The 52,230-nt window shown below is 47.6% G+C and overlaps 2 protein-coding genes across 3 annotated transcripts; both read left to right on the forward strand.

Moving 5' to 3' along the window:
• The first annotated feature begins 5,701 nt into the window (after positions 1 to 5,701).
• Positions 5,702 to 16,879, forward strand: HTR1D (5-hydroxytryptamine receptor 1D). Its single transcript, XM_036397223.1, has 2 exons — positions 5,702 to 7,036; positions 13,959 to 16,879. Exon 2 carries the CDS (start codon positions 15,053 to 15,055, stop codon positions 16,187 to 16,189), a length of 1,137 nt encoding a protein of 378 aa, XP_036253116.1. The 5' UTR covers positions 5,702 to 7,036; positions 13,959 to 15,052; the 3' UTR covers positions 16,190 to 16,879.
• Positions 16,880 to 22,666: 5,787 nt separating this feature from the next.
• LUZP1 (leucine zipper protein 1) lies at positions 22,667 to 51,272 on the forward strand. Of its 2 annotated transcripts, none has more exons than XM_036397168.2 (4): positions 22,667 to 22,759; positions 43,200 to 46,464; positions 49,394 to 49,555; positions 50,026 to 51,272. In XM_036397168.2, the coding sequence occupies exons 2-4, from the start codon at positions 43,309 to 43,311 to the stop codon at positions 50,059 to 50,061; spliced, it is 3,354 nt and encodes a 1,117-aa protein (XP_036253061.1). In that variant the 5' UTR covers positions 22,667 to 22,759; positions 43,200 to 43,308; the 3' UTR covers positions 50,062 to 51,272. The 2 variants fall into 2 exon arrangements, with proteins under 2 accessions (XP_036253061.1, XP_036253063.1); XM_036397170.2 differs by lacking the exon at positions 22,667 to 22,759 and adding an exon at positions 28,599 to 28,971.
• Positions 51,273 to 52,230: the final 958 nt, after the last annotated feature.

The following is a 52,230-nucleotide window of genomic DNA, read 5'->3' on the forward strand; positions in this document are numbered from 1 at the left end:
TTTCTTTTTCCAATGTAGTTTGGACAGGATTTGGATGAGCACAAATAGTTTATTTTCTTCACTGTTCAGTTTGTCCACGAAAAACCTGCAGCGAGACAATGTCAAATGCAAGGGAAAGAAGATGGAGCAAAGTAACAAAAATCCATTCAAAATTTTGGACCAAGGGGAAAAAAAAAGACAGAAAACAAAAAATAATAGCCAATAAGAAGTTAGGAAACACAAATCTTGAAAAATCTAATGAGATTTTTGACAAAATGTCAAAAATTTATTTTTGCCAAATGTATAAAATGGAAATTATTTTGAGATTTTTTTCCCCTCAGTGTTGTTTTCCCCATATGGCTTCTAATGTGTAATTACCTATAAATTCACAAAATATCAGGAATTATTTATTATGTCTATACATTCTGGTTTTCTCCTGACTAGATACAAGACTGGTTCCTGTAGGTGAATCATGAACAGAACAGGCTGATCCTTCTCTTTTTCTTCTCCAATATTTTTTGCCACTGAGAAAAATCGAATGTATAATTTTGAAATATGCATTAAAGACATGAACATTGCATTTGCTTTGATTTTTTTAATCTGTTTTATCTCCTTCCTCTGCTATGTGCTGTAATCCTCTTTTCTATTACACCTTGCTGGCTGCTTTCCAGTTGTGCTTTTTTGGGAGGTGTCAATGGGCCACTGGGACCACGGGTGGTTTGGCTTCACAGGAGCTGCTTCCACAGGGAGGCACCTTCATTTTCACCCCTGGTGCTCCACGATTTAACTCTTTATGAGCCTCCACACTCATCAATTTTCAGCTCTCAGCTGGATGGGGCTTTGCATAACCTGGTCTGTAGCTCCTAGACCTCCCATCTTTCAGCAGGAGATTGGACTACAGACCTCTGGGGATCCTTCCAGCTCTCCTGAGATTTTCCTTCTGTTCCATACACTGAGAATATTTCAGTCTCTGGTATTTGTGAGAGGACACCTCACTGCCCATGTGCTGGCACCACCCTGCACACTGCAGCTCCTCACTGGAGAGCATCATGGGCTGCTTCTTCTCACAGCTTTGGGTATTTGAACGCCTCCTAGCAAAATATGTTGTTAGGAAAATAATGGGAGTTGATATGGAAAAATTTTTAAAAATAAAATCAAAGTGTATTGTGCTTCAGTGTTTTCCCTTGTTCTTTTCTTCACACACATTAACTTCATAATAGCCTGTAAGGCAAGGGAAGGATGGCAAAGAACAGGTACAGATCTATCATTTCTAATATAGAAATTATATATATATAATATATATTTTAATATATATAATTTATATGTATAATAGATTATATTTTTATATATATTCTAATATAGAAATTCTAATATTTCAAGAATATAAATGTTTATTCAGTAACCTTCCCATTAATTATCCCATTATTAATTATCTGGAGCAGACAGACATTTCCTCCACAGAGCATTTGCCACAACATCAGAGCTGAATGCCAGCCTAAAATCCAGGGTTCTCAGTGGTTGCATGCAAGGATCACTGTCAAAATAAATAAATGTTGACTCAGCCTGTTTACAGCCCTTTCCTTACCTCACTGATGATTTCTTTATGACTGCTGGAGATGACAAAACACCCATGATGTGCATGGAGATGTCACACAGGCCCTGGCATCTTCCATAACCCATCAGTTAAATGAAGATGGCAGTGAGATCCCCCTTGTCTTTTCCAAACTGGACATGCCAGGTCTCTCTTTCCTCACACAATGTCTGGTGGTTCCTCTGTGGGAACCCAGGAAATCCCTGAGGCTGCCCTGGAGGGCTGGAGACCCTGTCAGGACCCCTGAGCCTTTGACTGAGCCCTTGGAAAAAACAATTACTAATGTTGTATGAAGAACTACAAGCCACGGAAATTTAAGTAGAATGATAGTGAATTTATCACAGAGTAGAAAAGTAGATTTTGGGGTTTTTAGAATGGGGGTTCAGGAGGCAAGATGGAGGAATCTGGGTGTGTCCAGCCTTTCTCCTTCTTCTTCTTGGCCTCCATCTTCTGCTGTGATGGTGGCACTTTGGGATTGGTTTAGAGTAGAAGCTCACTGTCTAACATAGGTGATAGGTATTGGGAAGTTATTGTAAATATTGTACAGAGTTTTTAGTATAAGAAGATAACACCACCGCCCTGGGGGCAGGCAGAGTGCCTGGACTGTCCTGCTGAGCAACCTCACCTGGACAGGAGAAAGAACTTTATAGCTAAGAAACGATAAACAACCTTGGGAATGAGAACTGGAGAGCTCTGACTCCTTCTTTGACAGCTGGGCTGGGAAAAGGGACTTTCAAACACATCTCAGGGTCACTGTGAGCAGCAGAGACCCCGAGATTTCTCCAGCCCTGGTGTCAGGACCTACACTCTGTGCAGAAAAATGCTTCGCTGAGTCAGTGGGAGAGCAGTGCTGACAGAGAATTTCTCTCTTCTGTGGAAGAAAACTCATGTCTGTGTACAACAATGTTGTTTTGTTTAATGTGTGAATAAGACCTCATGGAGTTCAGCGAGCACACACAACCTCTCGAGAGCTGACTGCCTTTCTCAGCCACGTTCTGCATAAATCAGATGGTTAAAGCAGGCTCAAGGAACTCTGGGGAAAGCAACTGCCAAGCACTGCTGCAAGTTACCTCAGCAATCATAACAGGGGTTCTGTATTTTGATTATCTACCAATTCCTGGGCATTTTTCTACCTGACGGAGAGAAAGGAAAGAGAGGAGCCTCAGGATAAGGAAGCATTGGCTGGGCTCTTGGTTCTGCTCCTTTGTAAGACTGAGAATAAAGCTTTAAAGCCAAAATACACCTTCTGTAGAGAAGCAGTGCCTGAAGAATTCTCCATATGTCAGCATCTAAGTGTGAGGTTTGGAATGTGACAAAAACGTGGAATTCAGAGGAAAATGACTCATGTAGGAAAAAAGTACTGTGAGTTTCCTCCTTTTTTTGGAATGTCTGGGTCTTTAATTAAGTTTTCAATGACAAATTAAGGTTTGATACATTTTAAATTTTAAATTTTGATATTTGTTTGACAACAAATTTCAAAAAGCAAAGAGAATTCCTGAAGCAAAAGGAGGGACCTCACGTGATGTTATCTGTCTTCCCCAGCCAAAGTAAATTTCTGTGACAAGAAGCCAGTACATTTTGTTACCTCAAAAAAGAGTTGGTGGGTAAATCATGAGGGTAAACCTCAAGGAAGGTCCTGCTGGATGCAGGAGAAATAGATGTAAATTAGCAATGGGCAAAATTAGACTGAAAACTAGTAAAATCTTTTGTATTAGTGTTCTCACCACGGTTTAATGGTGAGCAAAAGCAGTTTTGAAGTATTTGCTGTGGTACTCAGGATGACATCAGCCTTCTCTCCCTCTCTAGCCTGGGCTTGGCAAGACCTACAAAGAGAAAAAGCAGATTTCTGTTCACATGAGCCATGGATCTGACTGTGCTGCATCCACAGGGAGCCATGATGAGGAAGGAGGTATTTTTACATGAACATCATCAAGGTGCAGCCATTTTATTGTCATTTTCTATCTGAGGAGGATGTGTCCAGGTGATGGTTTTCATGAGAATCCACTGGAATTGCTCAGTCCACTGCCCCTCCCATATGCTGCACGAGGAGACTGGGATGCTTCCCAGCTCTTGAAAAAGCTACAACCAGGGCAGCAAAATAATTCCAGTCTCAGAGGTTCTGTCTCTACTTGTGCTGGTTCTCAGTGTAGCACAGCAGTCTTTTACCAGCACCAGATTAATTTGTGCCTATGCACAGTCCTGCAGAGCATTCCATGACTGATTGTCACCCCTCCTGCCAGCTCAAACAAGTAAAGACACTCCTCCAGCATTTCTGGGCAAGTGAAATTGATAATCAGCATCCTACATCCCTGAGGAGCCACAGCTGGGGAGGCAACATCACCCCAATGTGTTTGGGGTTTGGATTAGAGCAGACCAGAGGGATCACACCACAGATCGTGGGCTCACTCTGGGACAGCCAAAACCCTTGAGAGGAAAAGCATCAGCTCTGTCTTTGATGGCCTTGCAGCCACACCAAGGAAGGAAACTGCTCCCCACACTGTGAAAGCAGCAACTTTTCAGCCTTTCTTCTGCAGCAAGGGAATAAAAACCCTGAGCCCTGTGAAATCAGACACCCAGGAAATGCTCCTCACCACGTGAGAGCAATCAAGTCTGGTCGATATGTGAGGCTTTCACTCAGGATTCTGAGACAGGAGGTTTGGATGAGCTTTAATTCTCCTTGGATGTGCCTGTAACCCTTACTCCACCACTCCCCAGCCAAGGCTCAGCTGCATCATGACTTTGGCTCAGGCTGCTGGGGAAATGTTTAAGCTGGGAGCAGCAGCAGTGAGAAATTCTGGGAGTCAAACACTATAGGAAACAAAATTAGAGGTAGGACTGCTTAGATGGGCTCAGTTTAACAAGGAAAAATGAAATCAGCCTTGTGAAAGTTTAATGAGTGGATTAAAAGAAGAAACTTACTGAAATCTGTGTATGAAATCCTGATCTTCACCCAAGGCCCTGCCTCAGACAGCACCAGGTGGGTGCAGATGTGCCTGAGCTCCAGTGATGGAGAGCACCAACATCTCCAGTCCCTCACAGGGATCTACAGACTGAGCAGCACCAACAGGCTGCTGGGACTCTGCCAACCTTGCCAATGCACTGAGGGTTTGGGTTTTTCCCCCTACTGTTAGGCCAAGGAGCAGACTCGTTTCAAAGGCTCCATTATCTGTAGATCTGTCTGTCTTACTGCTGCACCTTTGTACCAGCTCTGGGCCTGTGCACAAATTCTCTCTGTGCACCTGCTCCATCAAAAATGAAGATAATATATCTCAAAAAAAGAGTAGTTGCATTATTTTTCTAAGCAGGACTTTCAACACAGGATATTAAATACAATACTGATCTTGACCTTGTAAAGCATGAGAGAAATGTGCTCTAGCTCTTATTAGAGAGTGTCTGGAGGATCACAGTCAGAGGGAGAAGAATTTATTTTTTTTTTTAATATCTGAACACCAGTCTGCACCCCGAAATTTTCCCTGATTTTCCCAGTCAGCCTAAGGAAAGGCACCAGACACTTCCTTTTTCTGCATGGAATTACCCTTTGTGAAAAATAATGACATCTGTGAAGTCCTGGCACGGGAGAGCAACAACCTTACAGCAACTTTACTCCTTTTTTTCCCATCCTAGGAGGAACCTGTGCTCTGTCTGTGGCACACCAGCTCTCTTCTCCTGACAAGGGAGGTCTTGGGGTGGCCACAGACCCCAGAGCAGCCTGCACTCTGCTGCAAAGCCCTGCAAGATTCCACGGAGTATCTCTAGCCCAAGGGCAGAATTTATTCCTCAGTTGGAGATATAAAAGAGCCAACCTCTTTCCTTTCACATTGTATCACATCAAACACATTCCCACCCACAGAACAACACCCACATTGTTTGGGAGGAAAATAAATGGAGAGGCATCTTCAGACTTTCAGAGAAAACCTATTGTAGCTACTCTCGTCTCAGTGGGAAATTCTGGAGGCTCAAAAGATTCACCATGTGTCCTCTCCCAGCCTGGGAGGGAAGTGATGCTGCAAGGAATTATTATTTTTTGTGTAAGATTCACACCATGTGGCTGCAGTTTAAAAAGCTCATATTTTCCTCTCGGTCTCAAGTGGGGCTTTATGATTTATACCACACTCTGCCATTCCAGGTCCAAAACCCTTCTCCACTGCAGTGGAATAGGTAAAATGCTGCTGTTCTGGGAGCAGCCGGCTTTTAGAGATGTTGAAGATGGGACAAAACCCCCCAAGGTATCTGGAGGGAGAGTGACTTCTTTGAGACTGAATTGAGGGCAGCTACAGCAGGCTTGGGCTCAGGGTTAAAAATCATTTACTGAGACTCTGTGGTGGAGAGGGCAGAGCTTGACTATCCACAATATTAAGTGTGCAAAAATCATGAGATTATCTGTATTTTGAAACTAATCCAATATGTAAATTAGCTGCCAGAGGAAAATGGAGACAGCTGGCAATGGCTAATTTAGAATCTATTTAAGGCCAAATGATGCTGCAAAGGGGCTGTGGCTTAAGCATTTCTGTTCTGAGACCTTGGAATCTGAATTACTTTTATGTAAAAGTTTTGTGTAGTGTGAACATAGTTACTGCTTCTTCGGAAAAAAAAAAAAAAACAACAGAAAAAATAACATTCATTTCTAGTTAGCAACTAAAACTGGTAAAAATCCACTAAGTGCATAGCTTAAAAATGCTGGAATTAACACTGAAAGCAGGAGGGCTGTGCTGAGAGGGTGTGCAAGCCCCAGGTCGGAGCCAGGCTGAAGCAGCAGCTGGGTCAAGCCCATCCGGAGGAGCTCTGAGCCGTTCTCTACCCTTGGCATCCGCGCCGCTCTGCTCATCCCCGCTGCCCTGAGTTATCGATCCTCGCATCCACGGAACAGCACCGACAGGCTGCCCGACCCCGCAGCACCGGGACACGGCCCCGCGGCACCGGGGCACGGCACCGGGACACGGCACCGGGGCACGGCACAGGGGCTGGTACCGGAGCACAGCACAGGGGCACGGCATCGGGGCTGGCACCGGGACACGGCCCCGCAGCACCGGGACACGGCACAGGGGCACGGCACCGGCGTGCGGTACCGGGGCTGGCACCGGAGCACGGCACAGGGACACGGCACCGGGACACAGCACCGGCGTGCGGTACCGGGGCTGGCACCGGGACACGGCACAGGGGCACGGCCCGGGCTGGCCAGCGGGGTCCGGCGCAGGGAATCCCCGGGAAGGGGCTGCAGCTGCAGCCGCGTCCCGCAGCCCCGGTGTGCCGGAGGGACCCTCGCTGCCCGACCCTCGGCGATCAGAGCACCGAGCACCGAGCGAGCCCCGGCTCCGGGCCGGCCGCTGCCAGGGGAGGGGAGCGGAGCGGAGCAGAGCGGAGCGCAGCGGGACGCGCAGCGCGGGCGCATCGAGCCCGGCCGGGGCCGCCGGTGTTTCGGGGGGACGCTGCAGGAACCGGGCGAGAACGGGACAGCGGGGACAGCGGGTGAGTGCTGGCGGCCGGGGCGATGCCGGGGCGCTGCCGACGGGGCGGGCGCTCGGCCCCGGCTGAAGTTGGTGGCCGGGGATAGAACGGGGGGGCTCCGCCACGGCGGCCCCGGGAAAAGCCCAGGCGGAGGAGGGAGAACGGGAGGCGGGGGTCAGGAGAACGGGGCCTGCGACGGCATCGCCCCGGGATCAGCCGCATGGCCCCGGGATCACCGGTATCAACCCGGGATCAGCCGGCATCGCCCCGGGATCAGCCGGCATCGCCCCGGGATCAGCCGCATGGCCCCGGGATCACCGGTATCAACCCGGGATCAGCCGGTATCGCCCCGGGATCAGCCGCATGGCCCCGGGATCAGCGGCATCGCCCCGGGATCAGCGGCATCGCCCCGGGATCAGCCGGTATCGCCCCGGGATCAGCGGCATCGCCCCGGGATCACCGGTATCAACCCGGGATCAGCGGCATCGCCCCGGGATCACCGGTATCAACCCGGGATCAGCGGCATCGCCCCGGGATCAGCCGGTATCGCCCCGGGATCAGCGGCATCGCCCCGGGATCAGCGGCATCGCCCCGGCTCTGCGGGCGCCGGTGGATGGGGCGGGCAGAGCTCGGTGGCGGCATCGCCCTGAGAAGAGCGGGGACCCCGCGGCGCCCCATCACGGAATTACGGGATGGTTTGGGTGGAAAGGGACCTTTAGAGGTCACCTAGTCCGTCCTCCCAGCCACCAGATGCATCTTCAATCAAATCAGGTTGCTCAGAGCCGCGTCCAGCCTGACCTTGAATGTTTGGAGCCGCAGCCTGTGTGGGCAGCCTGTACTGACCCTGCGTGCGGGTCTGGGAGGGAAGCTGACAGGCGATTTAGAGCTTTAAACGTTTCTTGCAGGTCTCTTCCACCAGGTACAGGGTAACACTGGATAAATGAAGCGCAATTTTATATAGATTGCCCTGGGGAAAGCTTTGGGTTGCTCTAAGGGTTGTTCCATTGTTATCCCACACCATCCTGGTTTGTATTCCACGAGTGACAGAGCTGTCTGGTTTCTTCTTCACTCCTGTTTCGGGTAGGATGGTGGCCAAAGGTCACCTCTGATTAGGTGCTAGAGCAAAGCCAGGAGCTGCCACTGTGACACTGAGCCCTCAGAATCCTCACCTGTCCATGTCTCCATGTCTCTGTACCTGCTTGGATGCAAGCCAGGCTTTTCAGGACAAAATGTTCTGTTTTCTCACATGGAGCCAGAGGGACACCTGTCACCTGTTGCATCAATGATGAATATCAGCCACTTTTGGGATGGGGTTTGGTCCTGCAGCAAAGAGCAGGACCCAGCCAAGCACAAGGACTGCCAGAGTTGCAGTCTGGTGTTTCCAGTGTGCTGTGGGCAGCAGTGCATGAAACTGGAACACGGCCTTCAAGGAGAATCATGCTTCCCCAGAGAAACAGTCCCTTCCCCAGCTGTGAGCCTGATGTAAACCCCAGGAAAAGGAACTTCCTTTGCAAAATTAAGGGGACAACTGACTTTAGAGAGGTGGGATTCCTTTGCCAGTAATTGTAAGTTCCTCCTTCTAGGAACTGCTGCCAAACAGATTATTCCAGAAAGCAATGGCTGGGATCTGTGAGGTTTCTCAAGGCAAATTTGCTTTTCCTTTTCATATTGTCTTTAAAGTTAAAGCAGCATCATAACAAAGGATTTATGATGTATATCTTCCATGCTTCTCAAATATTAAAATTAGCAAATACCAAACAAACAGTCAATTTGTTACTTTTCACTCTGCTTGTAACATTTCCTGGTTTTCACATTTGCCCCCAGATCTGGTTGATCTCAGAGAAGCATTCTCACCAGCCATCAGTCATTTATTTTCTTCAGATGTATGACACTTCTGATGGGCAAGGAATCAAGCTGGTGCAGAGAATAATGAAATTTTTAAAAAATCAAACCCGTGGTGTGAACTCTGCTGGTTTGCAGCTTACTTAGAAATCTGGGAAATGTATTTCTTGAGTTGAGACGTGTCAAAATGCAGGAAGATGTGAGGGGCCTGGCTACTTTCAGTGTTTAACACAGAGTAAGAATGATGGCAGTGTACTGTGCTCACCTAAACGCAGAATTAAACTTAGTGACAAGTGTCAGTCACTTCTGGCATGTACACAGCAGGGCAACATTTGTTATTTGCCTGGACAGAACTGTCCTACATCGAGCTCTGAAGGAAACCATCCAGATATCAAAAGTCAGCATAAAAATTGACTGGATTTTCCTCTGTCTTTTGAGTAAAGATTCCTTTCTGTCCCTTGGTGATGCACTCAGAGGTACATGTGAAGGAAGACGTCCCTCAGTGTGCACACAAGCCATGATCCACCCTCTGTGATCCCCACAGGTGCAGTGCACAACTCAGCCAAGATGTTCCTTCCTGCCTGCTCCCAGCCTGCCCATTCCTGACCCTGGATGAGCACAGAGAATTGTGCAGAAGGAATTTGGATGTTTTCCCATTTCTGAGCTCCGTGAAATTGGGATGGCTGGGGGAGTTGATTCTAAGCCAGAGGAAAAAAAAAACCAAAAAAAAACCCAAAAAAACCCAACAAACCAGCATCATTGCCATAAAAACTGGGTTCAGAGAAACAACTGCTCGGCTTCTCTGCCAGTGCTGCTAGAGCTGAAGGGGAGTGCTGCTTCAAATGCTCATGGACCAAAGGAACAAGCATTGGATGTCAAGAAACCCTGTGTGTGCATCCTAGGAAGTGAAGCTGAAGCAGAGGAATATACCAAGGATCAGAGTGGAGCAAGAGAGGAGGGCAGAGAGCTGTTAGGGAGCAATGCTTAGAAAGCCAGAGGCACATGGGAAATGCTCATGGGGCTGATGCCTCAGTCGTGGGGAGTTTGTTCCTCGTGTTTGTGCTCTGAAATGAGTCTGGGGGCTCTGCTGCCCCCAGGACATCCACTGACAGCTGTTACAGGCAGCTCTGGCATTCCTCACCACTCCCTTCTGGAAAGCAATAAAAATTCTCTGCATTCCTCTGCCCATGTGGAACACCACAGTGCCACAATGCTGAGTCTTGAGCTAGTTCCAGACCTGAACTGTGATGTTCTGCAAAAACTTTCTTGGTTTTTTGTTCATTTTGGAGTTCAAAATTGGAGTTCATTAAGTTTATACTGTCAAAAAAATTCTGGTTTTCACCATTTTACATGGGGTAAACTGATTCACTTTACTTTCCTGGTGCTTCATTGGCTATAGGAAATCACACTCCAAAAAGATTATTTGACCTGTCCTTGTGACTTTCTGAGATGGAGATGTCAGTGTCCCCAAGCAATACTTTGTTTCACTACTCTTACTATCTCCAAAGTTTTCCTGAGGGCTCAGTCTTCCTTGCTGTAGTTAAATCTCTCTCCTTTCCGTGGTATTAGTCACAGCCACAGGGAACAGACTATTCCTTCCTGTTCTGCAGGCTTTCATGCACAGAAAGGCTGCTGAACATCTCTCTCAGCTGTGCTCTTTAAACCCCAGCATTCCTGTTTCCATGCAGTTTATTCCCATACATTTTCTTTTCTGATGCTTCCTGCTGCTTTCTTCTGATTTCTTGCTGTGTGGTCTGCATCTTCCTGGGATCAGTGCCCAGAGCTGAATGCCAGGCTGCCATTTGGCCTTGTCCAAAGTGAGCAGGACAAGATCTATTCAAGGCCTTATTCCCAGGTACACACTTGCCAAGGTGTTGCTGTTTTGCCCTGGTACAATGTCACTGGTTCTGCTGACAGTGCACATTGATCTCACACTGAGCAGAGTTTTTGCTGAGCTGGTAACTCTCCATCACACAACAGGGGAACTGCTCATTTCTACCTGAACTACCTTGCACTTGTCCTTAAATTCAACTTTATGGTTGAGAGCTTCCCAGCCCCTGCTCCCTCCAAAGAACTTTGTACCATATTGTAGAGGCTGTTTTTGCAATGTGGCATTTACCAGAATCATTGCCCATTAAGCCCCAGATTTTCTCTCTGATAAGTAATATTTAGTTATAATGTGTAACAGCAATTGTAACTTGGTAATTATCAATGGGTTGGATAGCTAATACATATTGGTGGTGTGTAAATAAAGGTAAGAGAGGAAAAATACCAATAATTTCTTACAAGCTGAGTAAAAATAGAAGGTGGGAGGAGAGACTGAAGGTGTTAAATATTGCTAATATTTGCTTGCCAATTACTGTAGTTGCTTATTTAAAATAAGAAATGTTTTGCATATAGTTTCTCATATAGAATGCTGTTCTCTGTATCAAATGAACAAAATAGGGACCTGATTTACTTGGAAATAGTCACAATGATGCTGGCAGATCAGACATCCAGCCTTGCTGCATGAGCAGCGCTGGAGTGAACACTCACAGAGTCAGGTACACTTCTCCAGAAACATGAAACATGAACTCTTCTCTACCAGCTCCCCTCACTGGCAGTGAAGAGAGATGCTCAGCCCTAAAGGGCTCAGCTGCTGCTGGGCTTGACCAGGAATTCGGATGCAAACAGAATTCACACAGAGCGTAGCTTTGATTTTTCAGTCCAAACACTACAGCATTGCCTGGTTTTCTCCCAGGAGCTGCATCCAGGTCTGGTTATGATCTCTGGATGGGCACATTCCTAGAGCTAATTCTAAATGGATTTCCTGTTGTTTGAACAGTGCTTTTGTCTTCAGGTTGGGCTCCATACCTACTCTATGATGCATGCGTGAGGCAGTTGTCCCAAATATGCAAGAACTTACTCAAAACTTGCTCCCCTTTTTAAGGAAAGGGGCTTCAGAGGGGTTCCTCTTGGCTAGAGTGCCACCTCCTGTCCTGCCTCCTGGCCACTTGCTGTTGGCTCTCACTGGAAGCAGCTTCACTGCTGATCACACTTTCAGCATGACAGAATAGACCTGCTCTATTTAATGATTCTACATTTAAATGAAAAGCAAAAATAAGCTACAAAATGAACTTTCAGTAGTTTGCTGAACTTCAGCTCCGTTCTCAGCCATCCCTCTGCAATTCTCCAGCTTCAAGAGAAGAAAATTAATTCCCTAATTCCTCTAACTTCAGAGTGAATGTAAAGGAAATGTGCAACTTACGAAAGGACATTTTATCTAATTTCCTTTTTTTCTGTTCTATTTAGTGAAAGAGTAAATTCTGTATTTTTATTTCAACATACCTTATTTTGTACACATTATTTGTCCCAGCCCAGCACTGCAGAGGTGCATTGAAGCCTTCTTGCAGCCCAGCATCCTCAGAAAGTGTGTCAGCTGCACCATGAAATCCCAGTCTGCAGGAATTGCCCCACTCTCCAGTAATGGCTGTGCTCCAGAAGGAACAGAAATGTGTTGGGACTTTGTTTACCCTCGGGATTGAGCACCTCTGGTTATCTGGGCAATCTCTGCAGCTCCATGCCCAGAGCCCCCATGATGACACTTGGTCCTGAGGAGCTCCTGGTGCCACCCAGCCTTCTCCTGCCTGTCACTGTACCTGCCCTGGCACACCTGGTGCTCTGCTTTTCCTCAAACAGACCCTCCCCTGCCACCTTGTCCTTGTTCCCTAACTGCTGAGGGTTAAACTGGCTTGCTCCAGCCTGGCATTGTATGTCAGGATGCTGTGCCAATCTCACTCTGGTGGCTGTGGCATCACCTTCAATTTATTTCAGGCGCTTTGAAGAGAGAAAAATACCCACAGGCCATGGCCAAGAGCACCAGGGAAGCCCACGGAAAGGTGACCAAGCACAGAGGTGACGCAGCCGAGGCAGTTGAGGGCATTCCCGTCCTGCGAAGTGTGACAAAGCCGGTGCCAAGCCGGGTGACAGCCCTGCCATGCCCTGCGGCGTGGGGCTGTCGGACGCTGCTCTCCGCTGCCGGCAGGCTGCACTGCCGCCTCACGCACCCAGCCAGCCCCAGGGGCGCACACGACGCTCTCTTATCTAGAGGCGATGCTATCTCATCTAGAGGTGATAACAGCACCAGCAGCAGGGAAATGTCCCTGTCTGACCTCCAGGAGCCACTCTGGCAGCCACTCCTGCACCACCGGAGCCCCCTGGCAGCCACCCCCAGGCTCACAGGGCGCCCCTGGGCTCCTCAGCAGGTTTCCAGTGGCAGCGCTTGGGTTTCCAACACGAGCTTTCCTGGGGCAGTCTCAGATGTCTCACAGGAGCTGCCGTCTACAGGAGCTCAACCTGCAGCTGGCACTGCTGAGCACAGCTGGCACTAACTGTGCTCCTCAGCAGCCAGGTTCTGCCAGTGCTCCTCATGCTCCTGTGTGCATCCTGCCCATCCCTCTGCTCTCAGAAATATGCTGGATGGTCGCTTCCCACCCCTGGGCTCTGCTGTGTCGAGATTTGTGATGTCTGTGCATCTGTGTTCTGCTTTTCCTAACAGGCACTTATGTGTACGACCTTGTGCTTGAGATAATTTAATGACTGCTTGTCATTTAATATTATTTTTCTTCAGTATCTGTAATTTACACAAACTTAATTTATTTTTCTTTTGAACAGGAAAATAATTTACGTGTATTCATCATTCTTTTGTTGAGTAAAAGGTAACTTCATTGAAATACTAAATTATTGGGAATACATTCATTTTGTCTAGATGGTAAATCCTCCTGAGTACATGATAAATAATCATGTACTGACTTTGCTCAGTATCACAAAATGGCCACAAGGAAGGGATTTTCTCTTCCTAGAGAGAAAAAAAACCCAAGAAAGTAATAGTCTAGTGTGAAATACAAGATCTTCTATGCCTCCTTATTAGAAAAGTACACCTCAAAAGAAAAAGCATGTCTGAAAATGTTTGACTGACAAGAAGGTGGTTGTATATAAAAAAATCAAACACCAAACTGAAAAGTGCTGCTTCTTATGTTAGGATTTAGGAGCTTCAGAGAGGCTGTTTGAGTTCAAAGTGCTGATGTTTCATGCAGAATATTTTGCTCCTCTTGCTCCACAGATTCCCAGCTGAGTGCCTGGATGGATGGCATGAACTGGTACCAGCGATGACTGAGAGAGGCTCTTCTCCTCCAGGCCTGGGAGAAGGCTGGCCTGGGGATTGTCTCCTTGCAGAAATTGGCTGTTCCTCCTTGTAGCCCTCACAGCACTCTTCAAAGCCATTCCCAACCAACATTCAGGATCTATTTCAAGAAAGGTTGGGCTGGCATAATAGAAGTGACATTCTGGTGCTCATGGGAGCGAGTGAAATCTGTCTTAGGATGTTTCCTTCAGGTTTGTGAAGACTTCAGGAAATCCACTCCTGGTGAATACAAGGAAAAGTATGGAAAGCCTGTAGATTGCATACTATGCTTATATAAAGTGTACCCAGCACCTGACTTCAGCATTTGAAGACTTGTTGAAGGGAAAACCTGAATAGTCTGGAGAAATAAATGAAAATGGAGATCTGTACTTGAAGAAGTCTTGATTTGCAAATCTGGAAGAAATTATGTTCACAGAAGGAATTCAGAAGTATTGTTCTATATGTTAGGTATTCTACTAATAAAGAGTCCCTTGTAAATACCAAAACCACAACACTCAGCTATTAGAGAGAAAAGGAAAATAATCTTGAGGGTGGCTTTGTCTTCAGCAAAGGGGCATCAACTGCATGCCCAGATGTTTCTTTTCCATCTCTTACCCTTCAGTATTGATTTATGCAACTTTACAGAAGATTAGGTCAGAAAGGAGGTGTGAAAAAAAGATACTAAAGAATTATTTCGTTTTCTTCAAGATGAAAACCACCTGAATTCCCATCACTTATAGTACTATTTTCATTGTTGTACACCAGACTTGTGTCTGGATGACATTTTGCTTTAGCAATTATGTAGTTGATTGATGTGATGTGATGTGATGTGATGTGATGTGATGTGATGTGATGTGATGGAAAATATTCCATAGGAGAGTACCTCCTCTATTGCATCAGCTGAAGTTTTCAACAAGTTACTAATTCTTCAGTGTTCGACCAAAGTATGAAAAATTCTGTTTTATCAACAAAAGTGAGCATCTTTCTTCATTGTCCCAGAAAGATTCCACTGGAAGGTGAAATCAGAGCAGAGGATGACTCAGTACAACCATTCAGCACAGTTCTCTCTCCAGAGCTCAGCAAATAAATCATTAAATGTCACTGAAACACCTCTGCCCTGGGATGAAAGGACACTCCTAGGGCTGAAGATTTCACTGTCAATCCTTCTGGCTGTTATAACTTTGGCAACAATCCTTGCAAATGTTTTTGTTGTCATTACAATTTTCCTGACTAGAAAGCTCCACACACCTGCAAATTACCTCATTGGCTCCTTGGCAGTGACTGATCTTTTGGTGTCTGTGCTGGTGATGCCTGTCAGCATTGCTTACACTGTCACCCACACGTGGGCCTTTGGCCAGCTGCTGTGTGACATCTGGCTGTCATCAGACATCACGTGCTGCACAGCCTCCATCCTGCACCTCTGTGTCATTGCCCTGGACAGGTACTGGGCTATCACAGATGCTCTGGAATATTCCAAGCGCCGCACTGCTGGCCGAGCAGCGCTCATGATTGCTGTGGTCTGGATGATATCCATCAGTATCTCTGTGCCACCGTTTTTCTGGAGGCAAGTGAAAGCTCATGAAGAAATTGCAAAGTGTGCTGTAAACACAGAGCAAATTTCCTACACGATTTATTCGACTTGTGGAGCTTTCTACATCCCGACTGTGCTCCTGCTGATATTGTATGGGAGAATTTATGTAGCAGCTCGAGATAGGATTCTGAAGCCACCCTCATTATATGGGAAACGTTTTACTACTGCACACCTGATCACTGGTTCTGCAGGCTCTTCCCTCTGCTCCATTAATGCTAGCCTCCATGAAGGGCATTCCCATTCAGGTGCATCCCCAATATTTCTGGGTCCTGTTAAAATAAAACTTGCAGATAGTGTGCTGGAAAGGAAAAGAATTTCTGCTGCGAGAGAAAGGAAAGCTACCAAAACTTTAGGCATTATTCTGGGAGCTTTCATTTTCTGTTGGCTGCCTTTTTTTGTCATATCACTAGTCCTACCAATCTGCCAAGATGCCTGTTGGTTTCATCCCATCCTCCTGGACTTTTTTACCTGGTTGGGTTACCTAAACTCATTAATCAATCCAGTCATTTATACAGCTTTTAATGAAGAGTTTAAACAGGCTTTCCAAAAACTAATACTTTTCAAAAAGTGTTCCTCTTGAGACTCTACTCCTGTGTATCTGACCCTTGTCAATCTCACAGCCTACCTGAAAATTTCCATGCTTTTATTCCCAAGGAACTGAGTGGTAACTGCCATCTCTGCTACTACCCTGTTCCATGCATGTACATTTCTGGGAATTTCTTGCCAATTTGATACTTTCTGTCTGGGATTGTACATGCCATAACAGAGCTTGTCTGTGGTCTCTGCAGTGATCATGTGTGTATATAAGATCAATGACACATGAAATAAGCTTTGCAATGAGGCAAGGTGTGTGAACCAGGGAGTTTGTCTTGTGGGATGAGGGGACACATTACCCTGATGGGAGGAAATTGTGTGTGTGTTTACAGGACATTAGTATTTCTGCTGTATATTATTAACCATTTATGTCAGCTGAGAGAGTTTCTGGAGAGCAGGATCTGATACTTATATTTTCTATGGCATGTATCTTACCCATGTGAAGCTGATAAAACCTGTAATTCTTTCAGAAGATGTCTGACACAGCAGGGCAGAGCAGCATAGCACAGATCTAAGTTATGTGGATATTTCACAAATGCTGCATTTGAAGTTATGCTTTTGGTGAAGTGTAGAAAGGAGATAATTTAGTTGAATTAATTATTACACATTTTATCATGAATAGAACAGCCAGTGAAGAAATGCTACAAAATAAATAGCATGAAAATGATTGATCTTATATTTCTGTCATTTAACTTTTTTGCATGCATAAACTGAAACAGGAGAATATGGTTTGTGCCAGTGTGGAATGACTAGGACCTCATAAAATAGCCAGAGGTTCACTCCTTGGTGACAAGATGTGGGAAGTTAGACGGGGAGAACAAAGTGACATACAAGGAAAAGTTTCTTAGTAATTAAGGTTGTTGGGATGGATGTGGCATCCCTGTCTCTGGAATTCTTTAAGTACTGGTCAAACAAACTCAGGGATCACTGTCGGGACCCTCTGCTGGGGTCACAGAGGAGGTCCCTTCTAACCTGCCCTTCTCTGCCTCTGGGATCACCTCCCTGACTGGCAGGCGGGGAGCTGGCACAGGGAGGTCTCGGATGAAGTCAGCACACCAAGTGGTGCAGCCCAAGTTTCATGCAATGTTTTAGTCTCTGGGCATTTTACATCAGAAGTGTCATGTCTACACTGAATATAAGAGCCTCACACTGCTTAGAAAATCACCCCATCATCCTTCTGACCTCCCTTGCAGCTCTCAGCCTGCCCCAGTTCATCTCCACCACCCGCTGCTGTGGCCATCCCAACACACTCCACCACAGTGCGTGTCCACTGCAGCTTTCAGCCTCCCCTTTGCATTTGCAGCTCAGCTTTGCAGCTCCTCCCTGTTGCTGGTGCCTCTCCTGAGGATGGACCATGAAGTGATGTCCCAGGAGCACCCATCTGCTGCAGAGTCAGACAGAGCAGCTGTGTGGTCCTAGAAGGGCAGTCCTCTCACTGAGGGCATTTGAGGCTGCTCTGTTTGGGACATGGCTCCTCCACCCTCCCAAAAGGGCTCTGCTCTGGCTCTGCCGAGAGGTTTGGATGATGCCACTACGTGGCCATGTCCATGCAGTGTCCCCCCACAGCGTGTCCAGAGTGGCACTGCCACATCGTGAGCTGTGCTGCTGCATTGCCTGGGGACACGTGAGCTGACACAGCCCCCAGGGGAGGGCTTGAACCATAAACCAGGGTGGAAAACTGAACTCTCACACCTGAGGCCAGTCCCTGGTACTGTTCAATGTGCTGTTACAGCAGCAATCAACTTCTCATCCTCCTCTGATGATGACAGTCTGAAATGTTCACCTTTGGGCCAGGTGATGACTTCCAAGATCCCTGGGTGATTCACCTGCTCAGTGTGAAACATAAAATTACAGATCATGGTCCTGGAAGGGCCTTTGAGAGGCTGGCTAGTGCATTCCCTGCCTGTGTCAACTGTACTTTTGTTATCTTCCTGTATTTCCTACCCTTGAAGATTTCCAATTATGAACAGAATGGCAAGATACAGCAAAGGAAGATGATCCACCACTCTTCTTTGACACTGTTTAATTCAAGAGCAAGCAAAGTAGGGCCTTTCTTTGGTTAGATTATAGGTTAATTTTAAAAGGCACATGGTCTAATATTACACCATTCTTATTGTTAGTAACCATTTGATAGCATGCCTTAGTAATTTATATTGGAAAAAACAGTGATATGGAACTGGCAGATGAAAAGACTTGCTAGAGATGATCATAAATTAAATAACACCCACAGCCTCTGAGCTGAAAGGAGGAGACTCTCATGTCACAGAGATCAATGTCCATATTTACCATTTTTACAATGCTCTGTGAATTGCAGTCCAGAGCACACAAATGTATTTCACAGAAGGTACATGAGGGCTGAGTGATATCTTAGTGCCTCTCCAGTGAAGCTCTTGCAATATTGAGCACAAAGATAAGGTAAAACATGTTATGTTTGTATAGAAGTACATATTGATATGTCCAAGAAGATAGTTATTTAAATATTATAATATCAATATTATCAATTATTTCAATAATATTATAATATTAGTTATTTCAATGATATTATAATATTCAATATCATATTTATTGAAAACAGAAGAAATAGCTAAATATATATCAAAGCATGTGTGTGTTCACTGCAGCACCCTGCATTTAAATTCCAGTGCAGGTTATTCCTACAGCCAGGGAAGAGGCAGAGTGTCAGCAAGGAGGAGTCACCATGACAGAAACTGGCAGGACAATGAATGTGGAACATGATCACTCCTCCCAGGACAAACCTGAACCTTGCTATGTGGAAGAAATATAGCCACTGAGAGCCTGTGCTTGAAGCAATCCCACCATGCTCACCGAACTGAAAACAGCCCCTTGTCAGGGGGGTACAAAGGAACAAATGCACAAAGGAACAAAAGAACAATATGTAAGACTACTTAAGTATATGAAGCCCTATTGAGGAACAGATGACATCTTCACAAACAAACATGCCAAAGGTCCTCTTCCTGTTTTGTATATGTAATCAGTTTATGAAATGATGGAAATTTTTTTGCAGAACACACTTTATAACACAGTGTCAGAATGCTTTCATTGACAATTACTTGATTTTTTATGACAATAATATGATTTTTTACCACTCTGATATTCTAATGCAAAAGGTACTTTGGCACTGGGAAGATTTGATGCTTTGTACTTTCCTGTCTATTCCATAGCAGTTAATGATGGATAGACAATTTCAAGTTTTGAACTACCATGGAAACTACTCCATACCCTGCTTTTCTTTTTTGAGTTCACAACTCCCTCTGCAGTAAACCTTGCCAGTCCTTGAACAAATGTTAAAAGAGACAGCTGTAGCTATGGTGCCAATCTTGAAATTATATTGGCAAGCACCCTTGGCATCCTTAAATGCACCCCTTCTGGCTCCCTGTGTAGACCTAATTTAGCTGACATTTTTAAGATGTCTGCTCCAGGAAGAGGTGAAACATCCCCTCAAACCAACTGACTTTATGACATTATTTACATGACCTAGGCTGCAAGATTGAAATGAGACTTGTGTAGAAGAATCAGTAGTGAAGATGTCTGATGTATTCAGACCAACCCTACTCACAGTGTGTGTAAATCCTGTTTATTATTTCCAGCAATTGCCACTCCCCATCCTGGTGTTCTCCAGGTGTGTCAGGTTCTGGCTCCCTTTGCAGCTGGTGAAGATGGATATGAAAACCCTTGGTTTGAGGAGAAGGTGTTCTCACTGGACTGAACATGCTTTCTGACTGAGAGGAAGATGGCAGCAGTACAAAATAACAAGAGATCAACCCATTTCTTATGTGCTGCAGGCTTCTCAGTGCCTTTGTTACCACACCTTGACATGGCTGCAGGCCTCTGTGGGGGCTCATGGTGGCACCTAGCTGGTTCTAGGAACAGGAAACAGTTATACACACAAAACCCCAAACCCAACAAAACTTACATTGCCATATAGACTGCTGACAATGATATGAGACTAGCAAGCCATGCAGCATTTCTGTCCACACAAGCATGATTCTGTTTCTTTTTCCCTGCTTGCTGTGAATTTAATACTGTTCCTAAACTCTGTGTGGCTTCTAGCACAACCAAGGCTCCAGCTCTGTCAGGAGCTGTTAGAAATTAATTAAACAAATATTAGGATCTTATAATGACCCCGATCTTCTAAATGCTTAAAACCTGAACACCTGGAATGAGGTAGTAATAGGAGAATCTCCATTTCTAGTGTGCAGAGAGAAGCAGGAACCACTGGCTTAGAAAACAGTGGGCTAATTCAACTCACTAGAGGCAGAGAAGTATTGACTCTGAGTTAGTTGTCTGCCAGTTTGATAAACAGAACAAATGCCAGAACTGGTGCAGAAGAAGCAGCATACACAGAAATAATTTTAGTAGGGACATGCATGTATCAGCAGCAGCAAGATCAACTCAGACACCTCACTTAAATTCACCATACAAACAGAGGGAGTACAGAATAGCAAGAATAGCTGAAGAGTCAGTTCAGGGACTTCATGAACTGGAAGATGACTGCGATAGACATTTTTAATAACCACTGAGAAATCTGCTCTCTGTAAGTTTGGCTAATCCCTTTTGAATCTCATGCCTCTGGTGTTCATGGCATCCTAGAGCCATCCACTTCTCACGTTATCAAGCTGTGCATAAGATGCATGAGTTACTTTTATTTGTTTAAAGCTACTACACCCATATGGATCCTCTGTCCTCAGACACACTGGCAGCTTCTGCTGCTTCCCCATATCATTTGTGATTTTATTGTGTTTGTCATCTCTCCTTGCTCATCATCTTTGGTCACACCTGCCCACATTACTTACACCACATTCCCCTGGAACTATGCAGCCTTTCTATCAACCATTGTGGGGACATCTGGGGGAAAAGTTTTCTACCAGTGGTGCTGGCACCCTGCTTTGGGTTTTGGAAACCCAGTACCCACGCTTCCAATCCAAGAGATAAGCATTGCAACCGTGCCTCAGGCTTCGGTGAGTCCTCACTGTGCAGTAGTGTAAACAAGAGGAAATGCTCACTAAGGAGTGGGAGACACTCCTCAGCCTCCTGTGCCACCAGATGCCAGCAGCACTGGCGCAGTGAACTGAGCTGCTGCCGGAGGGAAAGCACAAGGTGTGAGGTAGAGTCCGGACCCACCCAGCATGAGTGATGGAGGGACGTGACAGGAAACAAACTGAGCCGAGCTGATAGAGGAGGAGAAAGAAGCCCCTCACCAAGGTGGCAACTGAACCAGCTGCTGGGTGGGGTCTGCAGCGTGAGGAAGAGAGTGAATGGAAACCCAGGAAACGAGAAATGTCAAATCTCTGGATCCAAGTGAGAGACAAGCTGCCTGCTCTGTGTCATGCAGAAGCAGCACAGCTGCAGCTGGTGGCACAGTGCCTGTGGCAACAAGGGTTGTATTTCAAACCAGGCTGGTATTTCAAAGAAAATAGCTTAGTGGTGTGAGGTTAGACACTTAGAAATTTCTGTCCAGGGAAAGGAAATGATGTAGAGGAAAACTAAGGAAGCTCTGCTGCTCTAAGATAATGCAATTTTTTTATTTAATATTTTTAATGATGGGGACTTAGAGCAGTCAGTGGGAGGTGCAGACAAAAGTACAGAAAGTGGAATGAGGGATGTTACAAGGTGAGGAGGCAGCTCCCTTTTTCCCCACATGTCCCCACAATGGCCAGTAGGCTCCAAGCCCGTCACGTTTCGCTGCCCGGCCGGGAGGCTGGAATTGCTCACCGGCCTCTGACCACGTCTGCTGGGGACTCAGCCGGGCAAGGACAGCGCGATGCTTACAGAGAGAGCACCAGGGCAGCTCCCGGTGTCCTTCACCGTGTCCCCGCAGTCCCGGGGCTCTGCTCACCGCTCAGCCACACCGGGAGCAACTTTTCAACTTTTCCCGGTTGGTGTTCGGGGACGTCTCTCGTCTCTGATCCCATCTCGGCATCCCCGGGCTGCAGAACCAGAGGTGGAACCAACCACAGCTGGATCGACCATCAGGTCCCCAAACTCTCCAAGAGATGGCACTAAAGGGGGGATGCGGCGGGAGAGGAGGACAAAACCTCGCTGTGCCACCTGGCACGGGCTTTTAACGAGCGGGGACCGGCTCTACCAAAGCCCCGATGCAGCGGCAGCCCCGGGCCGGGTCAGGAGAAGGGGCTGTCCGGCAGCCTCTGGAGCACCGACCCACCGTGAGCTCAGCCACGCTAACTCCTCCGCTGCGCCCACCCGCCGCACCAACCGCGCCCAGCTCCGCGCCGGGGCCTTGCGGAAACTTTCCCCTCCCTGCCCCGAGCGCCCTCAGCCCCCCCAAAATGGCGGCCAGGGCCTGCCCGCCCTCTCCAGGGCTGGGGGCGGGCGCCGCGGAGCCGCACGGCGGCCGGGCCGGGCCGGGCCGGCAGCCCCCGCCCGCTGCCGTGACGTCAAGCACCGCCCGGTACCGCGTCCCTCCCCTCATTGTCAGCGCCCGCACCCGCCGCCCGAGCCCCGGAGCCCCTCGCGGGCTGCGGCTGCCCAAGCCCGGGCTGGGAGGGAGCGAAGCCTGGCCGCTCCTGCTGCCCAGGTAGGCAGAGGTGGGCGATGAAGGGGCGGAGGGCGGGGGGTGCCGCAGACCGGCGGGGCGGGGAGGAATTTGAGGCATCCGCTTTGTCTTTGACCGCCGCCGCCTTTCCCGTCCCTTCCCGTGCGGGCGAGCGGCTGCCTCAAGGCCGGGTCGCCCGCGGTGGCGGCGGCGGCGGGGACCCCCCTCGGGAAACCCGGCCCTGAGGCGCCCGCCGGGGCCTCGGCTCCCGCTCGGAAATGGAGCCGCCGCCGGGCTCCTTCCGACGGGACCGGAACAGCCGCTTTCCTGAGCGGAGATCGGCCCCGTCCCCGCCCGGGAAGGGCACGGTCCCGCCGGTCCTCGCTGTAGCGAGCTGCCCGCAAGGAAGTTCCTAAACCTATTGGCTGCGGCTTGGCTGAGATTTTGGAGGTTTCCAGGCGCTTAACGCGTTTTCTGTGGATAACCATTTTTTTTTTCCTTGCTGCAGCCACATACTCCCTTTCCTGTTGCTTATTTTCCCTGAATTCCCCCTTCTTTCCCAGCCCGCCCACGTTTATAATATAATTAATAACGTTCTTTTATATATATGCTTTTCCGATGCTCTGACTTTGTTAATCACTTCGTTCTTCTTTGCTCCCCCGTCATGCGGGAATTAATTGAGGGAGCATTGTGAAACTTTTTTTTTGCCTCTTTTGGAAATTTCTGAAACTTCCCTCATTTGGCTTTGTCAGGTGTCCCATGTGCTGGCATGTGAAGCCAGTGGCACAGCAAACCTTTGCTTGTTGTCCTTGGTGATTGCGCTTTCATTGCCTATCTGCATTTTTTTCCCCTTTGTAATGCTACATCTGAAGCCTTTAAACCAATTAAACGCAAGTTAAAGTTACCATCCCAACTAATCAGCACGTTTGAGTTAGGTGCGGTGGGGTTAGGCTTTAACTGGTGCGTAAATTCTGTTTAAATGTTCCACAAACATCGGGGGAAGGAAAGGAGCGCTCATCGCTGCCGCGTGTGTCGGGGCTGTTGCCTATCGAGCCTCTCGCTGGGGTGGGTGAGCGCCTCTCGCCGCAGTGATGACAGTGGGAAGGGGGAGTTTTACAACCTGGAATCGTCTGTGGCATTCCGTGTTTAGAGGGGAAAAAATGCAGTAACTTCCCACATGCCTACAGCCTCATGGCAGAGGTATGCATCTGCTGACCTGCGGGACACTGGGGGGAGGCGTCGTTCCCCAGTGTTACACTCTGTGCGAGGACGGAACCGGCAGCTCCGTGCTCTGGTCACTTTGTGCAGCCAATACCCGCTGGCATCTTTCGGCAGGGACAGCGTGCTCTGTGGCTGGTCTGCGGCACTTGCGGGAGTGTAATTCCTCCGTTGTATCGGCTCTGCAGCAGTAAAGGACCGCACAAAGCGGTCGGCAGCGCCTGCCAGGCTGGCACCCCAAGGGGACCCCTCCTGGACATGGGACCCTCTCACCCTCGGCAGCCCTGGGGCTGCTCAGTGCTCAGCCCTCTGTAGCACTGCAAGGAGGAGGAGGACGTGGAGAGCTGATTGCTGTGTTTCTTTTGGATATGTGTCTGAAAGTTCCTGGGGGAAGGAATGAGTTGGGGTAAAGGGAGTGTGGGAGAGCAGCACAATTTAAGAGTAGTCAGGTCCCCATTAACTAACCCCTGCATCTCCTGATCTAAGTAGTTCTTTAACCTCAGCTTCCTCAGAATGCTATGAAGTAGTAAGGTTTCTGCACTCCAGCACAGGCCAATCTGACCAATGCTGACTTCCTAAGAAGTAGAAATAAGTTACAAGAGTGTAGACTTTTTGCCAGCCTTCTGGCTGTCTCTGTGTTCTGAAAATTGCCCAACTGAGAGGAAGTTACTGATTTTCTTTATTTAATACGAGGCTAGGAATTGTAGGCAAAAATAACTCGTGTTAAAAAAGAGAACTCTCAAATGTGGCTGTTACAAGAAATGATAATATTTAAAAGCCCAGTATGCCTTGCAATCTAGGCCACGTTATTTTGTACATTCAAATGGGTTGGTGATTACATCTTCGAGCATGACCTTACCAGAGTATTGTACCAGGGACTCTGAGGCTGTGCATGTTCTCCATGAGACATTTCCTTCCCACCGTGGGCTGCACTTGGTGAGGAACCAGAGGCCTCTTTCCTCATGGGAGTTTTTCAGAAATGAGCGAAATGACAAAGAAGGACAATTTGGATACAATTGTTACACTAAAATGAAGCATATAATATCTTTAGGAGGTCGTTTTTATTGGAAGATTCCCACAAGGGTGATGATTCGTAGCAGTAATATGTTTTACACTAAATAGTGGATTGCAGATCATGGGAGCCCTTAAAATGTGTTGGAATGGAGAACCTTTGTTGTGATGGTTCTGACATGGTTACACACATCTTCACACGTCTGAGGCCTGCTGTACAGGCTTTTTGCCTTGGCTAATGCTTGTATTTGCACATGTGAAGTAGAAAGCATGAATGTTTTCAAATACTTAGTGGCAATTGATGAGCAGGTGTTGCTTGCCAGCACTTCTTGCATTCCCAAAGCTGGTGGTTGCCTTTGTCCTTCCATACTGTTACTCTCTCTGCTTTCAATGGGCTGGATCTTTGGAGGGCTTTAGTCTTTTAACTTGATCTCCTCTTCACTGGTAGCCACCAAAGGTGTGATTAATCTCCCTGTCCAAGCTCATCTGTTTGCCAGGGTAACAGGGGCTGGCAGCCTTCTCCTGCTGGTGATTGCAGCCACTCACTGCACACACTGTGGGCAGTCACATCTCTCTGGATTTGAGGGTTTGCAGCTGGTGACTGGATCAGTTTGGTGGAAAACCCACAAACCATTTGCCCTTAACTGTCCAGATTTAGGAGCCTTCATAACCACCCTGACTGAGAAGGCATGCCAGGCATGCCATTCCTGTGAAGTCGGTGAGGTTTGGGTTGATTCAGCAGCCTGAAAACCAGTGTTTTTGAAATGATCAAATATAAAGTGTGGCATTGGATGTCAGCCATCAGAATGTGGCAATTTAGGCCTTAATGCTTTTGTGTCTCTGGTTTTGGCAGCAATGTTCCCCTGCTGAGGCCCTAATCTGGGCAGATAAGGGTTTGTAGGGATGCCTCAGCCCTGTGTGCTTTAACCCTCACCAGGGTGGAGTAAGATATGCAGGTGCAGCTCACAGCTTTACCTAAGCGTGACAGCAGCGTGCCCAGAAGTGTGAATGCTGTGCATAGGCAGTTGTTCTGTTTCCTTTTCTGTAAAAGAAAGCTGAGAATATTTTTGTTGTGCAGAGAATGTAACATTTGTGTTCCTGAACATTTGAATTTCACATAGAAACACAGTCCAGAAAGATGAATGCACGCTGTGAGTGATGGGCTGAAAGGAGAAGGGGATGTTTAGAAAAAGAGGAGTTTTAATGTTGTACTTAGCACTCAGCCTACTCTGCAGCTTTGTCTTTTCTCCTAATAAAGCTCCTTAGGATCCACCCCACTAACCCCAGGAATGAAATGTATCACCTCCTTGCTTAGGAACAAAGTTGCCAATACACAGGTATAAAGTATAAGAACACAGAAAGTGGCAAGTTTATTTCTGTGTGACTGTGGGTGGATGAGAGTGGCTGCTTGCTCTTGTCAAGTTGGAGGAGAGATTGGTTTTCACATCCTCTCCAGTCATGGATCTGGGAAGAGCTGCATCAGTGCAGGTGGGCACTGTGCCTGGAGGAGGTGGGTTTGCCTTTCCCCTTGTCCTAACTGCCTTCTCCTCCAAGTGCTCTTTCTAGCCCTGCTCCAGCTGACAAAAACTCCATGCAGCCATGTTCAGAGAGTTGATCTGGGTGAAAATTAACCATCAGCCTCCCCCCAATCCCTTTAGCCCTGCCAGATTCCCAGCCTGGCTGCAGGGCTGCTTTACTCTGGCCAAGGGAGGGGAGCACGAGGCTAGAAGGAGGCAGGCACAGTGCAGGGCCACCTGAAAATTACTATAAAACTTAAGGTTGAGGATCTGGTCCAAAGTTTGTGAAGTCACTTGTGCAGTAATAGCATCCCTTGAACATTTAAGCATCGCTGTGTTGAGGTCTCTGTCACCACCATGCTTTCACAGTGAGTTTGGATGTGCTACCTTTGCAAAATTCCTGCTCACACAAAGTGCTGCCCAGGTTTGGGCACAGGTGTAGAGACATCGTGTTTAGAGGACCTCCGTGGAAAATTTTCTACATTTATTAAGTCCCAATCTTTTTGGCCCTATTTTCCAGAGCTTCATTGAATTGAGCAAACCTAAATGTCCCCCTCACAAAGTAACTTCAGTCCTATCATCTGGGCTCTGAGCAGCTCTATGAACATGGGCCAGCAAAGTGTGCTGCTGTCACGTGTGTAAATACTTTGTGTGAGCTGGCAAGTTCCATATGGCTGCTCCTTGGCCTGCTGCAGCATGATAGCTGTCCTGCTGCCCTCCCTGTGAGTCAGGGCTCTCACAACCCAGCCATGCTCACTGTCCTCCCTTGGCTGCAGGCACAGGCTGGCCTGGCTCCATGGTTCCATGGCTGCTGCTGACAGCTGGGCTCCTGAGTGCTCCAGGATGAAGTAATGGGGGGACTTGCACTTCCTCATCCTCCTTGCTGTCTGCCCTGGTGTGTGGGGAATGTGGTGGTTTAGCTGCTTCCAGTCACAAAGGGGAAAGTGTAGGCTTTAACGATTTTTAATCAGTACTGGGTGGACAAGCCCCTGCATGTAAACATTTATAGTTCTGAATTTACTTAGCTAATTGGTTTTGAAGTCATAGTTTGACCTGCTGTACTGCCCAGGCCATAGTATCAAACCTTACTTAGTATTGAATTAACTCATTAACTCAGCCGGTTTTGAGGTTTGTGATTTCAGCTTGCAAACTTGATGCCTGGAGGAGGGGGAGGGGGTGTTGATCTAAATAAGATTTGGGTTTTTTGGTCACAAAACCCCCGTGTTCCTTGCTTGGATTTGTGATTGTTTGGCTCAGAAGCAGGAGGACTGATTTCATTCAGACCCTTTGCAAAGAGTGTTGTGGCCATCCTTGATTGTGCACTGCATGCCTCTGAGAAAGCAGAGCAGCAGGAGATGAGAAGCAAGGCTTTCTTAGCCTGGTAGGATTCGGCTTTGGTGGTTAATATTACAAAACCACTGGAGCTTGGGGCTCATGTGTCAGGCTGTGCAGTAGAAAAGCATCTGTGGCTGTAGGCAGGTGATGTGAGAGGGCTGCCTGCCCTGTGCCGTGGCACAGCAGTCCCGAGGGGCAGCTGAGGAAGGTGCATCTGGTGACACACATCACCTCTGCTCCAGGACAGCAGCTCTCCCACTCTGGGAGCCGTGGGCAGCATGCACAGCTCATCCCAGAGACTGCTCCCGTGTCCCCTGAGGGTCCTGGAGCAGGTGACAGCAAATACCCTGCACTGCAAGTGCAAGTGCCAGGGCAGGTGAAGGTGGTGTGGGTACAAAGGAGGGAGCGTGTTGCTGTGTGACATGGCAGGGCCTGTGTTCCCGCTTCTCCTGCGAGTGTTGCAGTGTTCTAATTGACCTCTAAAAATGGTAGCTTCATCCTAAGCTGAAAATGTCTTTCTGCATGACTGATCACGATGAACATAAGCTCAAGCAACTCTTTAATTAGCTGAAGAATGTTTCTCTTTACCTTTCCACATTTTCCTCTGTTGCTGCATGCAGTGCAGTGCTTGCAGAAAGGCAGCTCTGGGCTGTGCAGCAAGGCTGGTTCTGGCAGGGTGTTCTGAGGGTTGGTGTCGTCAGCCCTGCCACCCGTGCTGGATGCAGCACAGCTCTGCACAGATGGGAGTGACAGCTTTTGCTGCAGTGCTGCACCCTCCGTACGTGTTGCAGCAAAATCTGTCAGCCACGTTCATTCTCAGAATTGCATTAATTAAAATTGCTTCTATAAGCATTATCTGGCTCTTAAGGTTCAGCACTGGTCTGTGTCTTCCCCACTGGATTGATTTGAAAATCACAGGATATGTTTCTGAGGCTGCAGAGGCTCCAAGGTTGTCTTGATCATCTGATTCCACTGCAGCACTTTCAGCTCTTGTGCCTTTGAGGTGCCTGTGCCTCACGTGGGAGTGCAGTGGGTTACCTTAAAGGGAAAATCTGATGAAACTTCTTCAAGAACTTGTTGTTACATGTGATATCTTAGTGGAATTTACCGGAATAGAATGGAGATTCCTGACCTAGGATCTGGAACAGAGCTGCAAACACATTGATTTCTCAGGTAGTGTGAATCATTTGGAAATATGTCTGTTTTTACTGGAAAACAATAATTCCTGGATGATAATAAACAACTACTAGTAATGCTTTGTGGTGGGAATTTGAACTTGAAGCAATTGAGAATTCCTAATGAAGTCTCTCACTCTTCTGTCTGCATCTTATTCTGTATAGCTGCTCTTCAGGATTGTTTTTAATGTTACTGAGTATGACTAATGTCCTTGCATAAAGGCATCCTGTGTAACGTGGGTGTTGTTTCTGTGTGAGTTTTGGCTGTTAGTATATTGTAAACTGCCTGCATGTGCTCTAAAATTCTCTGAATGCTGCCTTTTATGCATTGGGCAGAGCACGGGAGCAAGAAGCCCAGTTTGGAATAGATATTTTCCTTTTGTCTGTAATCACTGTCAGAGGGGCTGTGAAGGGAACAATGAGTACCATCAGTGCTTTGGGAAAGCTGTGAAATCGTGTGTGTTTGAAGGTGACTGCAGGAACAATGCTGCAGTGGAGCATTTCTGGCTGTGGAGGTGGAGAACTCTTTTCCAGCACCGTTGGGAAGATGGGGAGGCTCTTTGGGGTGTGCTCTCTGCAGAGCATCGAGCACAAACAGGTAAGAGCTGGGCTGAGAAGCTGCCTGGAGGTGCAGGCAGAGAGAAACAGCAACTGCTGAGTGCAGGGAAACAGCTGTGCCCTGCTGGCTGCCTCGGTTGCCAGGTGGCATTCCTTGGGTCTGGGTCACCTGCCCCTCATTTCCCTCCTCCAGCAGCAGGAGCAGCAAGCTCCATTCTCTGGTTTGCTCTCTCTGGCTGCCTTACGACAGGAACACGCTCCCAAGTCCTCACACACACATCTCCATTCACTTTTCCTCAGCTGCCTACGCCTTGAGCTGATTTGCAAAGCAGGGTGGGTTTTCTCTTTTTTTATTTTTTTTCTTTTTCTTTTTTTAGTAATCTCTGCCCTGTGTGCCTCTAGTGACTGCTGCAACTGCTGGGGCACGTGGCTGGGAGTTCAGCACAGCTGTGTGTGAGCTGGTGGGGCACACAGAGCATCTCTCTCTGCAAAAGCAAGAATGGCAGCAGCAAGCTGGACAGGCTGAGCAGAGCAATGGCAGCATGGCAGTGAGTGCCTGTGAGGCTGTTCTTTTCTGCCCAGTAGTGCTGAGGTGCTGTCTGAAGTGTCATGAGGTTCAGGTGGACATTTCACTAGACCAGGTTGCCTAAAGCCCCATCCAATCTGACCTTGGACCTTGCAGGGATGGGGCATCCACAGCTTCTTTGGGCAACTTGTGCCAGTGACTCACCACCTTCACAGGGAAAAATTTCTTCCTAATATCCAATCTTAATCTACTCTCTTAGTTTGAAACCAGTGCTCACATCCCATCAGCACAGTGCATGGTAAAAAGTCTGTGTGTGTCTTTCTTATAAACCCTCTTTATATATTGAAAGGCCACTATAAGGTCTCCCTAGAGTCTCCTCTTTTCCAGACTGAGCAATCCCAACTCTCTCAACTCTTCTTCACAAAAATATTACAGTCCTTGGCTCTTTTTTTGTGGCCCTTTGTGAACCCACTGGAGTGTTTCTGAGGACACCAGAACTCCAGATGTAGTGCTCCAGGTGGGGTCTCATGAGAGCAGAGTGGGAGAATCACTTCCCTTGACCTGCTGGCCATAATTTTTTTGATGCAGCCAAGGACCATGTTGGCTTTCTAGGCTACAAGTACACATTTCTGGGTCATGTCCAAGTTTTTGTCCACCAACACCCCCAAGTCTGTCTCTGCAGAGCTGCTTTCAATGCATTCATCTACCAGTCTGAGCTGATGCTGGATACTGCCCCATTCCAGGTGCAGAAAGTGGCAGCATGGTAAATTCTGACTGAACATAAAGGGAAATAATTTTCTCCTGAGATTGTTCCAACAGGAAACAGGGCCTGAGGGGTTGGGGCATTTCTGACCCTGGAGATGTTCACAACTTAAAGCAGTCCTGAGCAACCTGCTCCAGCTTTGGACACTAACCCTGTTTGAAATCAGAGCTGGACTGAGGTTAGCTTCCTCCCCTTACTGCTAACTAAGATGAGAGAGAGAAAATGTGAATTTCCTGCTCTTTCCCTTCTCTGTAGAAAGAAGCAGCATGGGGTGGGGGAAGCAGCGTGGTCCTGTCTCAGTACAGCCACACCAGTGCTTCCTTCCTATGAAACATCCTTCCTTCCTTCAGTCCAGGGAGTACAAGGAGAAAAAAACACATAAATAACAATGCAAGTGAGCACAGTGTCCTGGAGGGATCCTCTGCTGCCATTTTTGCTTCATGCTCTATTTCTCACTCTCCACTTCTTAAACGTGCTGCAAGAAAAGCATATGCCCTCTTGGCTCTGATCTTCATTTAGGATAGGATTCAGATAAATTAATGCTTGGCATTGAGCCTGCAGATTTTGTCATTAGCACCTTGTGTAATGCTTGCAGGAGTGCCTGTGCTCCAGGAGCAGCAGAATTTTCTGTCTGTTTGTCCAGTAGTCGACAACCTTGGATAAACAGTGGACGTAAAAGCAAATGCAGGCTGCTCTGTAGAACTGCCCTGTTAATACAATATTTCAAGATTGTTGGTTTTCTAGCAGCATGAAATGGAGAATTTGGAACAAAGTTTTCCCATAGTAGTTATGGAGTGGCATCTTTAACCCTTTCATGTCCTGTCGACAAGAAGCTGGTGGGAGGTGGAAGAACTTTGAAGTTGGTGATGTTATTCAGCCTTGTCTGTGGAAGGAGTATGGCTCAGGACCTTCCTGATGGAAATCCTGTGCCACATATCTGACTCCAAACAGCTCCTTAGCTGCCTGCTGAAGGAGGCAGCTGGGTGCTGGGGATGGTCTCTCTGGGAAGTTCCAGCTGTTGTGCTGTTTCAGTGCCCTCCCTGGTCAAAGGAGACACTTTTCCCCAGCAAGTAGGGAATTACTCTGGCCCATTTATGAACGAAGGAGCAGAGACCAGCTATCCCTCTGCTCTCTCTTTCTGCATTAAGGAGAATCCCAGCAGTGACTGCTGGATGCCTCAGCCAGTTACCAGACCTTGGACCTGTGGCTTCTGGAGAATATCAGGTGCCCTTGCAGCTCTCCCAGAGCAGAGTGTGTGGTGCAGGGTATGTGGCTGCTCTCTGCCTGCCAGGGCAATGAGGTGCCCTCACCTTTATGTCCTGGCACAATGCTGGATGTCTGTGTGTGAAATGCCTGTTGGCATTTTGAGAGGCTCAGCCTGCAAGTGAAAATATTCCATCATAAATTCATCAAGGCTTTCAAGTGGGCAGTTTTCAGTGGCAGAGCTGCCCAGTGTCATCTTGGCAGCTTATTTTGGAGTCTCCCCATTGTCCATGGACTGTTCATTTTGAGGTTAAAGTCCCCACAGCTACAAGCATGCTCTCACAAAGGCAGCATGTTCCTGTTTGTAAGTGTTATTTTATTTATTTTTTGTTACCTGAGGGTATTTTCAGCAATAAATTGAACACAAAGACAACTGTTAATATCTTCTGTCCTCCTTGAGCAAATCATATTTAAGAGTGATTTATAAGACATTTTTAAGTTCCTGAATACTTCCTTTCATTTGACTTCACACTTGCCAGTGAACAAAAAAGCTGCAGGTTGGGAGCTCAGAGAGGAAAGAAAAGCTGGTTGTTATAAGGGATCACAATTAGTATTTGTGGTACAGCAAACACTGACAGGGGACAGAGTTACCAACTGTTTGTGTTGGGCGGCCTTGAAGGATGTGGAGATTACTCAGGGTGTGCTGGTGAGGCAGCCAGCCTTCACCTTCCTGTGCAAGTGCCTGTGAGACTCTGTGCCCGTGGTCCACCCAGTTCACATGACTGGGGAGAAATCAGCCAGGCCTTGGCTGCCCTGCCTGTGAGTCAGGGCCTGCTCTGCGTGGGTACCTGGCTGCTGGAAGCCGTCCTGCTGCAGCCTCGTGCCCTGGCTTGCCCGCCTGCTCCTGTCCTGGCTGCTTGCTGCCTTCAGCTGCTGCTCCTGCAGGGTGATCAAGCGGCTCTGGAAGGGCCCCTGAGCTGGTGGTGGCACCTTGGTTTGGAAACAGCACCCAGTGTCTTGCTCCAGAGCGTGTGGATTTCACGAATTGGTTTGCCTCGAGCTGGAAGTGATGCTGCTGCTGTAACCCAAGCTGGGCAGCCTTTATGCCAGAGGCATTTCTAATGGCTGGCAGGTTCCTCCTGGGCTTTTCATGACAGCACTGTTAACCCTGCTGTTCCCCAGGCTGCTCAGCTGAGGTGTGCTGCTGGTATCTCCCACCTCTCTGACAAATGTTTGTCCAAAAGCTGCAGAGTGGCACAGCTGCAGTGAGCTCCAGCACGTGCTTGAGCTGCTGCAGTGCTGCCCTGCCAGCGTGCCACATGCCAGGCACTGCAGCTCCCCTAACACACAGCCTCTCACTGGGAATTCAAGTCTAACCCCTGGTTTGCTCCAGGAGCAGCAGCAGTGGCACCTGTAACCTGAATCAGATTCCCTGGCTTCCTCAGGGGCCCTTCCATGGGTCTGAATTGCTACTAATGGCAGACTTTGTTCAGCCCTTTGCATTTCAGCAGAGCACAGGGCAGGCCAGGCTGCTGAGCATGCCTGCAGAGGTGCTGCTGTCCATCTGTCCCAGGGCAGGGGCCTGAACACCTGCCAGCAATTTCATCTCCTGCATCTGCACTGAGCAGGGCAAAATGTGGATTTGCATGGGGCCAGGGCAAACTTCTCACAGGCAAATCAAGGGGAGCAGTGTGCCCTAAAGAGGGATCCCCTCAGCAAGAGCAGCTCTGCAGAGACTTGGGGTAAAACTTCTGCTGATTTGGGAGATTTCTGATGATCATGTTTCTTTCTAGCTCTAGGGCTGTTCTGTTCAATGGGTGGATAGCAATGCTAATGATTTATAAAGTTGACCTACAAAACAGAAGTTAAAACTGAGCTTATCCCTGAATATTGAATTTTATCAGAGTAATTAATCTTAGATGTCTGCTTAGAATTTTTGAGTTACAGGGCTGTTAGTAAAGATTAATGGAAAATTAAATTTTAGACACTTACTGAAATATGAATGATCATTTTTATTTCAGGTCACGTTTTATTTCCTTGTGCTGCCATGTCATCAGTCTGAGGGTCTGTGCAGTGCCTGCTGGACCTGCTTAGAACAAAATCCTGGGTGCACAGAGCAGGAGGAAGTGCAGGGCAAGGTGTGCAGAGAGGGCAGGGCACCTTTCCTAAATGCAGTTAAAGTTAACAGTCTAAGCTGTTCCCAAAAGATCTTCCCTGCTGAGGAGTGGGGACAATCCTGATCACATCACTGCTGCCTTATGTTTGTACAGTTCTTGGCATGGCTTGGCCTGGATCTTCCCAGACAAGGGCTGTCATGTTTGGAGGCAAAGCAGGTTTAAAAGGGCAGGGGTTGGCACAAAGGACAGACCTAAGCCGGGTTTATCTTGTGGTACAGGTGAACCCTAATGCTCTTCTTGGTTACTGATGACAGTGCAGTCTCCCAGAGGCCATTCATCTCCTGGCCTTACAAACTGGGATCAGCTGGGTGATTCTCTGACAGTGCTGCAGACTTTTTTTGTCTGGAGTGCCTGAATATTTTTGTATTGAATGCACAGCTCTAGCACACTACATTTTGGGTACACAGGTAGCACACACAGGCTGGTTGCCTGCCTGTCCTTTCATTTTGGTTCAAGGCAGAAAATGGATGGACTGGGAGCTGCAGCAGTCCAGGAGAGGCAGTGGCTATGGCACCTCCCCAAGCTGTTCCTGTGGCAGCTGTAAGAGAGATGAAAAGCTTTCCTTTTAGCACTTACAAACTTCATTGAATGAGTTCTTCCAGGGAGAAAGTCACAAGAGTAGCCAGTTGTCTGTGCTGTAGAGTTCATGAGCTTGTTTTTTTGGGAAGACCTTTGGTTAATCCCAGTTTTCTGCAGGGTTTGGAGGGATCTACATGGAAACCTCTGAGTGCCTGAGCCAATCTTTTAGGCAGAAAAGCTCACAGCAATCAGAGGAGTGTTCCTGCAGAGCTGACTCAGATGTCCTTCTACTCTGTTAGGAGAATGGAATGTGCCCTGTGTCAGACAGGATGCAGAGAAACACACAAGACTCCATCATTTTAATGCCACCAGGGATTTCTGTAGCCATGTGGCTCTTGGGTATAGTATTAGGAAGAATGTGAAGGTTAGAGCTGCCTCTGCCTAATCAGCAGAATGATTCAAAGATGGTTATGAATACTTGAAGTTAATCTCATTAAGTGTACTGGACCAGGCAGGCCTTTCCCAGCTCTGTAGGTGCTACTGGATGAAGAACTGTGTGTGCTTTTGGGTGTGTAGCCAGTTTGCAGTGTGGCACTTGTCAGATGTGCAGTGTCAGTCCTGTTTCACCTGAACAAGTGCTTGTGACAGGACAATAAAGGAGCTCAAGGAGATAATAAAAGCTCTGGTGGATGAGAACAATGGCTGGAAATGGACACCTGGGAAGGAGGGAGAGCAACAGGGGACGTGTGCAGCCATGCACATCAGAGAATTTTTCCAACCTGCAAGTTTTGTCTCAGGTGGTCTTGCTGAACTAGGAGTGGGTCCCTGTAGGAATGACCTTGAGGGATTTTTCTTCCATCAATGTGTCTAATTGCTGCTTTATGAACCCATGAGGGCTTCCAGCTTCCATAACATGGTGCAGCAAGAGGTTCCCCAGTGTACCACCAGCTACAGTGCCCTGAAGTAGGGCACTGAACAGAGTGAGCCCAAACAGAGACAAGCAGAAGGTACCAGGAGGGAACAAGGGAGTGCAAACAGCAGCAGGAACTGGGATTGATGGTACTGGCCCAGTTTTCAGCACAAGCATTCCAGAGGAGAGTGGAGGAAGTAGCATTGTGCTTGAAAGGTAAGATTTATAGTGGCCAGATGAAGAGGGTAAAAGAGCAAGTTCAAGAGTCAAGTGACAATGTGGAAGAGAAGTCTGAGAAGAGCTTTTACTCTAAAAATGCTAAATATCTGGGAATAATGGAAGTTTGAGAAGCACAAAAGATGCAGTGGTGCAGGAGAAAGGCAAAGGAACAGAGGAGAAGGCACTGTAGGTGCAGCAGAAGTGCCTGTCTCCTCAGCTGTACCCATAGCCCAAACCAGATGATGGGGAGGAACATGAAAATAATGAAGATGTGTTTCCCTATTGTCTGCTTCCAGGGATGTCCTGAGTCACAGAACTTTGGGTTCTTCACATTCAATAGTCTTTGGCATATCATTTCACTCATTTTTCTAATAATTTTCTGGGTCTTGCTTGCTCTGAATCTCCCCATAATCTCTTCAGTTACCCTGGGCCTTTCATCCAGCCCATGGGTGGCTCAGCTACCTTCATGCTAGCACATATTTCAGGGCTGAAGTGATGGTGAGAGCCATGGTCCCTGAAATGCTTTCAGAGCTTAGTTTGATGGAGATGGGAGGGAGGGATGGAGGGTGAAGGAGGTGGGAGACTTCTGTGTCCAGTAATTATTACAAAAGCACCACTGAGCTGGGGCTGCTTTTCCCATGCCATCTGCAGGATGCTGCCAAGTTTGTGACTGGCTGAAGAGATGCCTGCATAGTGTTTGTGAAATCAAATGTGACAGTAAAATCTGCTTCTGAGGACAGTACAAGTGGCAGCATGGGAAGAAATAAAACATCTTTCTCAGCTTTGATTCCAGTGCAGGATGGCACATGGGAGTAGCATGCTCAGGGGCTTTGGAAGCACCAATCCATTTCTGAGCAAGAGCTCCCGAGCATGGCAAACACCTTCCTTGCCTTGCAGCTGCCAGGACAAGGGTGCCACTAGCAGCCCTCTCTTTGGCACTTGTGAAATTCTGGATTGATGAAAGGAGGATGCTGCAGCTGGTCAGCAAATGCTCAGACCTGCTCTCAGTGAGCCCTTGCAGTGTGAATCAAGCAGTGGTTCCAAGGAGGAGCTGGAGGAGAGTGGCTTTGGAGAGGAAAGCAAAATCTCTGCTGTGCATGGTAAAGCACAACTGCTCAAACCCCAGTGCTACTCAGAGCATCTGCTGTGAGCAGCCCTGTTTGGCTTTATGCTCTGCTTCTTTGCTTTGGCCCTGCCAGCTCCAGATAGGGACATTTCTTTTATATTGCAAGGGGAAGAGCAATGCTGAGGGGTTCACTGGGTGATTACAGTGTGTTGTATTTAGGGTCAGTGTGACTCAGTGATGTGCCAGATCCTCTCTGGCATCTGCAGAGCCTGCTGCAGTGTCTCACTTTGCTGTGGGTGCTCTTTGGTGTCGTAATTTGAGTTTCCTTGAAGATTGTGGTCATTGTGGTTATTTTTTGACTGCTGTCTCATCATTTCACATCTCTAGTCTCATATTTCAATATAATCAATCCACTTCCAGATTGCTGAGTTTTTTTCTGACTTTAAGAATTTCCTCTCCCACGAGATGCAGCCATTTCTGAGACAACTCATCCCTCAAAATACATGCATCCCCAAAAGTCACTTAGCCTTTGTGTTAGTGGGGCCAGGGAGCCCCTGTCCCCTTCCCCTGTGAGCAGATGCATCCCCTGCCTCCTCAGCTGTCCCAGGAGCTTGTTAGGTGGCATGCAGGGCTGATGTCACACAGGGCACTTTGGCTCTTGTTCAGTCTGTCTTGTTTTAGACCCTTTTTCTTTTCTGGAGTGTTTTTCTCCTGTTCTCATGACGGTGTCATTGTGTCAAGTCAAGAACCAGGTGCTGGGAAGAACTCACAAAAGGCAAAATCCTATTAAGAAAAACTTTCCTCTTTCTCTTTTTAACTGATTGAAGGCTCTGGCTGCAGTATTGCCATTTGCTGCAATTTGAGACACCTATGTCCTTTTTCTGTATAGATGGTAGAGAAATTGTACTTTACAAATGAAGAATGACATGCTGGGCTCCTCCCAGCCCATTTCACCCTGGGCCAAGGAAGAGAAGTCCCAGTGATGCTCTCACCATGTTGAGCTGTGATACAAGCACGATTCATAGCAGCATTGCTGTCTGTGAGCATGACATGTTCACACTCCCCTCCATGCAAATGCAACACCAGAAACCTTTTAATTAAAACTGCAGGTGTATGTGCACATGGGGCAGAATCCAGCCAACACATCTAACCTCACCTCAGGTGGAAAAGTATGAATTAGAACAGTTTCATCAGCTTCTCCCTGAGCTGCTTGGCCACTGGGGACTGCTCAGGCTTTGCTGATGTGCACCCACAGAGCTGTCCTCATGCCTGAAGTGACTTTCAGCCACCTAATGGAATTTGAATTCATAGTTCTGGAAGCATTGCCTAAGGTTCCCTTTCCTCAGATGTGTCCTAACACTCCTGGCATTGTGTTCAATGCAAAAATACAGTTTGCAGGGATATTCTGAGTAATAGTTTAGCAGAAAATAGAACAGGGAGGGTCTAAGTTCACCCCAGCACTTGGGGAAGTGGAGGGAGTAGTACCAGGTATGTGCTGCACCCATAGGGGGCATGGACAATAGCCCTGCTCTGCTCCTCACCTTCATCTGGGCCACCTGTCAGCCAAGGAATGCCAACCTCAGCCTGTGTGATTGCACAGCACAGAGGATCCCAAGGACTCACACTCCAGTGAGGCAAATTGCTTTTCTATTCTCTGATTATAGCTGGGCTTGCATCTATTGATTTTCTATTGCCTTTGATGAGTGCTGCTCTCCAGAGTCTATGGGAAACCCTGGCAATTCAAGAGCAAACAAATCAATTAGTAAAAAGAGATTGCAGACTGAGGCATTAATAATTCTCATTCATCTGTAGGATTGGGCAAACCCAAATGTATCATGTGTGGGTGCTGTGACACAGCAGCAGTGCCAGCACTGGCAGCTCAGGCTCACACAACCACAGTGAGGGATCTTGCATTATCAGTATAAAAGTGCAAGCAAGAAGATTAAAAAACCCCAAAGATTAAATGCACAATGTGCTTGTGAGAGATGTCAGTGTCTCCTGGTGCTCAGCAGACGTGTGGCAGCTGGCTGCATTTCTGTCTTGGCATTACAGAGGGCACAGCAGGAGCCTGTTCCAACAGTTATTGTCCCAGATGAGTGTTTTGGGGACATCCTGAAATCAGGAGCAGTGGGTGCCTGTGGGACTCATCCCAACAAGCAGATCAGAGCAAGGAACAGGATGTGTAGGGTGAGATGATTCTTACATCTGGACAGGAACAGCACTGTGGGCCAAAGGAACTCTGGCAGAGGTGATGTGAGTAGGTCTCAGGTAGCAGTCATTTAATTGTTGTTCCTGAAATAGATGATTCTTAAGTTCTCCCAATTCATAAAGTGTTTAGCCAACACAAATGTTTGTAGCTGGAGGTTTTTTCCCTCTGTTCACAGCTGTGAACTGACTGTATGTGTTTTGTGCAGGCAACAGAAAGTTATTCCAGGGTAAGTTAAATCCAAGGATTCTGCTAAAGAAACAGTTTCATAAATAGTAGATAATGAGCAAAAGTGAGCGTGCAGGAAAAAATCAAATTTAAGAACATGAAGGGTAATTGAGAGTTATGACTCTAAAAAATGTCTTGAGCCCTGAATTCTCACAGCTGTTTAACAGGATGGTGTAGCCAAAACCAGGCAGAGTCAGAAGAGCCCTCAAAGGCAGCCTGCCTTAAACTGTGGGAGCAGGCAATTGATAATGCTGAATATGAATGTAGTTAGGAGATATGCACACTTGTTGAGAAGATCAGAAACCCAATGATAAATCTGTGGGGGAAAGTAGAATCAGAATGAGTCATTTAAATAGAGAGTCCTGGTAAATCACTGCAGTGTTTGGTATTGCAGCACTGCTTTGAATTGGTTAAAATGTGTGAAATTGGGGTTTGACTCCATGTGCTCTAGTAAAGAACCTTTAGATCAGACACAATGTTTTTTCCCTGTACTGGCCACATATTTTGCCTTGATATTTTATTTGAGTAACAGGTAGTTGAAGGCTCCCCAGGCTTCCTACATGTCTCATTTGAAGAATGTTCTTTCAGAACTCAAATCCAAAGGGATGCTATTGTGCCTCTTGGCTTAATGCAGGACTGCCCTTGTTGCTGAGGCAAAATCAGCTCTTTAAGTATTTAAAGAGTCACAAAGCACACCTGATTGCTTTTCTGAGCTCTTCAAAAACCATCCTAGCTTTCAGTTCATGTTCTTGATGCATGGCCCTGGGGACAGAGTGGCATCATTGCTGGGGGTACAGCTGCCATCCAGATACCTGGGCTCCCTTTGCTGTCAGTGGGAGAAGAGCTCTCCTCCTGTGGAAAGTCCTGTTTCCCTGGCAGGGTCAGGTGAAGAAGGCTGAGCATCTTTGTCTCTTTGAATCTAGAAGACTTTAGAGCTGAGCAAAGTGAGATGCATCAGTCTTGGGCGTGTAAATATACAGTCCAATACCACATACAAAATAATATCATCCCTATGGTTGTAGGAGTATTTCTGTTCAGCATTTCCTCTGCTACAGCCAAGAGGAGCTGTCCTGAGCTGCAGGAGTACATCAGCTGCTCTGTGACCATTGGGCTTTTCATGTGTCCAGGAATACAGCCTGCCAGAGTCTTTAATCTGATTTTATTGCTGACTGAATAATATTCTGTTAAACTGAACTCCCCCTTACTACATTTGCCACTGCCCCAGTTTACTTGCTGTTCATGAAAGTTATCATCTTCTTTTCTTCCTGTGGTTTTTTTGTTTTGGTTGGGGTTTTTATTTGTTTAGTTTTGGGTGGGATTTTTTGTTGTTGTTTGTGGGTTTTTGTTTGTGTATGGATTTTCAATTGTTTGGGGTGGGATTTTTCTTGTTTGGTTGGTTTTTGGGGCTTTGTTTTGGTTTTTTGTTGGTTTGGATATTTGATGGGGTTTTTTTCCCCAAAATTGTAAGATAAAGGTAGGCTGAGAAAAATATAAGTCCATACATCCATATCAGATTGTTCAGTACATTTACAAGCTTTATCACATTTATTTAACAGCTCCTGTTTAAATATCCACCAACAATATTAATTAGCATTAGTAATAGTCCCAGTGTTTGAATCCTGTACCATTTGCTCTGACACTTTAATATCATTGACAGACTGGGGAAGAACAGTCACAAACAGCCAGAGCCATTTAGGTTGGAAGTCCCCTTGAGTTCTCTGGTCCAAGCCCTAACTCAAATCACGACTTCAAAGCAGTCACTACCTATGATAATATTTTATATTGGCCAATTCCCCTCAATCTTATCCATGTACACTTTGTGATACTGATTTGGTCTGGTTTTGTCTCCCAGCACTGAGGTTACTTCAGGCTATGGCAGGAAGTTAAAGGGCCTCCAGCTAGGAGACTTCTTGTAGATCCTTTTGTTTGTAGATCTTATTGTTTGTAGAAGATGTTGCTTTACATCTCCTTCTCCTTATTAAACTAATTAGATTGAGCCTCTTTCCTCTCTGGCAGTAAATCATGTCAGCTGGGGAGGTTCTGGGGCATTCCAGAGCCATCTCTGGTACAGCTCTGAATCCCTCTGTGATGTCCCCCAGGCTGTGAGGACCCTGTGTGCAGTGTTAGAGCAGTGCCACATCCAGCAGCAGCCCCCAGCCCTGTGCATTTCTGCCTTCGTGGTGCTCTGGCTGGCTGGGGAGGAGGCTGCTCTCACCTGCAGCCCAGCTGCTGCTGGGTTAACCATTAACTCCCAGCTCCTGGCCTGGCAGGGACAGGCTTTTGTTTTCAGACTGGAGTCTGCTCGCTGTGGCCTTTCCTGTGCTGGTCCAGTGCCATTGCTGGGGTTCTGCTGGGGGCTGAGCAGCCTTTCCTGCCTGCAGGCAGCTGCAGTGGCCTCAGTGGTGTGGGGACAGCATGAGGGAAGCTGGTGCAGGAGCAGGACATGGCCATGGTGGTAAGGGAGGGGACAGGCACGTGGCCAAGCTGTGCTCAGGACACCAAGGTTCCTCTCCTGGTGCTGCTTGCAGTGCTCCCTTCAGGGGCTGAAGAGCCTGAACCCAACCATGTGGGATGGTGATTGCCCCACGAATCCCCCAGTGGTCCTGCAGGAGATGGGTCCCATGGTGGGTACAGCCTGGGCGCCCTGCCTGCCTGGAGATGATCACCTCCAGCCCAAGGCTGTGGGTCAGGGGCTGCTGCCTCCCTTCCTGGCACTGCCTCCTCCCCACATCCTGCTCATCACTGCTTGACACTTTGCAATAGGAAACTCCTGCGTGTTTCCTCTGCAGAGAGGTCCACAAAAATTCTGGAGGTCAAGTCCTGTTCCAAGACAGATTGCCAGAGCAAGGCTGCAGATCAGAGCTGCAGTCATCCTGCCTGCACTCAGGTTTGCAGTAGCCCTCTCGTGCTCTGGGCCGTGCTTCAGGCCCAAACAGTGCTAATGCTGAGTGCCAGAGGAGGATTTCAGATCCTCCAGGGGCCCTTTCCTGCTCCTCCCTCAAAGCACAGGGGGGTTGTTTAAAAAGCACCCTGCCAGCTCTGGGAATAGTTCACACTGAGTGTGTCAGTGTGCTGATGTGTTCCAATTGCTGCTCATGTCAGCAGCAGCAAGGAGAGGCACAAGCAACTGCTCATCTCCTGGGTGGGTGAGTGGGAGGCAGCCAAGGGCCACCACAGCTTTGGAGATGGGAGGGAGAAACTTGAAACTCCACTGGTAGAGTGTCCTTGGGATGTGACTACAGCCCAGGTGAAGATTTCTGCTGAGCAGCCTGAGATGCTGGAGAAACACTGGCAGTGTCAAATGGCAGCACCTCCCAGTCCCCTCCATCTGCCAGCTAGCACAGGGGGCCTGCCCCATCCTCAGTTATGGCTGGGGTTTGCCTTTTTCTGATTCTGTTCCTGGCTCCTGAATCTTCATCACCAAGGTATCTTCAGGAGAGAGGTGCAGTGCTGGGAAGAGAGATGTCTGCTGCATGGGCATGTCTGTGCACAGGGACCTGGATCCTGTGTGAGTGTGACCCTCTACAGCCTGGGGCCTCACACATGAGCAGCTGCCCTGGCTGTGGAGCCCTGGCTGAGGCTCCACTGGTGGTGCACAAACCACCTGGGCAGACCAGCAGAGGAGAACACTTCCTGCCCTTAGCCATGGGGAACAGGCTGGTTTTGGAAACCCTGTATAACCAAAGTAAATGGACTGTGGCTCTTCTCTGCAATTTCATTTCACCTAATTTAGTACTCAGAAATGTGTTTAATTAAAAAGTTATTTATATAAGCATTGAGAGCCTAACTTAAACTGTGAATATATTTCTATTCTGAGCTCTTATATTGATTTTGTGCATTTTTTCTTTCAGGGTGAGATTGCCTCCACTCCAAGGAACAATAACAATACTGGAAGTACACAAGGTGTATACCATTCACCCAGCCTAAGAAAAGCTTTGTTCTAAAAGGAATAAAAGAATCATGGCAGAATGTACAGGGTACAAGGAAACCTCAAATCGGCACCTACGTTTCAAACTGCAGAGCCTCAGTCGCCGCCTCGATGAACTGGAGGAAGCAACTAAAAATCTGCAGAAAGCAGAGGATGAACTGCTTGACCTCCAGGACAAAGTTATCCAGGCAGAAGGCAGCAACTCCAGCATGCTGGCTGACATTGAAGCCCTGAGGAAAAGAGTGCTGAAGATTGAAGGCAAGGATGAAGAAATTAGGAAGGCTGAAGAGCTTTGCAGATTAATGAAAGAAAAGCTTGAAGAGGAGGAGAGCCTCACTCGAGATCTGAAGTCAGAAATTGAACTCCTTCAGAAGAGAATGGCAGAGCTGGAGAAGCTGGAGGAGGCCTTCAGCAGGAGCAAGAACGACTGTACACAGCTGTGTCTTAGCCTCAATGAAGAAAAGAACTTGACCAAAAAGATATCTACAGAATTAGAAATACTTAGAGTGAAAGTGAAAGAACTGGAATCATCTGAGGACAGGCTGGATAAAACTGAGCAGACCTTAACAGCTGAGCTAGAAAAGCTGAAATCCTTAGCCCTGAGCTTTATCACGGAAAGAAAACATTTTAACGAAAGAGAAAAGCAAAATGAAAAAATAATCCAGGAGCTAACGCAGAAACTAGAACAAAACAATAAACTAAATAGGGCAGATCAAACTAGAAATGCGTCCAACTTGCTAGAAAGGTCATCCAACAACCTCCTGGACAGAAATGATATGAGAATTGAAGATGACTTGACTTCTGCACTGCCTTCTAAGGAGACCAGGAGGAAGGGAAGTGTGGATTACCTGAAACACGTAGAAAATGAAACCAGGAATAAATCAGAAAACCAAAAGAATAAAAACCAGGAAGACAACAAAGTGAAAGATCTCACTCAAGAAATTGAGAAACTTAAAATTCAGATCAAACATTTTGAATCTTTAGAAGAAGAACTTAAAAAAGTGAGAGCCAAAAATAATGATCTGGAAGACAGTTACTTGAGTGAGCAGAATAAAAACAAACTCTTAACAGGTCAGCTAGAAGAAATAAAAATGCAAATAAAGAAACAGAAAGAGCTGGAGAATGGAGAAGTTGAAAATGAAGATACAAGCTTTTCTAGCAGGGGAAAGCATGACAGACCCAAATACAGAGGTGTCATGACTGATTTGGCAGCTGCTAAGCACAAGCCAAGGGAGCTCTCACCACAGCAGCGCCGGGAAAGAGCACGGAACAGAGACTTCTCCCTCAGCAATGACAGCTACAGTGCCAGGAGGGTGCCCAGTCCAAGCCTAATGAACAGAAAAGCAGGGAAAGCTTCTGCTGCATCTGCCCTTTCAGACACTGCTGTCACAGATGCAAGAAGACTGGAAGAGAAATCTTTGGTTTCCACTGTTTGTTCTGGTCAGAAGGAAAGCTGCATCGTGCAGAACGAGGGGAAGAGGTGCAAAGAGCAGCCGTCTGTCCTCAGCAGGTATCCTCCTGCTGCACAGGAGCAGAAGGCTTGGAAAGCACCTTCCAAAGCTGTTGGTGACACAGGCCTGAGATCCAAGGCTGAAAAGCCATCCCAGGTGTTCCGTGGGAGCTGCCAAAACGGTGCTGACTCTCGGGATGAAAAGTCAAGCAAAGGAGAATCGACGGGTTCTGTGTCTGAGAAGCTGAAGGCAAGTCAGGCTGAAGTCAGTGAGTGCCTGGGGGACACACAGCTCACCAGGGGTAACCACAGCTCTTCCAATGGCACAGCCTCAGCTTACAGGTACCACGTGTCCTCCAGCGTGTCAGCCTCAGACTCTGCTGCCTCTAAAGTGGAAGCAGCGAGCACTTTTGCTGCATCCCACAGACAGCCCTCAGAGGGGAGGGCTAAAAGGGCAGTGATCTCCCAGGAAAGAGAAGCTGCAGACACATCACTTGAGAGTGGGAAGCTTTCGATGCTGACAAAGCGTTCCCATCGCTCCAGGAGTCAGGAGGACCTTCTGCAGCTTCTCACTGGTCTTGATAAAGAAGGCCCGGAGCAATCTTCAAGTTCAGCTGCAGATCATGTAAATATGGGTTTAAAAACTGATTCCAAAACCATACAGAGTAACCAGGAAAAAATTAATTCAGATGAAGAATCAGGGAGAGGCAAAAAACCAACCACTCAGTCAGATTTTGAGACAAGAAAGAAAGTCAGTTCCAAGCAGTTCTCCAATTCTAGGGGAGTTTTTAGAGCTTCACTTTTTGAAAATGACAAAAAAACTGTGAATGATGAAGACTCTACCAAGTGCATAAAACCATTAGATGCCAGCACTGGAGAATTGAAATCCAGAAGATCCTTCAGCCCTAGAGAAGCTCTGAGATCAAAAGCCATCATTAAACCTGCAATTGTTGAGAAGGATATGAAGGCAATCATGGGAGGGACTGTTTCAGAGGCAGAGTCAGAAAAACAGAAGTCTACTTTTAAAATGGTAACAAATAAAATGACAAGCAGCATCACAATCTTTCCTTCTGAGCCAACAGCTCCAAGGACCTCTGCAGATACAGCAGCAAAGGAAAGGCACGTTACCACCAGCAACATCAGAGTTGCTTCAAATGAGCCTTCACCATCAATAACAAACAATGTCCCTTCACCCTTTGAGGTGTCAGTTAATAGAAGTACTCTGAAGTCATCTGAGACAGACAGGAGTGGAGAGGCAGTGCTGAGAAGTAAAGCTGAAACAGTGGTCTCGAGAAGCAGCATTATGCTAAAGACTTCTGAACTCACAGAGAGGAACAGTGAGGCACCTTTGGAGACAATCAGCTGGAAGAGCCACGGCTCGTCAGACGCAGGCTCATCCGAACCCAAGCACGTCACCGTCAGAAGTTCCTGGAGAACAAGACAAGGCCTGCATTCCCTGGAGGACTCTCAAACCAAAGTGGAGAAAAGTGCAACTTTCAGTGCCACAAACTTGTGTAGATCCTCAGTGGACCTTTTAGAAGGGGAAGGGAGTAGTTCAAAGCCAGACTTCCTGGAGCAGACTTCCTCAAGGACAAGTGCCACAGCAAATTCTTGGAGTGCCCCTGAGCTGGGGTCCCGAAGGACCAAAAGTAACTTAAGTGCATCTGAGCTGCTGCCACGCAGGAGCTGTGCCAGTGACCCTGCAGCAGCTGCTGCCTGGCAGCGCACCACGCCCCCTGTGAGTACCCTGTCTTCAACACCCTTCCTGCTGATGAGGTTTTCCAAGTTGCCTGTTCCTTGTAGGCTGCATGATTTGAAATTTTACAGCTTATTTCCTAAGTGCTGCCTCTCCCCAGCTCCTGCTGTCTTCCTTCAGTGAATTCACAATTCACAGCACCCACAGCTTTCTCATGTGTGAATTACCAGATTTAGCCTTCTTGAGATGAGATCCATCTGCTTGGGTCTTGTAATGCCATATGAGTAACCACATAGTAGCATCAGAGAAGATATAGTCACAGCTTAAGTAGGACGTGGCATGCTTTTCAGAGTGACTTTATGTAGCACTTTAAATTGGGAGTAGAAATGAAAAAATGATGGAAATGAGCAGATTTGAGTGGAGTTGTGCCTGAGGCAGAGTTGTAGCTCTAATGGCAGCTGTAGGGATGGATAGAGCTCCACGGTTTCCTCACATGAAGCCAGGCTCTGCTCTGGAAATGCTGCCTGGGCACCCCCATAACAGGTGGATGCTGGTTGGTGACACAAGGCTGCTCCCTCCTTGCTCTGTGTCAGTGTTGCACCTGACAAGGAGCAGGAGCCACAAGCACAGCTGTGCTCTTTCCCTGTTCCTCTGACTGTCCCAGTGAGGGGAGTCCCTCCGAGCAGTGGCACCTGCAGACACAGCTGGGATGGGCTTGCCCCTGGAGCTGAGGCTCTGGCAGATTTCAGCTGAACTCACTGGCAGCACGGGCCCTTCTGGCCATTAAAGCCCACACTGGTTTGGCTGCAGCTCCTGCCTTGCTCTTCATTCAGCACTTTTCTGAGCAGCTCCTGCTGCTGCCAGTCTGCAGGAGGAAGCAAGCTGGATAATCTGACAGGGCTGGTGGCAGAGGAGATGGGTTTGAATGACTTTGGCATTGACAAAGATGAACTGGTGGAGGTAGGCAAGGAGTTTTGCATTTTCAAATCTCTTCCACTTCTCTGGCTATGGGAAGCACAGAAGAATTTACACATAGCTTTGCAGAGAGTCTTTGGCCTGGTGTTAGAAAGTACAGGGTGGCCTTCCAGCTACATTTGGAAACTGAGAATACATTGTCTCCCTGGCCAGGGTGGGTCACAGGGAATCTGTTCTGCTTATTCACGAATCCAAGCAGAGCTGATAGAATTGAGGTTGTTCTTCTGCAGAACAGCAATTCATGTGCTTGGGAAATGGGAGATCCATTCCTTGGGTGCCCTTTATCCCAGGAGTTTCAACTCACTGAGTTCATTTACAACTGAGTTCATGTGTGGCTGGTTGCAGAGCCCTAAGCAGTGGGCACTCAAGGATTTCTTTTCAGTTTTCCCCCTGGCAGCCCACCCAGGGCTGAGTGTAGCTCTGCAGGTGCTCTCCAGGCTGCTGTCAGATACATTTGCCAGCTGTGCTGTGTACTTCACAGCAGCTGAGGTGTACCTGACAGAGCAACCTGGTCTCTGCCTGCTCAAGCCAAGTATATCCAGGATGAGCTGGGTTCCAGCCTTCCTGTGTCAGGAGAGCAACCACGTGGTTGGTTCACACAGAACTGAGCTCAGGATCTCTCTCTGTGTCAGACTCTGCAATAAAATCACCCTTGGCACCACACAGTCACAAACCTCTTGGTCATGGATTGTGTACTCTTTGTAAATGAGGAGTGTGAAGTTAACCTGAAAGACTGCAGATACTCAATTGGACTAGATACAGCAAATTGTATGCAACTTAAAATGTTGCATGTGGCCTTGGAAAAAAGCCCTTTGAGGGGTATCTTCAGGTTTGTCATATGCCTCCTGTCACAGCAGCTTTTTTCTGCTGGGATTTGTGTTTCAGTTCAAGATGTGGCTTTTTCTCTGGCAGAAGGCTGGACCCTGAGCTGTCCTATGAGGTATCACTGTCACCTCTTTCCAGCTCCACTATCCACAGTCTGACATTGCCTTGAGAATCTTACGTGGGAAACATGAGATCTGTGCTGTTTGTGCCAAAATCTGCCTTCCTCTCTTCCATTGCAACCTTCCCTCTGTGTATTGCTGATTTGGGCAAATGTCTCTTATGCAGCTACAGGAGGTATTGACTCTTTGGAGCCCCAGGGAGCAGGAGGTGCTGATGGATGAGTGGGTGCTGCAGCCTGGGGAGCAGCTCCCTCTGCTGCTGGCAGCTCCCTCTGCTGCTGGCAGCCAACCTTCTCCAGCTCCCTGAGGACCTGAGGCAATGCAGGACCTGGAGCAGCCACTGAGTTTGGGCTTCATGTTTCACAGAGTGGAGTCTGTATTCCTCTGGTGTGATGTTTGATGAAAATTAGTGCAAATGTGCTGGAGGCAGGGAGCAGATGAGCAGCAGCAATGTCAGATGAATGCATGGTTTTCTTATGCCTCTGACATTAATCACTGGAGCTGGGCTGTCTGCTGCATAAATTGGCAAAATTCTAAAGGTAGGCTTGTCTTCAAGGGAAGCCATCATCACTTCCCTGATGGTAGAAGTGCATCTGCTGGAAGAGTCTCCCAGGCAGTGTCCAGGGATGTTTCTGACCCTTCTCTCCCCTGCTTTGGGACTAATGCACAGGGCATCTCTAGTGGGTTGACCCTGGCTGGGTGCCAGGCTCTCACCAAAGCCCCTCTCCATCACTCCCCTCCATAACTGGACAGGAGAGAGAAAACAGAATGAACCTTTCCAGGGACCTCAGTAATTTTGTCAAATGGATCTGTGCTGTTTTGTGACCATGCACCCCTAACTTGGGTTAAAATTACTGGTTCTTGAGAAAAGATCTTTATGAAATAGCACATAAATAAGGCCATGGCAGAGCTGGCCTGGTGGTTTAAGTCCCTCCTCGCTAAAAGGACTCAAACCCACACCTTACACTGCAAACCTGGCACTAGGACCCCAGTGCTGTTCCAGTTCCTTCACAGACCCTGGATCCCAATCCTTTTTATTTTCCTTTGCACAGGATGAAAGCAAGGATTTTGTGTCCAGTTCCAGAAGGAAGCAGTATGGCTCTTCTGAGTACCTCCTCCAGGCTGACACTCTGGGCAAAAGGACAACCAAGGTGGAGCTGCAGGACCCTGAATCCAACTCCCCTGCACCAGCAGGGCTCCAAGGAGAGGAGCAGGTATGTGAGGAAAGGGAGTTACAGGGCAAGAAGCCAATATCTGAACTGACCTCCCAGACAACTTGGAGTTGTCCAAGAAGTCTCCACTCTTGTGGGAGAAATCAAGTCTGAAGTTAGCACTTGCCAGGGGGGGAGTGGCTGATGTATTTTGTGTTAGAAACTTGTTTCAGCAAGCTTTATGGCTAAGAATATTCTCAGATAGCCAAGTGGTACTGCATCTAGTCATCCTTGTACATGAATCAATCAGGGATGGAAAAAACCTTTGGAGAGACAAAGGCAGAGTCCCTGCTTCAGCTGGCAGCTCTACTACTGCAGCTTTACTACAGCTTTACTGCTGGAGTGTTTGCTGCTCTGCCACCCAAAGGACTGTGGTCCTGGTGGGATTTGGGATGGTTGCCAAGGGCAACAGCAATCTTGCAATGGCCCAGAGCAGCTGTGGGCAGTGTGGGAGCTGGGTTTGTCTCTTGCAGGGCACTGCCCGCGCTGGCCGGACATCGCGGAGATGAGCTGTGCTCCCTTCTCAGTGACCATGTGAAGCAAGAGGCAGGACAGTACCAAGCTCACAGGCACCACCACCTGTTTGTAACCTCTCCAGAGGCTTCAACCAGCCTGGAACCAGTTTTGTAACGTGATTTGAAAGGTACAAGAGCTTTACCAGTGAATTCTTTTTCTTCATTGCTGAAGAGGCAGCTGCAGAGACTTTGCTCAGGGGACTCCCACTTCTCATCTCTGTACCTGCAATCTTAATCTTCCCTGTAGGATGATAGGTCTGTCTCCATATGGAAAGTCTGACTACCTAAGCCTCTCTGAACAGTGGTACTCCTTGCACAAGAGAGAACTTTTTGTTCACTTGCATTCACACAAGATCCCAGCAGTGTCCCTGTGATTGCACCCACCAGCCCATGTCCACCACAACTGAAGGCTTTCAGTTCATATGGAGAGTTTGCATTTTCCTAACACACCCTTGCTGGCTGGGGCAGTGGTCACCTCAGCACCTGTGTTTCCAGCACCCTTAGTCTCCAGGCAAGAGGAGACTGTTCCCCACTGGTTACTTAACAAACTGAGAGGGAAGGAGAGCAGAAAATGTTGTTTAGAAGGAGTTGGTTCCCTATCACTGTCAGTCTCTGCAACAAGCTTTGCATGATCATCACCAGTTGAGATCTACACCAAGAAGTCATCCAGTGAGCCAGAGCAACACAGCAGGGACACCTCCTCCTCCTCCTGGGACCAGGGTCCATTTATCTGAGCTTTGTGTGTTACACTCTGCAGGCAACAGCTCTGTGGCTTGTGCAAGGCACTTGAGCCCTATGAGAAAAAGGAACAGGTGCTTTCCCTCACAGACAAGCAGAATGTCCTTGTTCCTTCCCAAACAGGGTGGAGACAGCTGGATTGGACCCTGAGCTGATCTGTGGGAGCTTTGGTCTGTGCCTCAACCCCTGTCTGCCATGCCTGGGACCCAGGTATGGTCAGAGACTGCTCAAACACAGAGCTGTGTGTCCCCATCAGTGCAGCTGCTGTCACTGTGGGGCAGACAGGTCCCCACAGCCCCAGGAGCTGCTCAGGTCACCAGCAGCATTGTCCTGAGCCAGGTGATTGCCCCTGGCTCTCACAGCAGGGCTCTGACAGTCCTTCCTTCCTTCCTTCCTTCCTTCCTTCCTTCCTTCCTTCCTTCCTTCCTTCCTTCCTTCCTTCCTTCCTTCCTTCCTTCCTTCCTTCCTTCCTTCCTTCCTTCCTTCCTTCCTTCCTTCCTTCCTTCCTTCCTTCCTTCCTTCCTTCCTTCCTTCCTTCCTTCCTTCCTTCCTTCCTTCCTTCCTTCCTTCCTTCCTTCCTTCCTTCCTTCCTTCCTTCCTTCCTTCCCTTCCTTCCCTTCCTTCCCTTCCTTCCCTTCCTTCCCTTCCTTCCCTTCCTTCCCTTCCTTCCCTTCCTTCCTTCCCTTCCTTCCTTCCCTTCCTTCCCTTCCATCCCCTCCACAAACACCTCTGGCACCCCAGTGCTGCCTGTCCCTCCCTGCAGCAGGACAAGGAGAATGCTCCAGACAGAAAAGGTCCTTGAGCTGTTTCAGAGGTGCTGTGGGAAGAGCTGCACCCCAATTGCTTCCCTGTCTGAGCTGCACCCCACACTTGTGCCCATCTCCCAGCTGTGCAGGAGCAGGTACCAGATTGCCTGTATGCACCTCCCTGTGCTGCAGCTCCTCCCTGGCCTGGGAAATGCACACCTCAATTCTGAGAAGAAAATTAATCAAAAAAAAAAAAAAAAGGAAAAAAAAACCCAATAGAGCTGGTTGCAAAATATCTATGAAAGCATTTATATAAAAGGGATGTGTTTTAGTGACATGAGTATTTTTTTTATAAAGATTGTTTGGAGGAAGGGAAAAATTATTTTTGGAAAAAAATGTTTCTTTTTGGAATTTTAAAGATGTTTTCCCAAGTGTATATTTTTAACCCTTCATTTTATTCTTTTACATATCATGACATATATGTCAACTTGCATAACAAGACAAAAAGATGTTTTTAAATTAGTACTGAGTGGCAGCTCTAATAATCTTTAAATTATATTAAAATAAATTGTATCAACTGCTCTCTCTTACCATTGACATGGTAGTGCTAGTAGAATGAGATAATGGGAAAAAATTTAAACTCAAACTCCAAACTAAAACTGAAAGAAAGTGAAATTCT

The sequence above is a fragment of the Molothrus ater genome, chromosome 24 (assembly GCF_012460135.2).
Source record: "Molothrus ater isolate BHLD 08-10-18 breed brown headed cowbird chromosome 24, BPBGC_Mater_1.1, whole genome shotgun sequence".
Classification (NCBI taxonomy): domain Eukaryota; kingdom Metazoa; phylum Chordata; class Aves; order Passeriformes; family Icteridae; genus Molothrus; species Molothrus ater.

Coding starts and splice junctions, on each gene's coding strand:
- HTR1D (XM_036397223.1), top strand. CDS start 15,053: ATGACTCAGTACAACCATTCAGCACAGTTCTCTCTCCAGAGCTCAGCA.
- LUZP1 (XM_036397168.2), top strand. CDS start 43,309: ATGGCAGAATGTACAGGGTACAAGGAAACCTCAAATCGGCACCTACGT. Junction 46,465..49,393: donor GGCAGCGCACCACGCCCCCT/GTGAGTACCCTG, acceptor TCCTTTGCACAG/GATGAAAGCAAGGATTTTGT. Junction 49,556..50,025: donor GGCTCCAAGGAGAGGAGCAG/GTATGTGAGGAA, acceptor TGTCTCTTGCAG/GGCACTGCCCGCGCTGGCCG.